Consider the following 72,089-nt stretch of genomic DNA (forward strand, 5'->3'; position numbering starts at 1 on the left):
TTAGACCACATTCATTTAAAATTATAGTTGAGAGGTCTTAGTTCTTTCTCATGGTTTCCTACTATTTGGTTGAATTACTAGTTATTTTTATCTTTCCCTGTTATTGTCAGTGGTTTGTTAGTTTACCTTCTTGTTAAATACATTCTTTTCTGCCATATTAAGGACTTTATTGGTTTTATTATTCCTCTGTGTATAATATTCCTTTAAACACATTCTGCAGTGCTGACTTGGTTGTCATTAATTATTTTAATTTTTGTTTTTTCTTGAAAATTCTTATTCTTTCATCAATTTTAAAAGACAACTTTGCTGGAAATAGCAACTTGGTTAACTATTTGCTTTTCAATCTTTAAGTACACATCCCATGCCTTCTTGCATTTTAGGCTTAATTATCACAGATGCGACTTATTCTGATACTTCTGCCTTTGTATGGGAATTGGTATTTTCTTTCTATCATTAATGTTGTTTAATTTATTTGTATTTTTGAAAACTTGAGTATGATATGTCATAGAAAAGTTCTTTTCTGGTGTTGTCTTCTGTAGTTTTAAGTGTATCTATAGAGAGTGTCTACATTTCCTTTGTTGGCTTGGCAAATGTTCTGTGATGATTTCATGATAATATGATATTATTCTTTATTTCAGCTCCTTATTGTTATGGTAAAAGCTTCATCCCAGTCACTGGCATCCATATACCCAACGAGTCTGGAATGTTATGATGGAATTTCCAACCAATCCCCTTTACCCTATCTTCCTCCAAACCCTGCTACATCTCAGAAAGCCTGCCAAATAATAACCCCTCCCTCAGAGATGCTCAGGACCACTCCCATAAGGTATTTAAACTGTCCCCCAGAAAACAGATGTATGGTTTTCAGGTCTCTCTCTCTCCCATCTCCTCTCTGGGGGACTGGAATGATATCAGAGAGTGTTGTATCCATTAAACATGGGCTTTTCCTAATTCGGTTTGATTTGGATTGCTGCATCAGCAGAGAGGCTTATGGGGGTACAGAAACTTTTCACTTCTTTGCCTTGTAGACTCTTAGGTTTGATGTCTGAATGTGTCCCATAGTTACTGAAAGTTTTGGACATACTCATTTCTTTTCTTTGTACATGTCTATCTTGATTTTTACCTTCATTCCCTGACCATCTTCCTTTTGTTTCTTTTCTTTTGTTCTCAGCTGTGGGTGATGCGCTCCACTGTTTGGTTTTGTTGTTGTGCCTTGCTTGTTTTCTTTGATTACCTGACTCTTCATTGTTTACCATTTTAGTTGTTGCTGTCTTTAACATCTCAATTTCCTTGCTAAATGTTTCCCTCATGCATTTTAATATATCTTCTAAACTTTCCATTGGTTCATCCACATTGATAAGTTTCTTATAGAGTCTAAATTGGTATCATTCATTTATCTATTTGTTGAGTTGTCTATTTGATCACTTATCCTTTTTAAATAGGATTTTTAGTTATTTTCTGGCATTTCATTATCTCTAGATTCTAGTATAAGGAAACTGTGAAATTAGGGAGGAATCATGGCAATGTATATCTTCCTACTGTGTGTGTGTGTGTGTGTGTGTGTTATGTTTCTTTATCATGTTATGCACATCTTTGACATATATGTGTCTTCCAGCATTTATATTTATGTCTTCTCTACTTTTTCTAGACTGCATGTCTTATTTTTTGTAAGTCTTTCTGGTTGTTAGAGTAATCCTTTTGTCTGGAGTTTGAGACTGGGGGTTTAGGGTAGAGGGTGGGGTACGCCAGCCAGGATAACTCTGTACCTGGTACTTGTGAGTAGGGACTGAGGGAGACTGGCTTCCAGAATCCATTTGGATACATTAGATAGGCACCTCAGTTAGCCATTTTGAGTTTGAGACTTAAGAGTTATGTCCCAAAGAATCTCAGGACAAATGACTGAGGTAACCTGTCAACATACCAAAGCAGACTCTGGCCACCTGGGTCTCTCAGCATCACAAGTTCTCAGATTTTCTCATCCCCACCACCTTCCTTAACCCCCTCCAGCCCCTGAGTTTTGCTTCGTGATTCCCATATAAAACAGCAATTTCAGCCACCCACTCTCTTCTTTCCTCTCATGTCCTAGTTCAGTCTACTGCTTTCTCTCACTGCTCTGAACTCCTCTAGACATCTCTGGCTGTACCCTCCCTTGTATATACAATAAAAACATTCTGCTCAGCCAAACCTTGGAGCCATCATGTCCTCATTTTCATTCCCTGGTGAGTTGTCACTTGGACATTTGTAACTCATTACTGTCTAGAGGGAGGTGCAGACTGCTTCAACCAATATGGAGATCAGGGAGCTCTTCGGTTTAGCTTACAGTAGAAGCACTGTGGATGCTTCCCCAATAAGGGTAAGAGAGAACGACTCTAGGGTACTGACTGAAGATAGTACATAGTACTTTTAGAGAAGGGTATTAAAAAGTATGCAATAAGAAGAGAAAGTGTAAAAGCTAGAATTCTGAGACATTATAAGGATTATAACGCGGGGAGCCATTGTAAGTTGGAGGAGAGATCTGGAACTACTGAGATCATTGCAGATCTACAAGAATGTCACCAACTGGCATTAAGGCTACTTTAAATGCCCTCCCCTGATAATGAGATTGATGACTACCTTATATGCCATCCTAGAAACCTCATCCAGTGACTGACAGAAGCAGAGACAGACACCTACAGCTAAAAGCAGAGCTGAACTCAGGGAACCCAGTTGCAAGGAGGAGTGATGAGCAAAGGAATCAAGACCAGGATGGCAAAACCCACAGAGGTAGCTGACCTAAACAAGGGGGATCTCATGGACCCCAGACTGATGACTGAGAGACCAGCATGGGACTGATCTAGACACCGCACTCCCCCCAAAAAAACCTGATTGTCAGAGAAGAGGCCTCGGCAATTTATGAAACCTTGGAGAGTATATCAGTATTCATTCCTGGCATAGAAATGGACCCTGGAAGGCCATTCCACATGGAGGGATGCTCTTTCAGCCTGGACACATGGGGGAGGACCTAGGCCCTGCCAAGGATTATATGACAGACTCTGAAAATTCCTCCTGAAAGGCCTTACCCTTCCTAGGGAGCAGAAGGGAGAGAAGTGGGATGGGGGATTGGGAGGAATGGCAGGTCGGGGAATGAGTTTGAGGGAAAGGGAACTGAAAGTAACATGTATACATGTATAAAAGATTTATAAACACTAATGGCAAAAGCAAAGTGATCTAGTGAAGAATTGATATTGCTATAAAAATAGTTTACTTGAAATTAACACACATTAAGTGCTATAATCCATCTGTAACTTCTGAACACTTATGTTTAAACTTGGTTCCCGAGGACTTACATTAATGGTATATTGCAGTGGAAACTTTGGAGGTAATTAAATTAGGATTATATGCCATCACGAGGGCACTTATCCCTTCACTGGGTGAGGAAGAAGGATCCAAGTGAGCAAGCCTGCTCCACCTCAGCCTGTGCTGTCCTGTCTACCCGGGGACATAGAGATCCCAGGCAGCAAGAAGTTTCTCCCCAGGTGCAGCTCCTTCACCTGGGTCTTCCTAGCCTCCAAAACCCATAAGGAATACAATTCCTTAGTTTATGCGTCACTAGTCAGCTGTTTTCAGTTACAGCAACAGAACAAATGATAAAACAATACTAAATATCAGGAATAAACAAAGCTAATGTTCCCAGGCAATCGGTTGAACAGTATCACCCATAGTTTGCCTGTAGACATCAGGGCTCTCTGCCAGTCCTCAAAAATCTCAAGTCTCCGGACTTTACCCAAATAAACCAGAAGGTGGCACAGTTGCCACTAGGGAGAAGCCAAATACAAAAAAAAAAAAAAAAAAAGGCATTCCAGGAAAAAGTCTTCTCACAGCTGAGAATCGAAAGTGAGATGGAGACAGCTTTTTTTTTTTCACTTCCTTATTCCCTGCCAGCATCAGACACACCCTGGTGTTTCTCAGTCGGTTTGAGCTGGTATCAAGGTACAGGAGTGGCTAGTTAAGCTTTCATCAAGACTAAATGAAGTTGTTTTTCTCTGACATCTCAGGACGGAGAAAATACAGATACCAGACATTTTTTTCACAAAAATGGATAGTTTTTCCTTTTTTTTTCAAACATGGAAGCAATTTGAAAGCTGGGTGAGTACAAAATCTCTCCTATTATTGTTGTTATTGCTAGTGTCTACAGAAACCGTTTATTGAACATGCAGAAATGTACTTTGTGGTTAGAAAGTCTGAATATACTTCAACACAAAAGCAATACTATCCTGAGCCTAGGTCTTCTGGACTCTGTGGTGTTGTGAAAGGATCTGCTTTATACTAGCCATAACATCCTATTCAAGATGCAGTTGACAGGTAGGGACACCTCTGTTAATATCCCCTGAAGGAAAGCAGCATCTTCAGGAAGTAAAAAGTAAACATTTTAATGTTTGCATCATTCAAAGGCACAGCCCACCCATCACTCTGAGGAACAGTCAGGTTAGAAGCAGAGTCCTTGACAGCCTCTGGGATATTAATGTCAAGTCAGGTCTGTCTGGGAGAGGCAGAAAGGGACTGACTGCCTGCTAGAGCTTCCTCTAGTAAGTTTGGAATCATGGCTGTTTATTTTCCCACTGAGAATCAGAGGCTCAGATCTGATTCCCCCAAGAAACTGATGATGCCATTCAAGGGGAATGTGTTGCTGAGTGAAGACCTCCTTCAGAAAAGCTGACAAACACACAGTCAGCCCTACAATTCATAAGTGTGTTTGCATGTTCAGTCATATAAATTCTGTTCCTTAATTTTATTGTGTGGGCTCAGAAGCAACCCTGGGGGACAGACACATAATTTTTTAACATCTGAAGTAGCCTTCCTCCTGCTCTTTTTTCCTAAGGGATTTTATGTATGTGTGATCCTGCAGTACCTTTGAGGGTTTCTGCAATCCTTTTAGAAACACAGGACAGTCTAAAAAAATAATTAAAACGGTGAAGTACAGAAAAGTTTTAGCCCTTCCAGTACATTCTGCAAGGGGCCTCTTCAGCAGATTTAAAGGATTGACTGAAGGAAGAACTATCAAGACTCTATGTAGGCTTTAGAACGGTCATTCTCACCCCTTTGCAGGGCTCAAATGACCTTTTCACAGAGGTTGTCTAAGACCATCAGAAAACACAGATATTTACATTACTGTTCATAACAGTAGAACAATTAGAGTTGTGAAGTGGCAATGACAATAATTTTATGGTTGTGGGTCACCATAGCATGAGGAACTGTGTTAAAGGATCATAGCATTAGGATTGTTGAGAACCACTGCTCTGGAGTGTAGAAAATGAAGTGTGTTCAGTTGCATACACTAGGAGTGAGAACACTGACAATTCGCCCCTTACAATTGTATTTGCTTACTTTCTGAACCAAATATTCCAGCCCAGCTCTCCATACCTCCAACCCTGATAGGAGGACTCAGCCTTATATTCTAATATGTTTATGGCATGCAGGGCAGGTGCACATAAGTCACCTAACTCACGACTCCCCCATGTATTTTTACACTATTACACCCAGAGGGGTGGGGACCACATGTGTGTGGAAGGTTTTCACTGATAAAGTTAGGGAGACTCCAGTTGTCCTGATAAGATGTGGCACAAGAACCCTGGACTTGTACCGAGGAGCCTGGCATACCAGGCAGCTGAATGACCGTCATGTGCTCACTCTGTGTCTCGGTAGTGAGTAGGCAGCAGAGGTGGGCTGGACGGGGGAGCAAAAGCAGGTAATAGCTAAGGCTCAGAGCTGGACAGTTACACGGGAGTGTATGAGGCTGTGCTTATGTATGGGAGTAACTAGTGGTCAGTGAGAGCTGGTGTTAGACAGTTGCAAAACCAGTAATGGCACTGTCATTTCCTGCCCCTTTCTCCGCGTCCACGAGTCAGATCCCTTGGACAGGAGGCAGCAGTGACAAACTGGAGATGGCAGCTCTTTGTCATTGACACAGCCCTTGTACCACGCCTGGGTCATTTCTATTGCGTCCAGAAGATTGTCATCCACGATGATGTAGACAAAAGATGTGGAAATTGATGCTCTTAAGATCTTTTTGCTTTATAATTTGTTAATCGAGCAGTATTAGAAAACTATGATGGTACAAGTGCTGGCAAGTTGGACCAGGCCAAGGTGGGCTTCTGTGCACAGAGAGGGTCGTATATCCGATGCCTGGTGTCCTTTAGAATCTTCCCTTTCTGGTCGAGCCAGTACTAAAAGTACTGAAATGTTATGAAGGAATAGACAATAGTGTACCTATCTGTTGTACTATTCGTTTACTGGATTCATTTGTTCTTAGGAAGTTTACTTTGAAACAGGATACATAATGAATTTGCATTTCTGTCAGGGAAGAAAAGGCAGAAAGAATGTTGCCTTAAAACAAGGCCAATGCAATGATACATTATTACAAAGCCCTCTGACATGGAAGGTGATGGCATTGAGCAGGCCTCTGGCAGAGAAAGCATGGTCATTTGGAGTATCAGTTTAGGGATTCTGCTACTGAGCTGTTTTTATGGATGATGTGCACCAGCATTGAGATGTTACTGGGGGTGTATCAGCAAGTTTGCTGCTGCAGTCGCTTGCATGATGCAGGAGAATCCAACTTTTGGACATTTTGACAGGTTGTCATACACAAAGTTCATATTTGAAAAATCATGCCCTCCACCACATGCATAATGTTTTAAGTAAGTTTATAACTATGGGTTGGACAATATTTATAACTGTCCTTGTGTGTGTGCAACCAGAGAGCTGTGGATTAGATAAGCCTACAAGACATAAATAAAACATCTTCCTGTCAGTTTTTAGAAACTTAAAGTGCAACAGTGTCCTAATATGGAGCTGGAGAGATGACTCGGTGGGTAAGGACAGCATTTACTGTGTGTGCAAGTATGAGAAACTGAATCAGAATCCTAAGCTTGAACTTCAAAAGCCTGTGAGTAGTGACCTGCCTGTAACCCAAGCAAGCTGTGGAGTGGAGACAGGGAGACTGTTGGTTGTTGCCAGTTACTAGCTGCAGTCTGAGTAAGAAAACCTCACTCTGAGGGATAAAGTAGATCGTAACAGAGCAGGACTCCCAATGTCTTAAGCCATATAAATATATGCATACTCATGCACACATGCATGCACACACACACACACACACACACGTACGCACACATGCACACACACGCACACACTAACGGGCTTACAGGCATGCTTGCACACAAATTAGTACAAATAAGTAAAAAAATTTAAATGCCATAATAAAAAACTCATTATTTGGTAAGCTGACTAAAAATGTTAGTGAAACTATGATATGCTGGTGGTGTAGACTCTATTTGTAAACTGGCAAGTTAAATTCATAGTGTAAGAGTCCTATTCACGCCGGGCGGTGGTAGCGCATGCCTTTAATCCCAGCACTCGGGAGGCAGAGGCAGGTGGATCTCTGGGAGCTCGAGGCCGGGCTAGACTGACAGCCTCCAAAACAATACAGAGAAACCCTATCTCATAAAAACCAAAAAAAAAAAAAAAAAAACAGAGTCCTCTTCACTGAAATCAGTCTGATTATTTAGAAGGTTTATTCCACTTCAAAGTCTGCAAATGGGACACTGCATTTAAAAAGCCACCAATGCCTCTAAAATGCAGTGTGATTTATATGACATGAGCTTTTCTCCATGACACAGTTCTGATGTTTCTCTATACCTTCATTTATGCAACTTCCCACATTCAGAGTACTTGTTCCCATTTAAGGAAGCACACCCTTAAGCAAAACTTACTGCCATAGATTAACTCTGTCTGTCCTGGAACTTCATGGAAAGACATCCATACAATGTGTTCTCAGTGTCGGTGCCTTAGTTGCCTCCCTCTGGTATGTGTAAGAGTTATCTCTGTTGTTGCTGAATCAGCACTTCAGTCTCCCCCGCCCCACTAAAATCATTGACGTATAATGTAAGTATATACTTAAGTTGATAAAAGCATTCAAATAATTTTTCAGACTAACTGAAAGAATTTGCATCCCCACCAGCACCTTCCAAAAGCTCCATTCACTCTCAGCTTTCACCAACGTTTGGACTTATGGGTGTTTAATATCAGCGGTTCTGGTTGGCATGTGTTATTACATCCATTCAATTTAATTTCGAATGTCTGCAATGGGTTAAGATTTTGGAACTGCTGCAGATTCTGATCAGTTGCACCCACCCAAGTGGTCGTCAAAAGCTCCACTGGTTTTTCATCCTCCTACTAGTCCTATCTTCTCCTCAGCTCCAAACCAGAGTCAGAAAATTGTCCCGAGTCTACCTAAAGTCCTCTCTATCCACAGAATTTTGGCATGCTGCTCTCATGTCAGGTGTCTTCAATTCGATAACTTCAAAACTCTAAGCTTTCCAAACTCTTTAGTCTTGTTTCTTGTCTCTACAGTGGGAGCATCAGTTACCTCTGTGATCTTGGACCTTACACTGGGCAGTGGGACTCCTTTCCCTGATTCTCCGGTCAGTGTTGGTAAGTTATATATTTCATCTCACTTTTCAAACTTTATCCACATAAAGTTGGTTGTAATATCCTCTGATTCACTTAACTTTTGTTGTAGTATCTGGTGAGTTCTTTAATTTTCCACCTGCCTGTCAATTTTATCACCTTTATTATTGAGTACCACTTGGGGCTTTGCTGGGTGCCTAATTGTAATTGTGTTTTCTGCTTTTCTCTTTAGATTTCTTCTTCTGAGTCTATTTTCTCCCTCTTTCTTCCCTGTTTAAGTTTGCTGTGTTGCACTTTAAACTCTCCAAGTTATCAGTCATTCTTTTACTTTTTTAAATTTTAAATTAGAAACAAGCTTGCTTCACATATCAATCTCAGCTCCCTCTCCATCCCCTCCTCCTCTGCCACACCACCAGACTCCCCAGCCCCCCATCCAATCCCCACTCCATTCCCCAGGGAGAGTGAGGCCCTCCATGGGGGATCTCCAGAGTCTGTCATTCATTCAGGGCAGGGCCTAGGCTCTCCTGCAAGGCTGAGAGAGCATCCCTCATTGTAGGATGAGCAGCCAAAGTGAATTTGTATGCCAGGGATGAATACAAGGCCCCATAGATTGCCTAGGCCTCATAATTGACACACACATTCAGGGGGTCTGAATCAATCCCATACTGGCCTCTCAGCCATTACTCTGTGGACTAAGAGCTCTGCCTTGTTCAGGTCAGCTGTTTCTGTGGGTTTCACCAGCCCAGTCTTGATCCCTTTGCTCAACACTCCTCCCTTTCTGTCACTGGATTCCAGGAGTTCAGTTCAGTGTTTAGCTGTAGGTGTTTGCCTCTGCTTCCATCAGTCACTGGATGAAGGTTCTAGGATGGCATATAAGGTAGTTGTCAAACTCATTATCAGGGAGGGGCATTTAAGGTAGTTTCTTGACTATTGCTTAGTTTGCCAGTTGGTGTCATTCTTGTAGATCTCTGGAAATCTCACTTGTGCCAGATCTCTCCTCAAACCTATAATGACTCCCTCTATTGTGGTCTCTCTCATCCTGCTCTGCTCTATTCTTCTCCCTTCCTGCTCCCCCATGTCCTCCTCTCCCATCCTCTTATCCCCCTCTCTTTTTCCCAACTCCCTTCCCCCTCCTCCCCTTGCTCCCAATCTGCTCAAGAGATCTTGCTTCATTCCCCTTCTCTGGGGAAACATGAATATCTCACTTAAGGTCCTTCTTGTTTGCAAGACTCTCTGGTAGTGGGATTATAGGCTGGCACTACTCTGATCCATATCTAAAATCTATATATGAGTGAGTACATACCATGTTTGTCTTTTTATGACTGGGCTACCTCACTCAGGATGGTTTCTTCTAGTGCCATCCATTTGCCTGCAAATCTCAGGATTCCATTGTTTTTTCTCCTGAGTAGTACTCTGCTGTATAGATGTACCACATTTTCTCTATCCACTCTTCAGTTGAGGGGCATCTAAGTTGCTTCCAGGTTCTGGCTAATACAAACAATGCTGCTGTGAACAGAGTGGAACAGACGCCCTTGTTGTTTGAATGGGCATCTTTTGGATATATGCCTAAGAGTGGAATTGCTGGATCTTGTGGTAGACTGATTCCCATTTTCCTGGGGGAATCTCCATACTGGTCTCCAAACTGGTTATAGGAGTTGGCACTCCCAACAGCAGTTGAAGAGTGTTCCCCTCTCTCTACATCCTCTCCAGCATAAACTGTCATTGGTGTTTTTTATTTTAGCCATTCTGACAGGAGTAAGATGGTCTCTCAGAGTTGTTTTGATCTGCATTTCCCTAATGGCTAAGGATGTTGAGCACTTTAAGTGTCTTTCAGCCATTTTAGACTCCTCTATTGAGAATTCTTTATTTAATTCTGTACCCCACTTTTTAATTAGATCGTTTGGTGTTTTGGAGACTTGCTTCTTGAGTTCTTTGTAAATTTTGGAGATCAGCCCACGGTCAGATGTGGGGTTAGTGAATATCTTTTCCCATTCTGTGGGCTGCCTTTTTGTCTTGTTGACTGTGTCCTTTGCCTTACAGAAGCTTCTCAGTGTCAGGAGGTCCCATTTATTAATTGTGGATCTCAGGACTTGTGCTCCTGGTGTTATGTTCAGGAATAAGTCTCCTGTGCCAGTTTGTTCAAGGGTCCTCCCCCTTTCTCTTCTAAGAGGTTCAGTGTGGCTGAATTTATGTTGAGGTCTTTGATCCATTTATACTTAAGTTCTGTGCATGGCAATAGACATAGATCAATCTGCATTCTTCTACATGGCAGCATTCAGTTATGCCAGCACCATTTGTTGAAGATGCTTTTTTTTTCCACTGTATAATTTTATCTTCTTTGTCAAAGATTAGGTGTTCATACATGTTTGGTTTAATATTGTAGGTTAGGGTTAGGGTTATGGGTAGGGTTATGATTATGGTTATGGTTTTGGTTAGTGTTAGTGTTAAGGTTAGGGTTAGGGTTAGGGTTAGAGTTAATCAGGGTGCTCAATTCTATTCCATTGGTCTACCTGTCTATTTTTGTGCCAATACCAAGCTGTTTTCAGGACTATAGCTCTATAATAGAGCTTGAAGTCAGGGATGGTGATGCCTCCAGACGTTGCTTTGTTGAACAGGATTGTTTTGGCTATCCTGGGTCTTTTGTTTTTCCATATAAACTTGATAATTGTTCTTTCAAGGTCTGTGAAGAATTGTTCTGGGGTTTTGATGGGGATTGCATTGAGTCTGTAGATTGCTTTTGGCAAGATTGCCGTTTTTACTACATGGAAACTATCTAACAGCATGGGAGATCTTTCCACCTTCTGGTGTCTTCTTTAATTTCTTTCTTTAAAGACTCAAAGTTCTTGCTACACAAGTCTTTCACTTGTTTGATTAGCGCTACCCCAAGGTATTTTATGTTGTTTGTGGCAATTGTAAAGGGTGATATTTCTCTGATTTCTTTCTCAGCCCTTTTATTGTCTGTATACAGTAGGGCTAGTGATTTTCTTGTTTTGATCTTGTATCCTGCCACTTTGCTGAAGGTATTTATCAGCTTTAGGAGTTCCCTGGTAGAGTTTTTTTAGGTCGCTCATGTAAACTATCATATCATCTGCAAATAGTGAAAATTTGACTTCTTCTTTTCCAATTTGTATCCCCTTGATCTCCTTTTGTTGTCTTATTGCTCTAGCTAAAACTTCAAGTACAATATTGAGCAGATATGGGGAGAGAGTGGACACCCTTGTCTTGTTCCTGATTTTAGAGGAATTGCGTTGAGTTTCTCTTCATTTAGTTTGATGTTTGCTGTTGTTTTGCTGTATATAGCTTTTATTATGTTTAGGTATTTTCCTGTTATCCTTGATCTCTCCAAGACCTTTATCATGAAGGGGTGTTGAATTTTGTCAAAGGCTTTTTCAGCATCTAGTGAGATGATCATGTGATTTTTGTTTTTCAGCTTGTTTATATGGTGGATTACATTGATGGATTTTTGTATGTTGAACCATGTCTGCATCCCTGGGATGAAACCTACTTGATCATGGTGAATGATTGTTTTGATGTGTTCTTGGATTGGATTTGCCAATATTTTATTGAGTATTTTTGCATCAATGTTCATGAGAGATATTGGTCTGAAGTTCTCTTTCTTAGTTGTGTCTTTGTGTGGCTTGGATATCAAGGTTATTATAGCTTCATAAAAAGAGTTTGGGAAAGACTCTTCTGCTTCTATTGCGTGGAATACTTTGAGGACAATTGGTATAAGCAGTTCTTTGAATTTCTGGTAGAATTCTGCACTGAAGCCATCTGGCCCTGGGCTTTTTTTGGTTGAGAGACTTTTGATGACTGCTTCTATCGCCTTAGGCTTTATAGGTCTATTTAAATTGCTTATCTGTTCTTGATTTAATTTTGGCAAGTGGTATCTATCCAGAAAATTGTCCATTTCCTTTAAATTTTTGCATTTTGTGGAGTATAGGTCTTCAAAGTATGACCTGATGATTCTCTGGATTTCCTCACTGTCCGTTGTTATGTCTCCTTTTTCATTTCTGATTTTATTAATTTGCACGTTCACACTCCTCTGTTTGATAACTTTGGATAAAGGTTTGTCTATCTTGCTGATTTTCTCAAAGAACCAACTCTTTGTTACATTGATTCTTTGTATTGTTCCTGAGTTTTTACTTTATTGATTTCAGCCCTCAATTTTATTATTTCCTGGCATCTGCTCCTCTGGGGTGAATTTGTTTCTTTTTGTTCTCGAGTGTTTAGTTGTCCTGATAATTCTCTAGTGTGACTATTCTCCAGTTTCTTCATGTGGTCCACTTAGTACTATGAACTTCCCTCTTAGCACTGCTTTCTAAGTGTCCCACAAGTTTGAGTATGTTGTGTCTTCATTCTCATTGAATTCTAGGAAATCTTTCATTTCTTTCTTTATTTCTTCTTTGACCCAGGAATGGTGCAATAGCACATTATTCAATTTCCATGAGTTTGTAGGGTTTCTGCAATTTGTGTTGTTGTTGAACTCTAACTTTAAGCATGGTGGTCTGATAAGATACATGGAGTTATTCCAATTTTTTGCACCTGTTGATGTTTGTTATGTTGCCTAGTATGTGGTCGATTTTTGAGAAGGTTCCATGTGGCGCTGAAAAGAAGGCATATTCTGTTGTGTTTGAATGGAATGTTCTGGAGACGTCTGTTAAACCCTATTGGGTCATATTTTCTATTAGTTCCTTTAATTCTTTGTTAAGTTTCTGTCTGGTAGACCTGTGTAGTGGTGAGAGTGGGGTGTTGAAGTCTCCTACTACAAGTGTGTGAGGTTTTATATGTGATTTGTGTTTTAGTAATGTTTCTTTTAGGAACATCGATGCCTTTGTATTTGGGGCATAGATGTTCAGAATTGAGACTTCATGTGGGTGGATTTCTCCTGTGATGACTATGAAATGACCTCCTTCATCTCTATCTTGTCTTCAAACCCTGAGTCTGTCTTCCATTTCTAGTATTCTGTTGGTGAAGCCTGCCTTTGAGATTCCTGTATTTTTCATATCCAGTTTTATCTCAGTTTGGGTCTTCTTTAATGATTCCATTGACACTTTCTTTTCATTCTGCTGTTTGTGTTTTTATGAATTCTTTAAGGGATTTACTCACCTCCCCTTTAAGGTCCTTGAGCGTGTTCATAATAGCTATTTTGAAGTCCTTTCAACTATTGCATTTCTCGAGTTTTCCTGTAATAGGGTTGTCCCAGCTATAATTGATTGTGTTTTTATGCTGGTATCTAGGCATCTGAGTTTGGGTCATTGTAATCCTAGGTGCTGATAGTTGGTCTTGTCTTTGTTGAGTGGGTGTCCTGTTCTTGATTTCCCATTGGTCTCTCAGGTTCTTAGGAGTGTGGTGTCTGTAGTTTGTCTGGTAGGTTATGTTTCTGAAATCCAGGTGTGGCTACTCAGGGTAGAACTTGTTTCTAGGTATTGGGAGCTGGCACTAAGGAATGTGAATGAGCTAAGAGAGAGGGCTTTGAAAGTACATAGAGAGACGAAAACTACGTGTGCCACCAAGATCTGTGTAATCCATGGAAATGAGGGCAGGGGAAGAAGAGACCACAGCAGGTTGTTGGCTACAAAGCTGACAGTAAAACTAGAGAATTGTAATTGGAGAAGAGGAGGGAGAGTGATGATCACCTACCTGGTTTCCTGGCCATGATGTCCAGGGGATTTACAGGGAGTGCCTGTGGGTGGTGGCTGGGAGAAAGCAGTGGAGGGAGGCTGTCAGAGAACATCTGTATAATCACTGGGAATGGGGGTAGAAAGGAGGGGAAGACTGCAGGAGATGGTCTGCTATAAAAGCCTCTTTATCTCTCCTGGTTAGTTATGATTTAAAGTCTTCTTTATCAGATGTGAAATATCACTGTGTTGGTTTATTGGCTTATTACGAATTCTATTTGCTTGGGAGATTAATTTTTAATCTTTGACTCATTTTTAGATGTGCTTCCTACTTTCATAATCAGAGTTTCTAATGCTGTGAAGAGACACCATGACCAGAGCAACTCTTATAAAGGAAACATTTAATTGGGTGACTTACAGTTCAGAGATTTAGTTCATTATTGTTATGGCCGGACATGGTAGTGTGCAGGCAGACATGGTGCTAGAGAAGGAGCTGAGAGTTCTGCATCTTGATCTGACAGCAACAGGAAGTTGGGCATGGCTTCAACATGTATCAGACCTCAAAGCCCTCCTCCATAGTGACACTTCCTCTAGCAAATCCACAGCTTCTAATAGTGCCACTACTATGAGCTTATGGGGGCAATTACCTTCAAACTACCCGACTTACTAATGTTAATTTCTGGAAAGCAACAAACAGGGGGCTCTTTTGTTTTTTTAACCCAGTCAATCTGAGAGCTAATAACTATCACTCAGTAGTAGTAACAGTGTCAATTGTGATGGTGTGACAGCAGTCCCAGAGTCAGCTGCTAGGCATGACACTGGGGTCTTTACAGAAGCCCCAGGGTACTGGCTGGGTTGTGGAATATGTGATTTATAGGCAGCTTAAGGGGGGAGAAGTTGATTTTTGTTTTTCTCTCTTTTTTACAAGGAGGGTAACAATATTTAAGTAGTGAAATATGGAATGGGGAAGAGGTAATAATGGAGATAGTAAGAATGAGAAGGGAGGAAATTGGGCTAGGGTATAAAACACAGGAGAGAAAACATAGCATATTTGGTATGAAGAAAATAAGGACAAATATAAGAGCCTTTTCCAGTAACACACAAGCCAAGACGTGTCAACTGAATGCTGCAAATACAAAAATGTACATATCAGAAAGAATCTCAAAGGTTAAAGCAAGAAATGCATACAAAATAGAAAATTTAAATTTTAAATTAAAAGGATATTAATACAAATAAACAATAAAAAGAAAAAGGAAGTGTTATGTTCTCAGCCAGGCCTCCTTCCTGCTTTGGTGGAGTGTCTGTTGCCTGTGCTTACCGTAGTTCTGTCCAGTACGCCAAGGAGTCACTGGCACAGGGCTCATTGGACTAACCCTTGGGAGAACTGGAGTTCTCCCTAAAGTCAAGATTGCCAGTCTGTTGTTACCAGGGCTGCAGGGATTGCCTTGTGCTTGGAGTTTCTGCTTTCTACTGTCCCATCCAGTACCCAGCTATCCCCAACAATGGGTAGGGAGACTGGAACATTGTCTGTTTCCTACTTGCAACACATCATCTCTCTGTTTTTTCATGCTGTTTTGGTGTTCTATTACCTCTTTCTTGATTTCCCGTGTTCTCTCTTTCCCCAGCATATAATCTCTCTTTCACTACCCTGACTCTTCTTGTTGACAGAGTCATAGAGGAAACTTGTAGCCTGTCATGGCTCCCTGGAGTGGCTGTCACTTTAGTCATCAGATGCCTGTGTATTAACATCTCTTTGTGGGTTCAATTTACATTTTACTGATGGCTAATTATGTCCAACATCTTTCAATGTGTATATTTGCCATTTATGTTTTCAGTAGTATAGTAATATCTCTTCCTCTCCTTTGTTAGTTTTCTAGTTGTGTATTTTCACTTATGAGTTTTAAGAGTTTAATATGTACAAATACTTCGTGTGACTTGAGTATGAATATTTCTCACTATTTACAGCTTGTTTTCTGATCATTTTAATGTTGTTTTATAGGCAAAAGTTTTTAATTTTGACTAAATTCAACTTAGTAGGGTTTTCATTGCTAATCATGCTTTTGGTGACAGGCCAAGAGTTTTTGACTATTTCTAGATCATGAAGATTTTCTTGTATATATTTTCATAATATTGGCTGTGTTATATATGTAAATCTATGGCTCATTCCAAATTCACTTTGGATATAAGATGGATATTTCATTAATCTAGCGTCATTTGTTGAGACAACTGTCCTAGAATGCTTCACAGAATCAACTCTTGCATCTGTCTCAAGTATCATTGGGTATATTTGCATGAGTCTATTTCTGGGATCTTAATATATTGATATATTTATTCCTTTACTAATAGTACAGACCTTAAATAACTGTAGTTGTGTTGTCAAAATGTCTTGAAACACTCCCCCACCATATTCTTTAACCTATCCTACTGTACCCTTTGATTTTTTTCATAAAATGTTATAATAATACTGTCTATCCATGAAACTACTGAAATTTTATTAAAAATTATATTCAACATTTTTTGAAAAATTATTTGTATCAGATGACCCTGGATAATTGTGGAGATTTATAAAACAAAACAATAGATATGAACATGAGAAAAAGTTAGTGGGGAGAAGGGAGAATGGACAGAGCGGTAAGGAGGTAGAAGGAACATATGTGAAACTGTAAAATAAAACAACTAAAGCTAAAATGACAAAAACTGAATGTAAAATAAAAATTAAGTATATATATGTATATATATATATATATATATATATAGTGTGTGTGTGTGTGTATGTATGTAAACATGTCACACAAAGTCTGTGGCAGTCAGAAAACAACTTTTTTGGAATCGGTTGTTTCCTTCCACCATGGATTTCCAGACAAGAGGCAAAGAGTGATGAACCCTTGTGTGTTATGAAATCATCTTTTTGCACACTGTGAGCATGTGTCTTTGCCAAGGCGCCTTATGATTAAAGGGCTAAATGGGAAACAGCTAGACAGGTAGAGGTTAGGTGGGACCTGTGGACAAAAATAGAGCTCAGGATGAAAATAGGGTAGAGTAGTGAGCCAGATGCAGAAAAAGCAGATGAACATGCCATGTTGAACAGAGGTACTGCCACATGATAGAACATAGATAAGAAATAGGGATTGATTTAAGATGAAAGAGCTAGTTAGTAACAAGCCTAAGCTATTGAACAATTATTTGTAATTAATAATAAGTCTCTGTGTGGTTATTGGAGAACCAGCAGTCCTGATTTAAAAAAAAAAACAAAACACCTACACTTGTGCTCAGCCAGCTTTCTCCTTCTTATTCAGTCTTGAACCGCATCCTTTAGAACAGCATCACTCATGTTTAAGTTGAGCCTCCCTACCTCAACTAGTCCAGCTAGACAGTTCCTCACAGACAGGCTATCTTAGTCACTGTTCTGTTGCTGTGAAGAGACACCATGATCACAACAACTCTTATAAAGGAGAGCATTTAACTGGGGCTTGCTTGCAGTCTCCGATGTCTAGTCCTTAATCAGCATGACAGGAAGCATGGTGGCATACCAGCAGACATGGTACTGGGGAAGGAGCAGGTCCTAAGGCAGCAGGAAGAGAGAACAGATTCTCCAGAGTGAGCTCTGTAGCTTATAGAATGAATATATACATATGTGTGTATGTGTGTGAGTGTGTGTATGTATGTGTGTATATATGTATGCATGTATGTATGTATGTATGTATGTATGTATGTATTTTTAGGTGAAGAATATTTTTATTGTGGTTAAATTTCTCCTAATATTTTGAAATTTTTATAATTTAAATTTTAACAGTCTCTAGTTATTTATAATGTTTTTCTTTAGCTTTATTATATACTTAGATGAAAATTTACTTAGCAAGATCAATGGTATAAGATATGTGGGTAACATGTCTTTGTTTTCTTTCTTTTTTAACTTTTTTATTACTTTAATTTTAAATAGCTTACTTCACATGTCAATCCCAGTTCCCTCTCCCTTCCCTCCTCTCACACCCCCCCAGCATCCCCCTCAGCCTCCCACCCTATCGCCACTTCCTTCCACATAGGGGATATCCAGAGTCTGTCATTTTGCTCAGGGCAGGGTCCAAGCACTCCCCTAAGAGTCCAGGCTGAAAGAGCAGCCCTCTTTGTGTTATAGACACACGAAGTCCGTTTGTATGCAAGGAATAAACACTGATCTACTGCCCAGAGCCCCATAGGTTACCCAGGCCTCCTCACTGACTCACACTCAGGGGGTCTGGATCAGTCCCATGTTGGCCTCCCAGCTGTCAGTCTGGGGCCCAAGAGCTCCCCCCCCTTGTTCAGATCAGCTGTCTCTACTGGTTTTGCCAGCCCATTCTTTGCCAATTTGCTCATCGCTCCTCTATCTCTATCACTGGGTTCCATGGGTTCAGTTCAGTGTTTAACTGTGGGTGTTTGCCTCTGCTTCCATCAGTCACTGGATGAAGGTTCTAGGATGGCATATAAGGTAGATGTCAAGCTCATTATCAGGAATGAGCATTTAAGATGGTCTCTCCACCATTGCTTAGCTGACGAGTTGGTGTCATCCCTTTAGATCACTAGAGGTCTCACTGATGCCAGATCTCTCTTCTAACCTATAACTTCCTCTATTATGGTATTTCTCATCCTGTTCTCCCCTATTCTATCCCCCCACTCAACCTTCCTGTTTCCCCATGACCTACTCTCTCTTCCTCTTCTCCCCCTCTCTTCTTCCCAGCTCCCACTCCTCCCCACCCCTTGCCGTGTTCCCAATCTGTTCAGAAGATCTTGCCTCATTCCTCTTCTCTGGGGTACCATGCATATCTCTCTTAGGTTCTTCCCTGTTTCCCAGACTCTCTGTCAGTGGAAGTGCAGACTGGAACTATCCTGATCCATGTCTAAAATCCATATAAGAGTGAGTACATACCATGTTTGTCTTTTTGTGACTGGGTTGCCTCACTCAGGATGGTTTCTTCTAGTGCCATCCATTTGCCTGCAAATTTCAAGATTCCATTGTTTTTTTTTCTGCTGAGTAGTACTCCACTGTGTAAATGTACCACATTTTCTCTATCCACTCTTCAGTTGAGAGGCATCTAAGTTGCATCCAGGTTCTGGCTAATACAAATAATCAGTGGAACAGATGTCCTTGTTGTATGAATTTGAATCATTTGGATATATGCCTAAGAGTGGAATTGCTGGGTCTTGTGGTAGATTGATTCCCATTTTCCTGAGGAATCTCCATACTGATTTCCAAAGTGGCTGTACTAGTTGGCACTCCCACCAGCAGTGGAGGAGTGTTCCCCTCTATCCACATCCTATCCAGCATAAACTGTCATTGGTGTTTTTGATTTTAGCCACTCTGACAGGAGTAAGATGGTCTCTCAGAGTTGTTTTGATCTGCATTTCCCTGATGGCTAGGGACATTGAGCACTTTCTTAAGTGTCTCTCAGCCATTTTAGACTCCCCTATTGAGAATTCTCTATTTAGTTCTGTACCCCACTTTTTAATTGGATCCTTTGGTGTTTGGAGACTTGCTTCTTGAGTTCTTTGTAAATTTTGGAGATTAGCCCTCTGTCAGATGTGGGATTAGTGAATACCTTTTCCCATTCTGTGGACTGCCTTGTTATCTTTTTGACTGTGTCCTTTGCTTTACAGAAGCTTCTTAGTTTCAGGAGGTCCCATTTGTTAATTGTCAATCTCAGTGTCTCTGCTACTGGTGTTGTGTTCAGGAAGGGGTCTCCTGCACCAATTCATTGAAGAGTATCTCCCACTTTCTCTTCTAAGAGTTTCAGTGTGGTTGGATTTATGTTGAGGTCTTTGATCCATTTGGACTTAAGTTTTGTGCAAGGCAATAGCCATGGATCTATCTGCAGTCTTCTGCATGCCAGTATCCAGTTATGCCAGCACCATTTGTTGAAGATGCTTTCTTTATTCCATTGTATATTTTTAGCTTCTTTGTCAAAAATCAGCTGTTCATAGGTGTGGGGGTTAAAATCAGGGTTTTCAATTCGGTTCCATTGGTCTACCTGCCTATTTTTGTGCCAATACCAAGCTGTTTTCAGGACTATAGCTCTGTTAATAGAGCTTGAAGTCAGGTATGGTGATGTCTCCTGAAGTTCCTTTATTGTATAGGGTTGTTTAGGCTATCCTGGGCCTTTTGTTTTTCCATATAAAGTTGATTATTGTTCTTTCAAAGTCTGTGAAGAATTGTGCTGGAATTTTGATAGGTATTGCATTGAATCTGTAGACTGCTTTTGGCACGATGGCCATTTTTATTATATTTATCCTACCAATCCAAGAGCATGGGAGATCTTTCCATTTTCTGGTATCCTCTTTGATTTCTTTCTTTAGAGACTCAAAGTTCTTGATATACAGGTCTTTCACTTCTTTGGCTAACATTATCCCCAGATATTTGATGCTGTTTATGGCTATTGTAAAGGGTGATGTTTCTCTGATTTCTTTCTCAGGCACTTCATTATCTGTATATAATAGGGCCACTGATTTTTTTTTAGTTAACCTTGTATCCTGCCACTTTGCTGAAGGTGTTTATCAGCTGTAAGAGTTCCCTGGTAGAGTTTTTGGGTCACTTATGTAAAGTATCATAACATCTGCAAATAGTGAAATCTTGACTTCTTTTCCTATTTGTATCCCCTTGATCTCCTTTTGTTGTCTTATTGCTCTAGCTAGAACTTCAAGTACAATATTGAAGAGATATGGAGAGAGTGGACATCCTCGTAAATGCTATTTAGCACCTATTGATAGATGGTAATGATGTTAATGTTAAATTTTTCTATATGTCTTCTATTGCTGTTCAACTACTATATCAACTGTTAAGGCAAAGAAAGGTATTGAAGCCTCCTAGTTATTAATATATAGAGATTTGCATAGAATTGTAAAATCCTAACAGTGTTTACATCACATGTTTTGAAATAATTTTTTTTCTGGTGCAAATACCTTTAGCATTTCGGTGACATCTTGTTGAATGACCTTTTATCCATATATAACATCTCTGTCTCTGATTGTTTTCTTTATTTGTTATCCTGCTACCTTTTTCTATAGTTTGTTAGTATAAATACTTTTGCATTTAATTGAATAATATTTTAGTGATATAGATCTATTTTTACTTTCAATTTATCATATTTCAATTGGATGTCATATAAACAGGATACAGTATAGCCATATTTTAATTCATTCTACCAATTTTGCATTTTTAATTTCTGTATATAAATATTTACATTGAAAATGATTATTGATATACAAGTACTTAATCCTGCTTCAATGCTGTCTCTATTATTTATTTTTTCTTCATCCATCTTATCTTTCTGTCTTCTTTTAAGTTACTTGACAATTTTTCTATAATTACATTTATGTGCATATTTTGGTGTATTACTTTTTATAGCTTTTAAAATTATTTCTTCAGATATTTTATCATACATGCACAACTTATGGCCATCTAATAACATCCTTTTGCTAATTAGATTAAAATGTTGAAATCTGTCCATGGCAATACCACCCTGAATGCACGCAATCCTATCTTATCTGAAACGTTGAAACCAACCTCTCTTTTGTGTTCATTTTAGGCCTATCAAATGGGACCAGATAATACAAAAAGTTCTCGGTCAATGGCACACACTTGCTCTAATCAGAAAGATGTAGACAAGTAATATGTCTAACTGCAGCTTACTATCAACTATCTTGATAATCTACCCTGGGATTTATATTTTCTGAGTAGATAACACAAAACATTAGAACAGTATGCCAATGAGAAAGACAATTAATATCTCAAAATATTAAGTATTTTATGTCTATCATGAATCTTTAATTACTATTTGATTATTCTATTCCTTTCTAACTATGCATAACACTCCTATATTCTATCTCAATTGTCTGTATCACATCATCACATCACATTGAACAAACACTTAGTTTCATATTTTTCTTTTTCTTTTATATGCCAGAATTGAATATTCTTAATACTACAGAAAACATACATTATACTTGACAACCATAAAAAGATGATCTGTGAATGGAAATAACCCCATGTACTTCTGGTCCAGCCTATTTGGTGTTCTGAAGATTCTTGTATTTTCATAGGCATATCCTTCTTTAGGTTAGGGAAGTTTTCTTCTATGATTTTGTTGAATATGTTTTCTGTACCTTTGAGCTATATTTCTTCGCCTTCTTCTATTCCTATTATCCTCAGGTTTGGCTTCTTCACGGTGTCCCATATTTCCTGGATATTTTGTGTTAGGGATTTGTGGGTTTTGAGATTTTCTTTGGTTGACGACTGTATATCCTCTAATGAGTCTTCAACACCTGAGATTCTCTCTTCTATCTCTTGTATTCTATTGGTGATACTTGCATCTGTAGTTCCTTATCATTTACCCAGCTTTTCTATTTCCAGCATCCCCTCGTTCTGTGTTTTCTTTATTGTTTCTATTTCAGCTTTCAATCCTTCAACTGTTTGAGTTGTTTCCTTCATTTGTTTGGTTGTTTTTTTCTTAGTATTCTTTAGATTCTTTGAGAAATTTGTTTATTTCTTGAATTTTTTGGTTTGCCTTTTCCCCCATTTCATGTATTTTTGTTTGTTTTTTCTTCTATTTCTTTAAGGGATTTCCTTGTTTCCTCTTTGAGGGTCTCTATCATCTTCATAAAATAATTTTTAAAGTCTGTCTCTTCTGCTTCATCTATGTAGTGCTTTTCAGGTCTTGCTGGCATTGCGTCTCTAGATTCTGGTGGAGTCATGTTGGTTTCTCTATTGCTGAGTGAGCTTTTATTCTGTCTTCTTCCCATCTATTCTTCCAGTGCATGCAGGTGGGGTCTTTCTGTCTCCACTGATCTCCTTCTTTCCTGAAGCTGAAGCTGGTGATGCTGGAGGGTGGGATCTGAAAGGACTGATGCCTTTCCTGTGTGGGCGGGTCCTCTGGCTGCCAGGAGCAGCCCTGGAAGATTGAGGAAGTGGGTGATGGGCGGGAGCGGGTTGGTCCCAGGGAGACCCAAGCTCACCTGAAGCTGGGGGCACCAGAGGTTGGGGTCTGGAAGGACTGATGCCTTTCCTGTGTGGGCGGGTCCTCCCCCATATACTTCGTATAGAAAGCAAAGAGAAGTGGTAATCACGTGCTACAGCTCATGTAAAGAAAAGTGCTGTGCATTTGTATTTGGTGGGATCTCTCTTGGTTGATATAAATAATTGGTATCAGAAACTTTTCAAATGTTGTGACACATGCATATTTTACCTATTTGAAAACAGAATGTTTGCTGGAAAGTGGTGGCACACACCTTTAATCCCAGCACCGGGGAGGCAGAGGCAGGCAGATCTCTGTGAGTTAGAGACCAGCCTGTTCTACAAGAGCTGGCCCCAGGACAGCCAAAAAAAGAAACCCAGAATTTTTCATGTTTTCACTTATAAACTACAACCTCACGTTTCTTCTTCTCTACACAGCTATCAGAATGGCAGAGAAACTCAACCTTCCAGAAAACACAGATGACTGGACAAAAGAGGATGTGAACCTGTGGCTAGAGAGTCATAAGATTGACCAAAAGCACAGGGAAATCTTGATGGCACAAGATGTGAGTGGGGCAGTCTTGAAGTGGTTAAATAAAAACAATCTTGTTGGAATGGGCATAACCCATGGACCAGCTATCCAAATAGAAGGGCTATTCAGAGAACTGCAGAAATCATCTTCAAAACAGCCTACTCAGACACCTAAAAGGAAAAAAAGCAACAAAAACACTCCTAAAACTCAGACAGAAAGTACAGAAACTTCAAAGCAAAGCCAAAGGGGTGAAGAGAACGCAGATAAGGCTGAAGCCTCCGCGGTGAGGCCAGAGGCTAAAGGTGCCAAATCAGGAAGTGATGAGCTGACAGAAGGCAAAGCAGAGACACAGGGTAAACAGTCACCTCCAGGACCAACATGCACTGCATACCCTTTCAACGAATTCAGTAATCCGTATCGTTACAAATTACATTTCATCCTGCAGCCTGAAACAGGGCCGCTCAATCTCATCGACCCGGTACATGAATTCAAAGACTTCACAAACACAGAAAAAGCCACAGAAGAGGACATTAAGATGAAATTTAGCAATGAGATTTTCCGATTTGCTTCAGCTTGTATGAACTCACGTACTAATGGGACCATTTATTTTGGAGTCAAAGACAAACCCCAAGGAAAAATTGTTGGCGTGGAACTCACCACTGTCACTAAAGACACCCTAATCAACCACTTCAATCTGATGATAGACCAGTATTTTGAGGTCCATCAGGTCCAACAAGCAAAGAAGTGTATTCGAGAGCCAAGATTTGTAGAAGTACTACTGCCAAACAGTACTCCATCTAACAGATTCGTTATTGAAGTAGATGTCCTTCCACAGCACTCTGAATGCAGAGAAGACTATTTCCAGATCAAAATGCAACATCTTAAGAACCAAACATGGCAACAAAGTTCAAAGTACTCAGTCTTTGTTCGAGATGGGCCCCGAAGTAAGGACATCATAGGGAATAAAGCTGATTTCAAGGCCTTTAAGTTAGATTTAAAAACAGTGGCAGACTCTAGGAAAGAAGCAGAAACAAAATACAAAGAGAAGCCAGATGGAAACAAGAGTGAGGGACAAAAGCTAATCGATCTGTTGACAGGAAACCGGGATCTGTTAGATAACTCATACTATGAGTGGTACATACTCGTAACAAATAAATGCCATCCAAATCAAAACAGTCACTTAGATTTCCTGAAGGAAATTAAGTGGTTTGCTGTGTTGGAGTTTGATCCTGAGTCTGAGAGCAATGGTGTAGTCAAGGCTTTCAAACAAAGTCGAGTAGCAAACCTCCACTTTCCAAGCCAATTTGTGGAAGAAAAAACGACATTAAATGAGAAGATTTCCAGCTTGAATCTTTACCAGCAACCCAGCTGGATTTTCTGCAATGGCAGGTCAGACCTGGAGAGTGACAAATATGAACCCTTAGATCCTATTTCTTGGCAAAGAGAAAGAGCTTCCGAAGTCAGGAGGCTGATTTCATTCCTTACACGTGATGACATAATGCCCAAAGGGAAATTTTTGGTGGTATTTTTACTACTGTCCCCCGTGGATGACCCAAGAGACCCTCTCATTGAGACTTTCTGTGCTTTCTACCAAGACCTCAAAGGAATGGAAAATATACTGTGCATTTCTGTACACTCGCACATCTATCAGGTGTGGAAAGACCTACTTGAAGCAAGATTATCAAGACAGCAAGATGAGTTGTCAAGCCAGAGCATTTCTGCTTTAAATCTTGCAGAGATAAATGGCACTGTTCTTAAGTTAAAATCCTTAACTCAGTCTTCAAAGCGATTCTTGCCATCTGTCGGCTCATCTACTGTCCTTCTGAAAAAGGAAGAAGAAATCATGACTGCCTTGGAAATTCTCTGTGAGAATGAATGTGAAGGTACACTCTTGGAAAAGGACAAAAAGAAATTGTTTGAATTCAAGGCATCCAAAGAGGAAGACTTCTACAGAGGTGGCAAAGTGTCCTGGTGGAACTTCTACTTCTCTTCTGAAAACTATTCTTCATCATTTGTGAAAAGGGATAAGTATGTAAAACTTGAAAAAAAAATTCAAGAATGGGCAGATTCTTCTCAACCAGTGTGTGCAAAAATTATTCACCTGTATCATCATCCAGGCTGTGGAGGAACTACTTTGGCCATGCATATTCTCTGGGAGCTAAGAAAGAAGTTCAGATGTGCTGTGCTGAAAAATAAGACAGAGGATTTCTCAGAAATTGGAGAACAGGTGACAAATTTAATCACCTATGGAGCAACCAGCCGTCAGGAGTACTTACCTGTGCTGCTCCTTGTTGATGATTTTGAAGAGCAAGACAACGTCTACCTTCTTCAGGCCTCCATTCAAACTGCTGTTGCCAACAAACATATTCGATATGAGAAGCCTCTGGTGATCATTCTAAATTGCACAAGGTCACAAAATCCTGAGAAAAGTGCAAAGGCCCCAGACAGTGTCGCTCTAGTCCACCAACTGTCTGACAAAGAACAGAGAGCATTTGAGCTTAAGTTGACAGAAATCAAAGAACAGCATGAAAACTTTGAAGATTTTTATTCCTTTATGATCATGAAAACAAATTTTAACAGAGAGTACATAGAAAATGTGGTCAGGAACATTCTGAAAGGGCAAAATATCGCCACCAAGGAAGCAAAGCTGTTTGCTTTCCTAGCTCTTCTTAACGCGTATGTACCTGATACTACCATTTCCCTTTCACAGTGCGAGTACTTCCTAGGCATCTCAAACAAGAAGGCTTTCTGGGGCACAGAAAAGTTTGAAGACAAGATGGGTACCTACTCTACAATTCTAATCAAATCAGAGGTGATAGAATGCGGGAGCTACTGCGGAGTGCGTATCATTCACCATGAGATTGCCACTGTCTCTCTGGAAGAATTGAAGAGAAGCTACAATTTAAACAAAAGTGAAATTGTGATGAATATGCTCACAGAAAATTTATTCTATGACATGGGTATAGGAAAAAGCAAGTTTTTCCAAGACATGCAGACACTGCTGCTCACAAGACAGCGCAATGAGCATGAGGGCGAGACAGGAAACTGGTTCTCCCCATTCATCGAAGCATTACATAAAGATGAAGGAAATGATGCAGTAAAAGATGTATTACTTGAAGCTACCCGGAGGTTCAACCCCAATGCATTCATTTGCCAAGCCTTAGCAAGACATTTCTACCTTAAGGAGAAGGACTTTAAAAATGCTCTATTTTGGGCAAAACAAGCAAGAAACATAGAGCCCAATAATTCCTACATCTCAGATACACTAGGTCAAGTCTACAAAAGTAAAATAAGATGGTGGATAGAGGATAATATGAGAAATAGGAGTATCTCAGTTGATGATCTGACTGATCTTTTAGAATCAGCAGTGCATGCATCAGATGCTTTCAGAGATTCTCAACAGCAAACTGAAGACAGAGAATATGAAGGGAAAGAATGGCTGAATCAAAAGTCAAAAAGGAGGTATGACACTTACAACATAGCTGGTTATCAAGGGGAGATAGAAGTTGGACTCTTCACTATCCAGATCCTCCAACTCATTCCTTTTTTTGACAAAAAAAATGAACTATCCAAACGAGATATGATCAACTTTATATCAGGAAATCGTGATATCCCAGGGGATTTAAATGAATTTAAGATAGCACTCAAGAACTTTATTCCTTATCTAACTAACCTTCAATCTTCTTTGAAGAGATCCTTTGATTTTTTTGATGATTACTTTGTCCTTCTAAAACCTAGAAACAATATAAAGCAATATGAAGAGTCTAAAAGTCGGAGAAAGTTGGTAGGGTACTTTAGGAGATATGTAGACATATTCAGTCTCTTGGAAGAATCACAAAATCAAAATTTTAGATCAAAACTCACTGTACCTCTTCAAGTAGAAAGGATCCGGAGAACCCTGGAAGCTTTAAAAGCAGACAAGTTTTCTGGACTCTTAGAATACCTTATCAAAAGTCCACAAGAGGCTGTGGGATCCATGGAACATATAGTGAACCAATACACATACCTTCTTGAGCAGTGTGTTATCAAAACCCAGCAAAAGGAAAAGCAAAATTTTATCTTGGCCAACATCATCCTCTCTTGTATTAACCCAACCTCAAAATCAGTGAAGCCAATTAAGAAACTGAAAGAGCAGCTTCGAGAGATCCTGCAACCAATTGGTCTGACTTACCAATTTTCAGAACCTTATTTTCTCGCTTCTCTTTTATTCTGGCCAGAAAACCAACAACTAGATCAAGACTCTAAACAAATGGAAAAGTATGCTCGGGCACTGGAAAATTCCTTCAGGGGGCAATATAAACGTATGTATCGCACAAAGCAACCAATTGCATATTTCTTTCTTGGGAAAGGCAACAATAGAAACAGACTTATCCACAAAGGAAAAATTGATGAAAGTTTTGAAAAAGTATCTGATATCAATTCCTGGTGGCATAGTGGAAAAGTATGGGAAGAGAAGAAAGTCCAGGATCTTTTGGTTCGTTTACAGGGACGAGCTGAAAACAACAATTTATACATAGAGTATGGAATCAATGAAAAAATCACAATACAAATTACACCCACTCACTTAGGCCAACTTAGAAGTGGAAGAAGCATAGAAAAGGTATCTTTTTATCTAGGGTTTTCCATTGGAGGCCTTCTTGCCTATGACATTAAAATTGTTTAAGATCTTGGGTTTCTCTATCGACAAGTGTAGCTCTAGTATCATCTTTTTTTTCTTTAATTTATTTATAAATACAGCTCAGTAATTCTGTGTAGTGGAAATGGAGCTAGTAGAAGAAAATCAAGGCTGAGCCTCAGGATATTTCTGTGTAATGGGTACACAGAATCCTTTTTACTCTTCCCTCTGTATAACTATATTGTCAGGAAATTATTCTAAAACTTCTACAAAATAAAATTAAAACAAAATATGTGGTTTGTTTTTGTCTTCATAGTCTTATTAGAATCTTGCTCAGAGGAGTTTTTCTCTGCCTCATGTATAAAACTCATCTCCATAATTTATCAGTTCACTCTACTTTTAATTGACAAATGCATATTTAGGGTATCCAATGTGATGTTTTGAAATGTGTATGCATTATAAAATGACTAAACTAAATTAAGCTAAAGAATATATTTATTGATTCACATGAAATGTGTATGCATTATAAAATGACTAAACTAAATTAAGCTAAAGAATATATTTATTGATTCACAAACTTAGGTCTTGTTATAAGAATATCAGAAATTTATTCTGCTAGCAACTCTCTCCTCTCCTCCGTTTCTCCCTCGTATGTCTCTCTTTATATACAAGTATATAGAAACACAAGCATAAGATAAGTATATTCCTACTTTATTTACATAAAGAGAAAAATGAGGATTCTACTGAATCTTCTATTGCTTCTGTTTCCTAGGAGAACTCTAATATTCTCCTGGAAACCAGCATTGCATCAGATGAGTCACATGTCTCCCAGAAACCAGTCTTTTATAGGGTACTCGTGACCAATTCTGAGTCTAAGATAAGAATGAGTCAGATATACTAAACTAAGACAATTTGGTTTCTGAATACTTTCTGAATATGAAAGTGAGACAATTTATTTCAACAAATGTCTTTCTAGAAAGCTTTTAAGTGAACTGACAATTAAATAAAAGTATTCTTATTATTGATTTGAACTCAGAGTATAGAAAAACCAAGGTACCTAGCACTGGAAAAGTAAGGAGCTGACCACTGACCCATGGAAATAAGATCCAAAGATTATATAAAGCAAAAAGGTGGCTGGTAGACAAATATAGCAATACAGTACTTTCCACATAAACAGGAGGACCTGTGTTTAATCCCCAGCACAAACAAAAAAGCTGGGTGTGGTGGCACATACATATAATCCCAGTGCTTATGAAGCCTAGCCTAACTGACAAATTCCAGATCCCAGTGTGTATCTGGAATTTCTTTGTCCCACCAGATCCCCAAAATGACACAGTGTCTTCTTAATAATTATGAAAGCTTGGCCTTAGCTTAGGTTTCTTCTAAACTAGCTCTTTTAACTTAAATTATCTCATTTATATTAGCCTACATTCTGCCAGCTGGCTTGCTACTTCTCCTCCATACTGTACAACTGTCTTTCTCCATGTCTCACTGCTAAATTCCTTGCCTCTCCTCTCCCAAGAGTTCCTATCTCTTCCCAGAAGTCCTTCCTATCCTCTCCTGCCTAACAATTGTCCATTGAACTCTTTATTAAACAAGTTAGAGGATGCCTTGTCACAGACACATCTTCTAAGTGTACAAAAAGATTATCTCATAACACCAATGAGAGACTACAACAACTGTGGACACCTCCTAAGGAATGACACTCCAAACTGACCTATAGCCTCTACACATGTGTGCACACATCTGCACATGAACATACACAGAGGGAGAAAGATAGAAGAAATGTACCCATACAGAAATTAACTATTTTCTACATTCATTCACTGTGTTTCATATAATATACAGCAATCTAAAGTTGGGTTTTATCATTTCAATAGTGTATGAGCAACTCTACATGCTGGTTTAGTGATAGAAATAATAAACAAGTAAAGCAATAATGTTCTTTTAACTCATTTCAGCCTGCATTAAATACTACCTCATTTACTCAAGTTTCAGGAGTTAATAATAAACCCTGACTGCAAGCAAACAAACTTTTAACTAATGCATTATTTGAAACTTCACGGAGCTTATCTCATTCTCCAAGGCATTGGTGCTTACCAAACTGTCAAATTAATTTGTCATTTCCTATTTGTATAACTCAATTACTATGCTACCATCAATTTAGTGGTTCTATATAGCATTCTGTAGTATGTCTGAATATATTCAAATGCTGTCATAAGTAAGGGCTCAAGAATTTACAGTCCTATGGTAAAATTACTGATGAATAGCTTTACCCATTTCAGATTCTTCTTCCTGATTTCAGGATTAGAATTTAATATTTTGGATAAGCCAATGGTCTCATATCACGTAGCCAAGGTTATCTTCAAAGGCTGTAGCAAAGACTCTACATTCTGCTGAGGCAGCTACTACTACTCAGCTAAGTTTACAAGCTTATTTATTGTCTACAGAAAAGCTCTTGCCAATTTCAAGTAATCAATATAATAGGGACTCACATTCCCAGACTACAATACAAAGAGGCTGAAGTGGAGGCAGCAAAAGTGATAGATTTATCTTACAAATAATTGGAAGTCTGTCATCAAAATGTTGCATGAAGAAACATAACCATAGTTAAAAGAAGAAGCAGAAATCCATCAAGTAAATGAGAAATAATGAAATATAAATAATATAAATAATAATATAAATATAAATAATGAAATAATAAATGGTATAAGGAACTACATGTAAATTTCAGGATTCAAAGGAAGAATTGAAATAGGAAAGTCAATGGATTGACCCAATGACAAAATTAAGAAGTCAGGAAAATGAGTTGGTGAATTTGAAGAAAGCACACTAGAAAATATTTAATCTGACCAAAGGGCAACAAGCTGAAAGATGCAGATTCAGGAACTTGTGAACAGCAAATGTTATAAGAACGTGTAATATTATATACATGTATGTAAGGTAGACAGATAGATAAGCTTACTGGTAAATAGATTATAGACAGATAGACAGATAGATGTTTGTTTGGAGGGAACTCAGAATGAGGAAGTAAAGCAGAACTGAGAGAGTACTTGAAGAAATAATGATTAAAATTACTCAAAATTTGGCAAAAGGTTAAGGATATCTCAATCAGATAATTTCAGGGGAAAGCACACCAAAATGAATTATTTAAGAGAGCTGGAAAAATTAAATTTTAAGATGACAACAAAGAAAAATCAAATCTTAAATGTTAGTTATTATAAAATGTCAATATAACAGGACATCTATCGTGATTCACATACACAAAAGAAAAGATACAAATTATAGGAAACTTTGAAAAGTTTCTACTGGAGAAAAACCTAAGTGAAACCCTGTCAGGGCATCAGAGCAGGCAACAACTTAGGAGCATCTGTAACCTCAACTCTGGTGAGCATGGGGTAGAGACAGGCTAATAATGCCTGAAGCCTGATGACTGGCTAGTCTAACCAAATCCTTGAGCTTCAAGTTCAGCTCCAAAAATAAGGTGGAGAGTGACTGTAAAAGGCATCCAACTTTGACCTCTGGTCTAAACATATATATACACACAAGCACATGCATATACATGTACACATACAAGTACATGTATACACACACACACACACACACACACACAAATAAACGAAACTCCAAAAACTAGCCTCAAATAGTTTTACTTGAGAATTCTATCCTACCAAAAAATTAAAGAACTCTAGCTGTTCCCCCAGATTCAACTCCCAGTCTCATGCCCAGCTCTTCAGTAGAACATCTATGACAGCCTTCACGGCACCCCTGTCCCCCTTCTAACCTCCCATTCCACACTCACTGCTTTGTCCCAGCCCACAACACCAGGCACCCCTTGCTAACCCAAGGGCCATTCCTGCCAGGGCAACAAGTAGGCAGAAGGGAGGCCCACACCTCTCCCCCTGCTCCTCCAGATCCTTTCGCTCCAGTCTTATCCCCAGCTCGGTAGCAGAAAACTTGGTGCAGTCTCCTTTTCCTCCCTGACTTCATCTCTAACAGATCACAGAGACCTTTTCAACCATCTTCCTTCCACTCACTATCCTAGTATCCCAGTCTCCAATATCAGCAGGCATTTCCCATGAACACACCAAATGAACAGGACAGAGAAAGAGGCAAGCCAACTGAAAACCTCCGCCACTCCCTCCTCTTCTCCAAACCCAATCCCCAAGGTTTTTTTTTGTTGTTGTTGTTTTGTCTTTTTTTTTTTTTGCTTGTTTGTTTGGTTGGTTTGGTTTTACAAAGAGAACATTTCATTGTTTATGAGATCCAATTGGCCAGAGGCACAAAAAACACTAACAAATGAGACAGGTGAGAGAGGGAAGAAAAAGTATCAGAAGAGAATAAAATTTGGGGACAATAAAAAGGATGAGCACATTGGTGTAGGGTAGGCAAGCAAAACAGCAGGCAGTTATCAAGGAAGTCAACATGAACATTCTGCCTTTGCTGACTTGGGCTATTGAAGAAATGATTTCTTTTGATGAATTCTCCAGAAGAACAAACAGTTTAGCTGTGGCACTATGCGCCAGGCTGCCTCTGTAATCTCTGCCAGCCTCCTACCCAACAACACCCTGCCAAGCCAGATAACATGTCACTCCCTAGAAGCTCTTGTTGGGTGGATGGATCCCAGCAGCTTCTCAAGTATCTTAAGATCCAGGAGATACATGCCATCATTGACACGAGAATATCGGGGTGTGTTTGAGAGCAAGGGAGGCTTTCTCAGTTCCTGTGCTTTGCCTGGGAACTGCAAACTCAAAGGCCCTGGAAACTCAAGAAACCCCAAGCTAGTGACTATTAGATTCTTACCTCTTGAATTCAAAGAATGAAATTAATTCATGGACCACTGAAGGTAAGTGTGTGTGTGTGTGTGTGTTTGAGAGAGAGAGAGAGAGAGAGAGAGAGAGAGAGAGAGAGAGAGAGAGAGAGCTGTTTTTATTACAGAAAGCAAGCAAGGAAGGAAAGGAGAGAGGGAGGGAGGGAGGGAGGGAGGGAGGGGGGGAGGGAGGGAGGGAGGGGGGGAGGGAGGGAAGGGAGGGAGGGAGGGAACGAAGAAAGCAGGCTCCTGCATACAGGAGGGGTCCCTGGAGTGGGATGCCATTGAGGGCCACTGCCTTGAAGTTAATAAAGCTTTTCTGGGTGAAGGATGGGCAAGGAGGAAATAAGTTGATTCAAAGTGCCTGTGTTTCAGCCATAGCTTCCTCATGGGTGGAAGAGATGAAACAAACATACCTCTACTTTCTGATACTCCCTCCAATCATGACAGAACCAGAGACATTTTGGCAGAAACATATCTGGCCTCTTTCAAGGACCAGGATACTGACATACCCAAGAACATTTTTGACTTGTAGCCATGAAAGGAAACTATCCACTTTTCAGCAATGGCTTTACCCTAAAACTGCCTGGCCAATTGCTACTGATTTCCTAGCAGTTTCATTGCATTTCCCTCACTGAAGGGACAGCCCTAACTGCAATTAGGAAGTTGGGGTGGAAACCAATCTCGTTTCTGTAAGTTGGCAATCCTCAAGTCTTATCCTTATCTCTGGAACAGAACACCTATTAAATCTTTCCTTCTCCCTATGCCCATATCTCCTGTGGACCCCACAGACTTTCCCCTCCTAAATTCCCTCCTCCCACTTATCACAGCCCCCAACTGTAGCAGGAACTCTCTGCTAACCCACAGACCACTTCTACCATGGAAGCAAATAGGCTGTTGGTAGATCCGACCCCCCTCTCCTTCTATACCTCTAGATATAACCCCCAGTATCATCCCCAGGGCTATAGTAGACCCTCTCTTCACTGTTTTCCCCAATTCCAAGGACATGAAGTAAGTAGATCCTGGATGAACACTCTGCTCTTTTCTCTCCTGTAAACTGCTTCATACCCTTATGAAACCTCTTCAGATCTGCCAATCCCCATTCCGAAAACTCAGTTTCCAATACAAGAAACACATTTTATCTGTAAACTGCTGTGGCTACAACTATCAGGTCCAAAGAAAATTTTCTATCAGGAAACACACAGCCATTATACTCTCTGAAAATGCAGAGAGAAACAGAAACCAAGGAACAAAACACTCACCCAACAAAGACAAGTCCAGAAATCAGCACCTAAACTTATAACCATCCCAATCCCCAGCCTAGACACCAGCACAAAAACACAATCAACAACAGTTAAGGCACGGTGCCTCCACTAGAGCCCAGCTAACCCACCACAGCAGGCCCTGAATAGTTCAACATAGCTGAAGCACAAGAAAAAGACATCCAAACCACCTGTATGAAGATAATAAGAGTGCTTAAAGAGAAAATTAAGACACTCAGGAAAACAAAGTGAAAGGAAATTTCTGAAACTATACAAAGACTGAAAATGGGAGTAGAATCAATAAACAAAACTCAAACTGAGGAGATTGTGGTAATTAAAAATTTAGGGATTTATACAGGAACTACAGAGGCAAGCTTCACCAACAGAATGCAAAAATAAATGGGAGAATCACAGGTGTTGAGGATACACTAGAAGAAATAGATACATCAGTCAAAGAAAAGGTTAAGTCTAAAAAAAACTCACACAAAACATCCAGGAAATCTAAGAAACTATAAAAAGATCAAACCTAAAAATAATAAGAATGGAAGGAGGAGGAGGAGAAGAAGAAGGAGGAGGAGGAGGAGGAGGAGGAGGAGGAGAAGAAGATTCCCAGGATTCCCAGCTCCTTTTTTGTCCTGGAACTCACTCTGTAGACAAGGCTGGCCTGGAACTCACAGGGATCCATTTGCCTCTGCCTCCCGAGTGCTGGGATTTAAGGCATTTGCCACCAAGGCCCATCAGAAAATATTTTAGCAGAATATTATAGAAGGAAGTTTCCTGACCTATGAGATGCCTATGAAGTTACAAGAAGCATACAGGACACCAAATAGATTAGACCAGAAAATAAAATCTCCATGTCATATACTAATCTAAACACTAGATGTACAAAACTAAAAAAGAATATTAAAATCTTCAAGGGAAATAAAACCAAGTAACATATGAAGGCAGAACACTTGAATTTTCAGTGAAGACTCTGAAAGCTAGGACCTGAACCATAAATGGAGAAAATAAGATATTTCATGCTAAAGTAAAAATTAATATATGTCTACATGTCCTATAGAAGGCGCTAGAAGGAACACTCCTACCTAAGGAGGTTAACTAAAACCATAAACACACACACACACACACACACACACACACACACACACACACACACACACACGGAAAACAAGAAAGTTACTCTCAGGTCTGGAGAGATAGCTCAGCAGTTAGGAGCACTGGCTGCTCTTCCAGAAGTCCTGAGTTCAATTCCCAGCAGCTACATGGTAGCTCACAACCATCTTAAATGAGATCTGGTGCCCTCTTCTGGCCTGTAGGCATACATGCAAGAAGAACCCTGTATACATAGTAAATAAATAAATCTTAAAAAAAAAAAAAACTCAACCTTGCACATTCAAGCCATGCAGCAAAACTAGGAAGGGAAACTGAAAATCTACAAATGGGTATTGAAGTAATAAATGTTTCTGTTTGCAAATGACGTGTTCTTCTACTTAGGAAATCCCAAGGAATCGCAAGGAATCTCAAACATCTTTTTTGCAAAAGTGAGTTCAGCAACCTCATAGGACACAATATTAAACCTAGATACCAGCTATTTCTCTGCAGACAAGCAGTGAAAATGTGGATCTTGAAATCAAATGTTAATGCAGCCAATATTCATTCAGAAAAGTGGAAGAGGTAAATGCAAATCTAACAAAACATGCACAGAGGTCATTGATGCTGTAACAATAAACGGCACTCTTACTGAAAATAAAACTAAGTATTTATTGTAGAAATTACTTACAAGATACCAAGCAAGTAACCCAGATGAGCCCAGTAGTATTCCTGCTGCCGAACCGGAAGCCGAAATCCGGGAAAAGAGACCAAGACTTCCTTTGTGCTGTCTTTTATGCCTTCCCCTGTAACACCCCCTAGCCATGCCCAAAAGTAGGCCTGGCTAGTGATGTAGTTCACCGCCTACGTACGTATACATCTTTACGTCCGTCCATATACGTCTTTAGTCATGCCTAAAGTGGGTGGGGTTAGCGGTGTGGTAAACCGCTCTTCTATTACCTCATCTGTATGCGCCTCTAGTAAGTCACATGGTTAATGGCGGCATACAGGCTTCCTCCTACAGGTCATAATTACGCAAAATGTTGATGAAAGAAATCAAAGATCTGACTGAATGGATTATTCATGGATTAATATTAATATCCATGGATTAGAAGACCCAATGTAGTAGGTATCCTTCTACTGCAAATTGGCACAAAAGTTTAACATATTTTGCATTAAAATTAAAGCAAATTGTTCTGTATATAATACCAAGATTAATACAAAATTTATATGGAAAGTCAAAGGCCATAGAGCTATTCTCAAAAGAAAGTAAGTACACATTAGTGTACCTGATTTTGAGATTTATACACCTGCAGAGTTTGCATCCTGTGTGATGTTGGTAGAAATACAAAACAAAGTGGAAAATTCATTAATGTTTCAACAGGCCCACACAGTAAACTCAAGTGACTTGTGATCAATTATCTATAAAGCTTTTCAGTGGGGGAAGGACAGTCTTTTTAGAAAATGATATTAGAGAGATCAGACATCCCTAGGCCAATATGAAATCCACCTAACCTTCAAACTTCAAAAATTAATTCCAGATTGATTCTAGTTTTATTATAGGACTCTAAGCTTTTGTGATTTATCAAAAAAAAAACCTTTAGGTAAAAGCATAGAAGAAAATTTAGTAACCAAAGCCAGACAAATAGTTCTTAGACTTTGTGTAAAAAGCAAAATGCATTTAAAAATAATAAATTGAGCTTTATCAAAAACATTAAAACATGAAGATTCCCCATGGAAGGCCTCACCCTCCCTGGGGAGCAGAAAGAGGACAGGATAGGGGATTGGTGGGGGCAGGGGGAGAGGGGGAGGGAGAGGGAACTAGGATTGACATGTAAAACAAGCTTGTTTACAATTTAAATAAATTAAAAAAACTCCAGTGGTTGTCATTGACTTGTCTTGTCTGTGAAGTCATCTTTCTCTTTATCTCTGTGAAGTACTTCCAATACTTTGTATGCAATGTTTAACACAGGGAGGGGCTTGCACATTTTAAGCATGCACTCTGTCAAGTTATATTTCAATTCTGTAAACCAAAGTATTCTGTCTGTAAAGGAGGAAAATAGATATGTAATGCAGGTTAGAAGAAAACATTGGCAAGCCATGAATTTAATAGAGGACAACTATCTAGAAAATATATCAGTAATCCTTAAGATTTAAGTATAAAGAAATCTAGTTGGAAACCTGACAAGACCATGAAGAGACATTTCACTAAATAGGGATTATAGACAGAAAATCAACAAATGAAGATGTTCAACATCATTAGTTATTAAAGAAACACTTACTAAAGCCACAATAAGACATCACTACATTCATCAAAAGGGCAAAAATACCAAACAGTGGTACACCAAATAGCAGTAGGATATAACAAAAGTGACTCGTTAATGAATTTTTGGTAGGTTTAGCTATTCTGGGAAAGAATTCAGAAGTTTCATTAAAAGCAAAATATGCAAGCATTGTATAAAGAGTAAATGTATCATGAGAACTGAATAAAACAAAATAAACAAATAAAAATTAGCAAGAGGAGTGTTCAGTGGCTGGAGATCTACTGCTGTTGTATCAAGTCTCTGCTGTCATAATGTTCCAAGGGTCCCTGGTGTTCAGCTGAGGTGGTTCAAGTGGCCCGCTGAACTGAGGTAGCTGAGCTAGCCAGAAGATAAAAGCAAGGGTCAATGTGGCTTTCTTTGACAAGCGAGTGCCTGATACCAGTGTGCAAGAGACAGACTGGATCAGAACTTGGCAGCTTCCACCACATGGTTCTGGCTTTAGAGTCAAGGATAGAAGAAAGAGGTTATCAAATCTTACTCTGTGCCTAAGGTAAGCCACTGAGGCTGGGCGTGTGTTAGGGGTGTCCCTCCATGGAGTCCAAGAGAGTCCATCGTGTGAAACTGTGAAGCTGAAGCACAGATTGCCTTGGAGACCCCAATATGTGAGAGATGCCAGGATGTAGAAACAGCACAAGAGAAAGAAGTGTGCTGCAGTCAACAAAGGTGAAAGGAGTTGGAGATCTGAAAAGAGTTTTGACATCAGGCATGGAAATGCAGAGTTTGAAGTTTGCCCAGTTGGTTTTTGGTCTTGCTTTGATCCAGTATTTCCTCACTATGCTCCCCTTCCTCCCTATTGGAGTGGTAATGTATATCCTGTGCCATTGTATGTTGGAAGTATGTGATCAGCTTTTTTAATTTTGATTTTATAGGGATTACAGTTAAGAAACTGCATAAATCTCAAGAGACTTTGAGCTTTGTAGACTTTTATACATTGTTGAGACTGTGATAGACTATGAGAACTTTTAAGTTGGATTGAATGTATTTCTGCATTATGTTATAGCTAAAAGCCTATGGTGATCAGGCAAAGAAATGTGGTGGTTTTGAGTAGGAATAGTCCCCTATGACTCATGTGTTTGAATCATTGGGAGGGACACTATTAGGAGGTGTGGCCTTGTTTGAGTAGGTGTGTCCTTGTTGGAGATGTGTCACTGGCTGTGTTGGCTGGTTTTAGCATCAACTTGATGCAAACTAGAGTCATCAGAAAGCAAGGAGCCTCAGATGAGGAAATGCATCCATGAGATCTAGCTGTAAAGCATTTTTCTCAGTTAGTGATCAGTGGGCAAGGGTCTAGCCTACAGTGGGCGGTCCTGGGTTCTATAAGGATACAGGCTGGGCAAGCCAGGGGAAGCAAGCCAGAGGGCAGCACCCCTCCAAGGCTTCTGCATCAACTTCTGCTTCCAGGATCCTGCCCTGCTGAGTTCCTGTCCTGACTTCCTTCTATGGTGAACAGTGCTGTGGAGGTGTAAGCTAAATAAACCCTTTCTTCCCTAGCTTGCCTTTTTGTCATGGCGTTTTGTCACAGTAATACAACCAAGATAAGTTGGTACCATCCCTGTGACAGACTGGATCATGTTTTGGGGAGGATTATGGAAGGACTTTGGGACTTTGGTCTATAGGAGCCATTGAATATTAAAAGCTCTGTGGGATGTTCTTTAGGAGCTTGGAAAAATAATGGAATCATGAGATTCGCAGGCAAATGGATGACACTAGAAGAAACCATCCTGAGTGAGGTAACCCAGTCACAAAAAGAGAAACATGGCATGTACTCTCTCATATATGGATTTTAGACATAGATCTGGGGAGTGCCAGCCTACAATCCTATGGCCAGAGAGTCTGGGAAACAGAAACTTTATTTAGTGGCTGATTGAAGAAGAGGCAGACTCCCTTGGTTAAGTACTGAGCTGAACTCAAGAAAGCCAGTAACAGAGAGGGAGGACTGATGATCAAAGGGATTAAGACTGGGCTGGTTTAACCCCCAGAAACAGCTGACCAGACAAAGGTTAACTCTTGAATCCCAGGCATTAGCCTGGGAAGCCAGCATGGGACTGATCAAGACCCCCTGAATCTGGGTGTCAGTGAAGAGGCCTAGGGAATCTATTGAGCCTTGGGCAGCAGATCAGTACCCATCCCAAGTATACACACGGACTTTGGACTCCAATAGAACAATGTGAGGTGCACTCTCACCCTGAACTCTTGGGAAAGGGTCTAGGCCCTGCCCTATATGAAATGACAGACTATGGACACCCCCATGGAGGGCCTCACCCTCCCTGGAGAAATGAGGGGATAACGGGGGGGGAGGGCACGGGAGGAAGGGAGGGAATGGGAGAGGGACCTGGAACTGACTTGTGAAGCAACCTTGATTCTTATCTAAATTTAAACTGGAAAATAAAATTTAAAAAAAATAAAAAATAAAATAAAATAAATCTAGACCAACATGTAGAAAGGAGCTTGAGAAAAGTATTAGGTAGTGAGGAAGGACTGGTTACAGATGATGAATAGGAGTCATGCAAAAGTATATAAAGTTAACTGTTTTTCTACCTCTAAATGCTCGTTGATTTTTCATTTTTGGTAGTGGGCAAGTGCACAAAAATATGTTTGATAATTAAAGTATAAAATTCAATGTGAAGCTCCACAGCTTCAAAATGGCTTTTATAACTGTATAGAAGTTCCCTGAGATTAAAATACTTTAAGTCTCATTAATTTTGGTACATGGTGTTTTTTTTTATTTTCAAGTCTCATTAATAAAAAAAAATGGAAGAGAAGAATGTAAGAGCAGTGCAAAAGATGGAGGCCTGGCTTGTGAATTTTCAGAGGAAAGTTTAAAGACTCTACTGAGGTAATTTTTTATTTTGAATTAAGATTCTGTGGTTATAGTTAGTTGGGGCTGAAGAATCAGAGGTGGTAAACAAGATACCAGTACTAGTTAAGGCAAAACTTGATGCTGGTCAGCTATAGCAATGATCAAGAGGAGACCAGCATCACTGAAGTGAACTCTGCTGGGAAGTGTTTCCTGAAAGCACAAAGAAGCTATGTTGCAGAGGTGGTTGAGGTTGTACTTCATGCTGGCAGCTGGCCTTGGTAATATGTAAGAGTCACCCAATTGGTACTGGTTTTGAAAGCTGAAAGGTCATGGAGAGCAGTTAAAGCTTGGCACTGTGAGAGACCAGGAGAGGTTATTAGTGAAGACCCAGGACTGAGGAGCTCTTACAAAGAAGTTGAGGCTTGGCACCATGAAGAGAGCCTATTAGAGGCTAGTGGTGAAAGTACAGCCTCTCACAGGCCCCAATACCAAACCTAGTTCAGTCATTCCCTGTCAGCATTGGAGAAACCCATCCACAAAGCAATTAAAATATTTATTGCTAAATTTTAAAAAACCTATTGCTAATAAACAACATTGCTCTGGATGCGATCAAGGATAGAAGAGCTTCAGCAGAAAAAACAAAAAGATCATGAGATACCAGAAAATACATATTTTAGCAAACAGCTATAAATGATCAGAGACCAAAGCTAAAAATAAAAGTAAATGGCATTGAAATTGAAGTTTTAGTAGACATAGGAGCAGATGTAACAATAATTTCACCAAAATCTTGGCATCCATATTAGCTTCTTCAGGAGGTAAATGTTCAGCTTCTAAGAAGTGGAACTTTATCTCAGTGTAATTGGAGGTTTCTCTCCTGCTCCACAGTTTCCAAATAACCACTCAGAGGCTTATTATTACTTATAAAAGCTTGACTGATGTCTCAGGCTTATTATTAGCTAGCTCTTACATTTAAATTGCCCATATTTTTATCTTTGCTTTGCTACGTGATTTTGTGGCTTGTTACCTCTTTTTTTGCATTATCTTGCTTCTTTGGCATCTGGCTAGTGACTCCCAAACTCCACCCTTATTCTCCTGTATCCCTGCTTGGACTTCCCACCTGGCCCTATCCTGCCTTGCCATAGGCCAAAGCAGCTTTATTTATCGACCAATGAGAGCAACACATATTCACAGCAAATGGAAAGACCATCTAATAGCATCTCAGGTAAAAAAAAAAATTGCAAGACAGGTCAAGTGTATAGAGCCTGAAGGAAAGATGGGGAGATTAGAACGAGCCGTTTGTGGCTAACATACCAATGAATTTACAGGGACATGATTTATTGCAGCAGTGAGAGATGCAGATTAGTATGCCCCCAATCTCCAAAACAAACTAGAACACAAAAATTACTTTGAGAAAAATATTAATGGGTATTATCAAGAACAGTCACTGACTGTTCAGGTTGTACATAAGCAGGTAACAACAGCTGCTGAGCTTTCAAAGGCACCGACAGCCCTCTCTTTAATATGGTTTACTGACAAATCTGTGTGGGTGAAACAATGGTCTTTGATGTCAGAAAAATTACAGGCACTAGAATAGCCAGAACAGGAGTAGCTATATTTTAACATATTGAAAACTCAACCAGTCTTTGAAAGTCTCCTGTATTTGTTCTTTACTTTTAAAAAAAAGTCTGGAAAAATGGAGAATGTTAACAGATCTAAGAGCTACAAAGTTATTTCAGCCATTACGATCTTACAGCATGGAATTCCCTTGCCTTCTTTCTTGCCTAAATTGGTTGAAAAGACTGCTTTTTTTACTATCCCTGTACAAGATCAGGATAGAGAAAATTTTGCCTAATTTACAATTATACAAATGATATTTTTCTGTTTGATTCAGATGCAGATATTTTAGAAAAAATGTCTGATGAAGTAAAGAGAATTTTGCATTGTTGGGGATTGCAATTGCTCCTGAAAAAAAAAATAAAAACAGGAGATGCTATTAATTATTTAATATGTTGGATAGGTTTACAGAAAATTCAACTTCAGAAAGTGCACATCAAGAAAGATCAATTAAAAACTCCTAATGATTTTCAAAATTTCTTGGAGATATTAACTGGCTATGGCCCTCAGTTGGATTGACTATTCAAGATTAAAGTAATTTATTTCAAACCTTACAAAGTGATGACGACCTAAATAGTCCAAGAAAATTACCAGCTGCAGCTGGGAAAGAATTGGCTCTGGTATAAAATAAATTATAGGATGCACATACAGATTGTTTGTATCCAGAGCTTGACTGTATCCTACTCATTCTTCTAGCTTCTACTCATTCTCCTACAAGAATTCTTATGCAGAGAGAAGATAGCATCTTAGAATTGGTATTTTTTACCACACAATAAAAAAATTAAGGACATACATAGAAAAGTTTTCTGAATTCGTGCTGAAAGAAAAATTGAGATTTCATTAGTTGCCAGGAATACCCAGCAGAAATTGTGATTTCTTTTACTAATGCTGAAATTGCCTTACTATGAGCAGAAAATGGATATTGACAAAGAGCCTGCAGTAATTTTGATGAGAGATTAGCCACAAATATTGCAAAGCCAAGAGAATTCAGTTTATAAAAAGAACTAATTATATCTCTCCCTCATATAATAACAGGACCACCAATATCTGGAGGTCCTACATTCTATCCTGATGCAAATAAATCAGGAAAGGCACATTATAAGTTAAAAAAAATTAAAGTGCCTCAAAGCACTTATGATTCAGTTCAAAAATCAGAATTATGTGCTATTCTCATGGTATTATCATATTTTCCCAAAACTCTTAATGTATTACTGACTCTCAATATGAAGCAAGAGTTGTTTTATATGTTGGAACAACTGAATTTATTCCAGATGATTCACAATTAACTTTATTATTTATTCCATTACAAGTAACCAGAAATAGAAATCATCTGATTTGGAAAGAGGGGACAGCCTTGTCTTGTTCCTGATTTCAATGGGATCACTTTGAGTTTCTCTCCATTTAGTTTGATGTTGGCTGTTGGCTTGCTCTATATTGCCTTTATTATGTGTAGGTATCTTCAATGTCTGTCATTTCATTCAAGGCAGGGCCTAGGCCCTCCCCCAAGAGTCCAGGCTGAAAGAGCATCCCTCATTGTGTAATGGGCACCCAAAGTCCATTTGGATACCAGGGATGAATACGGATCTATTACCGAAGGCCCCATAGATTGCCTAGGCCTCCTCACTGACACCCACATTAAGGGGATCTGATTCAGTCCCATGCTGGCCTCCCAGCCATCAGTCTGGGGTCCAAGACATACCACTTGTTCAGGTCAGCAGTTTCTATGGGTTAAACCAGCCCAGTCTTGACCCCTTTGCTCATCACTCCTCCCTCTCTGTCACTGGGTTCCAGGAGGTCAGTTCAGTGTTTAGCTGTGGGTGTCTGCCTCTGCTTCGGTCTGTCACTAGATGGAGGTTCTAGGATGGGATATAAGGAAGTCCTCAAACTCAATATCAGGAAGGGGCATTTAAGGTAGTCTCTTCACTATTGCTTCATTTGCCAGCTGATACCATCCTTGTAGATCTCTGGAAATCTCACTAGTGTCAGATCTCTCCTCAAACCTATAATGACTCCTTCTATTATGGTATCTCTTGTCTTGCTCTCCTCTGTTCTTCCCCTGACTCAATCTTCCTGCTCCCCCATGTCCTCATCTCCCCTCCTTTTTTTCCCCTCTCTTTTTCCCGGTCCCATGTCCCCTCTCCCCATGCTTCCAATCTGCTCAGGAGATCTTGCCTTGTCCCCCTTCTAAGGGGTACCATGGATATCTCTCTTAATGTTCTACCTGTTTCTCAGAATCTCTGGCAATGGGATTGTAGGCTGATACTCTCCTGATTCATGTCTAAAATCCATATATGAGTGAGTACATACCATGTTTGTCTTTTTGTGACTGGGTTACCTCACCCAGGATGGTTTCTTCAGGTGCCATCCATTTGCTTAAAAATTTCAAGATTCCATCTAGTTTTTTCCACTGAATAGTACTCCATTGTGTAAATGTACCACATTTTCTCTATCCACTCTTCAGTTGAGGGACATCTAGGTTGCTCTCAGGTTCTGGCTATTACAAATAAAGATGCTATTAATATAGTGCAACAGATGTCCTTGTTGTATGAATGTGCATTTTTGGGTATATGCCTAAGAGTGGAATTGCTGGGTCTTGTGGTAGACTGATTCTCATTTTCGTGAGGAATCTCCATACTGATTTCCAAAGTGGCTGTATGAGTTGGCATTCCCACCAGCAGTAGAGAAGTATTCTCCTTTCTCCACATCCTCTTCAGCATAAACTGTCATTGGTGTTTTTTATTTTAGCCATTCTTTTTTAAATATTTTTTATTATTTTAATTTTAAATAGCTTGTTTTACATGTCAATCCCAGTTCCCTCTCCCTCCCCTCCTCTCACACCCCCCACCGTCCCCACCATCCTCCCACCCTATTGCCAATTCCTTCCACATAGGGGATATCTAGAGTCTGTCATTTCACTCAGGGTAGGGTCCAGGCACTCCCCTAAGAGTCCAGGCTGAGAGAGCATCCCTCTTTATGTTATGGACACACGATGTCTGTTAGTATTTGAGGGATAAACACTGATCCACTGCTCAGGGCCCCATAGGTTGCCCAGGCCTCCTCACTGACTATCACATTCAGGGGGTCTGGATCAGTCCCATGCTGGCCTCCCAGCTGTCGGTCTAGGGTCCAAGAGCTCTCCCCTGTTCAGATCAGCTGTCTCTGCTGGTTTTTGCCAGCCCATACTTTGCCAATTTGCTCATCGCTCCTCTCTCTCTGTCGATGGGTTCCTTGGGTTCAGTTCAGTGTTTAACTGTGCGTGTTTGCCTCTGCTTCCATCAGTCACTGGATGAATGCTCCAGGATGGTTATAGACATCAAGTTCATTATCAGGAATGAGCATTCGAGGTGGCCTCTACATTATTGCTTAGTTTGCCAATTGGTGCCATCCCTTTAGATCACTAGAGGTCACAATGGTGCCTGATCTGTCTTCTAACCTATGATTCCCTCTTCCCCTTATCCCCACCAGTCAACCTTCCTGTTCCCCCATGAACTACTCTCTCTTCCTCTTCTCCCCCTCTCTATTTCCCAGCTCCCCGTCCCCCCAACCCCTTGCAGTGTTCCCCATCTGTTCAGAGGACCTTGCCTCATTTCTCTTCTCTTGGGTACCATGCATATCTTTTAGGTTCTTTCCTGTTTCCCAGACTCTCTGTCAGTGGAAGTGCAGACTGGCACTCTCCTGATCCATGTCTAAAATCCATATATGAGTGAGTACATACCATGTTTGTCTTTTTGTGACTGGGCCATTCTGACAGGTGTAAGAAAGTATCTTAGAGTTGTTTTGATTTGCATTTCCCTGATAGCTAGGGATGTTGAGCACTTTCTTAAGTGTCTCCCAGCCATTTTGGACTCCTCTACTGATAATTCTTTATTTAGTTCTGTCCCCCACTTTTTAATTAGATCCTTTGGTGTTTTGGAGACTTGCTTCTTGAGTTCTTTGCAAATTTTGGAGATCAGCCCTTTGACAGATGTGGAGTTAGTGAATATCTTTTTCCATTCTACGGGCTGCCTTTTTGTCTTGTTGACTGTGTCCTTTGCCTTACAAAAGCTTCTCAGTTTCAGGAGGTCCTATTTATTAATTGTCAATCAAGGTGTTTGTGCTACTAGTGTTATGTTCAGGAAGCTTTTTTCTGTACTAATTCATTCAAGGGTACCTCCAACTTTCTCTTCTAACAGGATCAGTGTGGCTGGATTTATGTTGATGTCTTTGATCGATTTAGACTTAAGTTTTGTGCATGGTGATAAAAATGGATCTATCTGCAGTCTTCTACATGGCAGCATCCAGTTATGCCAGTATCCTTTGTTGAAGATGCTTTCTTGTTTCTATTGTATAATTTTAGCTTCTTTGTCAAACGTCAGGTGTTCATATGTGTATGGGTTAATATCGGGTGATCAATTCGATTCCATTGATCTACCTGTCTATTTTAGTGCCATTACCAAGCTGTTTTCAGGACCATAGCTCTATAATAGAGCTTGAAGTCAGGGATGTTGATGCCTCTGGATGTTGCTTTGTTAAACAGGGTTGTTTTGGCTATCCTGGATCTTTTGTTTTTCCACATGAATTTAAGAATTGTTGTTTCAAGGTCTGTGAAGAATTGTTCTGGGGTTTTAATGGGGTTTTGCATTGAGTCTGTAGATTGCTTTTGGCAAGATTGCCATTTTACTATGTTGATCCTACCTATCCAAGAGCATGGGAGAGATCTTTCCATTTTCTGTTATCTTCTTTAATTTCTTTCTTTAAAGACTCAAGTTCTTGCTATACAGGTCTTTCACTTGTTTGGTTAGCATTACCCCCAAGGTATTTTATGTTGTTTGTGGCAATTGTAAAGGGTGATGTTTCTATCATTTCTTTCTCGGCCCTTTTATCGTCTATATCTAGTAGGGCTACTGATTTTCTTGAGTTGATCTTGTATCCTGCCACATTGCTGTATTTATCATCTGCAGGAGTTCCCTGGTAGAGTTTGTTTTTTTTTTTTAGTCACTTATGTAAACTATCATATCATCTGCAAATAGTGAAAGTTTGACTTCTTCTTTTCCAATTTGTATCCCCTTGATCTCCTTTCGTTGTCTTATTGCTCTAGCTAGAACTTCAAGTACAATATTGAAGAGGTATGGAAAGATGGGACAGCCTTGTCTTGTTCCTGATTTTAGAGGAATCACATTGAGTTTCTGTCCATTTAGTTTGATGTTGGCTGTTAGTTTGCTGTATATAGCTCTTATTATGCTTAGGTATGTTCCTGTTATCCCTGATTTCTCCAAGACCTTTATCATGAAGGGGTGTTGGATTTTGTCAAAGGCCTTTTCAGCAGCTAGTGAGATGATCATGTGATTTTTGTTTCTCAACTTGTTTATATGGTAGATTATGTTGATGGATTTCATATGATGAATCATCGCTGCATCACTGGGATGAAGCCTACTTGATCATGGTGGGTGATTTTTCTGATGTGTTTTTGGATCCAATTTGCCAGTATTTTACTGAGTATTTTTGCATAAAGGTTCATGAATGATATTGGTCTGAAGTTCTCTTTCTTAGTTGTGTCTTTGTGTGGCTTGTGTATCAAGGTTTGACAAAGACCCTTTTGCTTCTATTGTTTGAATACTTTGAAGAGAATTGGTGTAAGCTTTTCTTTGAATTTCTGGTAGAATTCTGCACTGAAACCATTTGGCCCTGGAATTTTTTTGGTTGAGAGACTTTTGATGACTGCTTCTATTTCCTTAGGGGGTTATAGGTCTACTTATATTGCTTTTCTGTTCTCAATTTAATTTTGGCAAGTGATATCTATCTAGAAAACTGTCCATTTCCTTTAAATTTTAGAATTTTGTGGAGTGCAGGTTTTCAAAGTATGACTTGATGATTCTCTGGATTTCCTCACTGTCTGTTGGTATGTCCCCCTTTTCACTTCTGATGCTGCTAATTTGCATGTTCACACTCTGCCATTTGCTAAGTTTGGATAAATGTTTGTCTATCTTGTTGATTCTCTCACAAACTCTTTGTTACATCAATTCCTTGTATTGTTTTCCTTGTTTTTACTTTATTGATTTCAGCCCTCAATTTGATTATTTCCTGGTATCTACTCCTCTGGGGTGAGTTTGCTTCTTTTTGTTCTAGAGCTTTCAGTTGTGCTATTAATTCTCTAGTGTGACTATTCTCCAGTTTCTTTATGTGGGCACTTAGTTCTATGAACTTCCCTCTTAGCACTGCTTTCAAAGTATCCCATAACTTTTGGGTATGTTTTGTCTTAATTTCTCATTGAATTCTAAGAAGTCTTTAATTTATTTTTTTATTTATTCTTTGACCCAGGAATGGTTCAATAGCACATTATTCAATTTCCAAAAGTTTGTAGGCTTTCTGCAGTTTGTGTTTCCAATCAAATGGACCCAAGAAACAAGAGGTGGTAGCAATCCTAATATCTAACAAATTAGACTTTAAACTAAAATCAATCAAAAGAGATGAAGGAAGTCACTTCATACTCATCACAGGAGAAATCAACCAAGATGAAGTCTCAATTCTGAACATCTATGCCCCAATACAAAGCCATCCATGTTCATAAAAGAAACAGTACTAAAACTCAAAGCACATATAAAACTTCACACACTTGTAGTGGGAGACTTCAACATCCCACTCTCACCACAAGACAGAAACTTAACAAGCATACGAAGGACCTAATAGAAGTTATAACCCAATTGGATTTAACAGACATCTATAAAATATTCCATCCAAACACAAAAGAGCACACCTTCTTCTCAGCTCCACATAGAACCTCCTCAAAATTCGACCACATACTTGGCAACATAGCAAACCTCAACAGGTACAAAAAAATGGAATAACTCCATGTATCATATCAGACCATCATGCCTTAAAGTTAGAATTCAACAATAACAAAATCAGAAATGAAAGGGGGGATATAACTGAGGAAATCCTGAGAATCATCAGGTCATATTTTGAAAAGCTGTACTCTACAAAATTTGAAAATTTAAAGGAAATGGACAATTTTCTGGATAGATACCACTTACCAAAATTAAATCAAGAACAGATAAACAATTTAAATAATCCTATAACACCTAAGGAAATAGAAGCAGTCATCAAAAGTCTCCCAACCAAAAAAGAAGCCCAGGGCCAGATGTCTTCAGTGTAGAATTTTACCAGAAATTCAAAGAACAAGTTATACCAATTCTCCTCAAAGTATTCCATGCAATACAAGCAGAAGGGTCTTTGCCAAACTCTTTTTAGAGGCTTCAATAACATTGATACCCAAGCCACACAAAGACACAACTAAGAAGGAGAATTTTACACCAATATCCCTCATGAGCATTGATGCAAAAATGCTCAATAAAATACTGGCAAATCAGATCCAAAAACACATCAGAAAACTCATCCACCATGATCAAGTAGGCTTCATTCCAGGGATGCAGGGATGGTTCAACATATGAAAATCCATCAGTGTAATCCACCATATAAACAAACTGAGAAACAAAAATCACATGATCATCTCACTAGCTGCTGAAAAGGCCTTTGACAAAATCCAACACCCCTTCATGATAAAGGTCTTGGAGAAATCAGGGATAACAGGAACATACCTAAGCATAATAAAAGCTATATACAGCAAACCAACAGCCAACATCAAACTGAATGAAGAGAAACTCAAGGCAATTCCTCTAAGATCAGGAACAAGACAAGGCTGTCCACTCTCTCCATATCTGCTCAATATTGTACTGAAGTTCTAGCTACAGCAATAAGACAACAAAAGGAGATCAAGGGGATACAAGTTGGAAAGGAAGAGGTAAAACTTTCACTATTTGCAGATGATATGATAGTTTACTAAGTGACACAAAAAATTCTACCAGGGAACTCTTATAGCTGATAAACACCTTCAGCAATGTGGCAGGATACAAGATCAACTCAAAAAAATCAGTAGCCCTACTATATACAGATGATAAAAGGGCCAAGAAAGAAATCAGCCAAACATCATCCTTTACAATTGCCACAAACAACACAAAATACCTGGGGGTAATGCTAACCAAGCAAGTGAAAGACCTGTATCAAAAGAACTTTGAGTCTTTAAAGAAATAAATTAAAGACACCAGGAAATGGAAAGATCTCCTATGCTCTTGGATAGGTAGGATGAATGTAGTAAAAATGGCAATCCTGCCAAATCAATCTACAGACTCATCCCCATCAAAATCACAGCACAATTCTTCACAGACCATGAAAGAACAATCCTCTACTTTATATGGAAAAACAAAAAACCCAGGATAGCCAAGACAACCATGCTCAACAAAGCAACATCTGGAGGCATCTCCATCTCATATGTGTATGGGTTAATCCCTGACATCAAGCTCTATTACAGAGCTATGGTCCTGAAAACAGCTTGGTAATGGCACTAAAATAGACAGGTAGATCAATGGAATGGAATTGATCACCCCAATATTAACACCAAAGGATCCAATTAAAAAGTGGGGGACTGAACTAGAGATGGGAGAGGGAGCTGGGATTGACATGTGAAGCATTCATGTTTCTAATTTAAATAAAAACATATATTGAGGAAGAAAAAAAAAAGAATCAGAGCAGAGGTTTCCCTTCACAGGTGTATAAAACTGCTCCCATAAAACATTTAATATTGAACTGATAACCTATCTCTTCCATTCTTCCATCCAAAAGTGCTGAGATCCTCTCTAAGCCCTGCCTTACTACTTCCTGTGTCTCTATCCTCAGTCCTCCAAAACCTGTATGGTTAATTTTGGTCAGCTAGTAGCTAGCTCCACTCTCTGATTCACAGCAAACTTTGTTGTCCCAATGTGATCAAAATATCTCACAACACACCTGGTGGCTAGATGTGATTTCCTTGGAATGAGATTAGCCAAACCCAAGAAGAATGTAAAGTTTGAACAAAACCTTCTAGAGCCTCAGGCCACTGAAACAAGATAACAAAAATGTGTATCTAGACTTTTCTTTCTTCCTTCCCCTCAAATCTTTGCCCTGTAGAAAGCCAAATGTTGATAGGAGGTATTTCAGGATTCTCTGGGGAGACCAGTATAGATAAAGTGGAAATAGAGTGGATTAGTAGAGCTTTCTGCCACCCATTTCACCCAAATTTCATTTGAAAGTTTATGTTTATTCCATCGGGTAAAAACCTCTTAGCAACTGGTTGAGTTCACTCCAGTTGTAACCATGATGAGTGAGAGCTCTCTGAGATGTAGGAAGGCACCTCTAACAGTGGGATGACAAGGGGTAGAGTTAATCTTGTGTTATTCTATTCCAGTGTACCTCAACACATACCCTCTAGTTATGCACAGCTACTCAAATATCCTAATGATTTGTTTCATGTAGAATAAAATTCAGGAGGTATTTTATGATCCATATAACCCACTATCCACCTTGCTAAAGACATTCAACTATGTCACACAGACATTAGTTTTCAACAGTCACTGTGGGGGTTTCATAGAAAATGCCTCCCAAGGGGAGTGGCACTCTTAGGAGGTGTGGCTTTGTTGAAGCAGGTATGGCCTTGTTGGAAGAAGTTTGTCACTGTGGGAGTGGACTTTGAGGTCTCACATACAGTCAAGCCATTCCCAGTGACTCAGACCACTTCCTGTTTCCTGTACATGATGTGGCACTCTCAGCGTCTTCTCCAGCACCAGCTGACATATCTCAGCATGATGAACAAACCTCTGAAACTGTAAGCCCCCAATTAAAGGTTTTCCTTTATTAGAGTTGCCGTGATCATGGTGTCTCTTCATAGCAATATAAATCCTAAGACAGCTACTACACACCATTACCCTGACTGGCTCAAAATCCACTAGCATGTTCCTCTCTTTTCTGCATCACTTGTTACAAATATAGATATCTCTTGCTATCTATCCACAAATCCAAATATCCAGATGAATCCATCTTTTTCTAGTTATTTTTTATCTTAGTTTAGGAACTCTTCCCAGGGTAAGTAGTAATCATCTCTTAGCAGTTACCATCTGGTATTATTTAGTGGATTTCAGTCTGTGAGTCATGAAATCACAGAAAATTCATTGTCAAGATGATGACTCAACTTCCCTCCCATGTAGAAGCTCTGCTCTAATTTCCTCTACAAGTGATCATTCAGCAAACCACCTGAATGTCTGGGCAGCAAAACAAAAGATTTTTCTTTCCATAAAACCACTTCCATGAGTGACTTCTTCTCTACAATAAGACAAAAATGTTCATGATATCAAACATTCCGGATCATTCCTCAAATTAACATTAACTCTTGTCCCTGTTGATAAGATAGCCCTTCATATACTACCCAACAGTACTCATATCCATTTCATCTGTCTCACACAAATCATCCATTATCACCAAATGTGAAACTTTTCCTCTGAGGATATTTGATGGCTTCCAGGCCTCTTTCCTGGATGTGCTCAAATTTTTACTTTGTTCCTAATATTTTTGTACAGAATAAAATTCAGGAGGCATTTTGTGAACAGTGTAACCCACCAGCCACCTTGCTAAAGACATTCAACTACTTCATTCAGACATTAATTTTCTTTTTTTTTAAGTTTGAAATTTTTATCTAAATTAGAAACAAGCTTACTTCACATGTCAATCCCCTTCTCCCCCACCTGCACTAAACCCCCCAAATCTTCACCCAATCCCCACTCAGAGGGTTAGGCCCTTCATGGGGGATCTTCAAAGTCTGTCATATGACCCGGAGCAAGGCCTAGGCCCTCCCCGATGTATCCAGCCTGAGAGAGCATCCCACCATGTGGAATGTGCTCCCAACGTTCATTCAGATGCCAGGGATAAATACTGATCTAGTACACAAGGCCCCATAGATTGCTAAGGCCTCATCACTGACACCATGTTCAGGGAGTCTGGATCATTCCCATGCTGGCCTCTCAGTTGTCAGTCTGGGGTTCATGAGCTCCCCCTTGTTCAGCTGTTTCTGTGGGTTTCACACACCCAGTCATGACCCCTTTGCTCATCACTCCTCCCTCTCTGCAAATGGGTTCCAGGAGTTCAGTTCAGTGTTTAGCTGTAGGTGTTTGCCTCTTCTTCCATCAACCTCTGGATGAAGGCTCTGGGATGACATACAAGGTAGTCGTCAATCACGCTATCTGGGAAGGGCATTTAAGATAGCCTCTCCACTATTGCTTAGATTGCCAGGTGGTGTCATCCTTGTAGATCTCTGGAAATCTCACTAGTACCAGATCTCTCCTCAAACCTATAATGACTCCCTCTATTAGGATATCTCTCATCCTGCTCTCCTCTATTCTTCCTCCAACACAATCTTCCTGCTCCATCATGTCCTCCTCTCCCCATCTCTTCTTCTCACTTTTCCCCACTCCCTCTCCCCTATCCCCATGCTCCCAGTCCACTCAGGATATCCTGTACCACTCCCCTTCTCTGGGGTTCCATGCATATCTCTCTTAGGGTTCTCCCTATTTCCCAGAGTGTAGGCCGGCAACCCCCTGGTCCATGTCTAAAATCCATATATGAGTGAGTACATACCATGTTTGTCTTTTTTGACTGGGTTACCTCACTCAAGATGGTTTCTTCTAGTTCCATTCATTTGCCTGCAAATTTCAAGATTCCATTGTTTGTTTCTGCTGAGTAGTACTCCATTGTGTAAATGTATCACATTTTCTCTATCCATTCTTTAGTTGAGGGGCATCTAGGTTGCTTCCAGGTCCTGGCTATGAACATAGTGAAAAGATGTCCTTGTATGAATGTGCATCTTTTGGGTATATGCCTAAGAGTGGAATTTCTGGATCTTGTGGTAGGCTGATTCCCATTTTCCTGAGGAATCTCCATACTGATTTCCAAAGTGGCTGAAACAGTTAGCACTCCCACCAGCAATGGAGGAGTGTTCCCTTTCTCCACATCCTCTCCAGCATAAACTGTCATTGGTGTTTTTGATTTTAGCCATTCAGACAGGAGTAAGATGGTATATCAGAGTTGTTTTGATTTGCATTTCCCTAATGACTAAGGATGTTGAGCACTTTCTGAAGTGTCTCTCAGCCATTTTAGACTCCGCTAGTTCTGAAGGCCACTTTTTAATTAGATCCTTTGGTGTTTTGGAGACTTGCTTCTTGAGTTCTTTGTAAATTTTGGAGATCAGCCCTCTGTTAGATGTGGGGTTAGTGAATATCTTTTTCCATTCTACGGGCTGCCATTTTGTCTTGTTGACTGTGTCCTTTGCCTTACAGAAGCTTCTCAGTTTCAGGAGGTCCCATTTATTAAGTGTCTATCTCAGTGTCTGTGCTACTGGTGTTATATTCAGGAAGCGGTCCCCTGTACCAATTCATTCAAGGGTACCTCCCACTTTCTCTTCTAACAGGTTCAGTGTGGCTGGATTTATGTTGAGGTCTGTGATTCATTTAGTTTTGTGCATGGTGATAGACATGAGTCTATCTTCAGTCTTCTATGCGCCAATATCCAGTTATGCCAGCACCATTTGTTGAAGATGTTTTCTGTTTTTCATTGTATAATTTTAGCTTCTTTGTCAAAAATCAAGTGTTCATAGGTGTATGGGTTAATATCAGGGTGTTCAATTCAATTCCATTGGTCTACCTATTTATTTTTGTGCCAATACCAAGCTGTTTTCAGGACTAAGGCTCTATAGTAGAGCTTGAAGTCAGGGATTGTGTTGCCTTCAGAAGTTGCTTTATTGTATAGGGTTGTTTTGGCTTTCCTGGGTCTTTTGTTTTTCCATATAAAGATGATTATTATTCTTTTAAGGTCTGTGAACCTCTTTTCCATAGCAACATAACCTTAGACTTAAATTTTGATGTCAAGATACCTTTAAAATTTATATATTGGGGAAGTAGCTGTTCCTGCAGCAGCATCAGGTAAACAGGCCGGCTTCCCGGCCTGTGTTCCAGTGCCTGCGGTTCGCCTGGGAAATGCACAGAGCTTCCAATCCCGACGGGAGCCAAGCACCCCAGACTCCAGGTCTTCTCTCCCACCAACGAGACCGGGAAACCAGAGGAGCCAGGGAGACCAGGGGAGTAGCTGTTCCGGATCAGGTACAACAGGACCCAGCATAGGGTCCAAGGGACCAGGTAGGAGGCTAAGCATCCCAGATTCCTGTTCTTCTTCTCCACCCATGGGACCAGAACGAGGACAAGGAATAGAAGAACCACCAGATTATTGGACTTGCTAGCACCCACCAAAAGGGAACTCTGGTCCCCAGACCAGTAAGGGGCTCTTTCTGTACCCACTAGAAGAAGAGATGGGAAAGAAACAATACAAAAACACACTCAGCAACAGAAAAACAAATATGACACCGCCAGATTCTAGAGACTCCACACCAGCAAGACTCCAACATTCCAATGCAAACGAAGCAGAAGAGAATGACCATAAAACCACTTTCATGAAAATGATAGAGGCCCTAAAAGAGGAAAATCCCTCAAAGAAATGGAAGAAAAAACAAACCAAAAAATGCAAGAAATGGAAGAAAAAACAAACCAAAAAATGCAAGAATTGGAAGAAAAAACAAACCAAAAAAGGCAGGAAATGGAAGAAGAAACGAAGCAAAAAATGCAAGAAGTGGAAGGAAAAACAAAGCAAAAAATGCAAGAATTGGAAGAAGAAACATACCAAAAAAGGCAGGAAATGGAAGAAGAAACAAAGCAAAAAATGCAAGAAATGGAACAAAAAGCAAACCAAAATATGCAAGAAATGGAAGAAAGGACAAACCAAAAAATTCATAAAAGGCAACAAATGGACGAAAAGATAAACCAAAAATTGCAAGAAGCAATGTGAACACTGCAAGGGTTGAAAACTGAAATAGAGACAATAAAAAATACAATCTGAAGAAAGGCAGAAAATAGAAAAGCTGGGCAAACAGTCAGGTATTACCAATACAAGCATTACCAATAGAATAGAAGAGATGGAAGAGAGAATCTCAAGTGTTGAAGATATACTAGGAGAAATGGATTCATCAACCAAAGAAAACCTTAAGTCCAACAAATCCTTAACACAAAACATCCAGGAAATATGGGACACCATGAAAAGACCAAACCTAAGAATAATAGGTATAGAAGAAGGGGAAGAAATCCACCTCAAAGGGGCAGAAGACATATTCAACAAAATCATACAAGAAAACTTTCCCAACCTTAAGAAAGACATGCCAATGAAGGTACAAGAAGCCTACAGAACACCAAATAGAGTGGACCACAAAAAAAAAATCCCCTCTCCACATAATAATCAAGACCCCAATCATACAGAATAAAGAAAGAATATTAAGAGCAGCTAAGGAAAAAGGTCAAGTAACATATAAAGGCAGACCTATCAGAATTACACCTGACTTCTCCATGGAAACTCTGAAAGCCAGAAGGTCCTGGATAGATATTCTACCTACACTAAGAGACCATGGATGCCAGCCCAGACTACTATACCCGGCAAAGCTCCCAATCACTATAGACGGAGAAAACAAGATATTCCATGACAAAACTAGATTCAATATGTATCGACTAACCCAGCCCTACAGAAAATTTTGGAAGGAAAACTCCAACCCAAGGAAGCTAACTACAACCAGAAAAACATAGGCATTAGAGAATCCCTCTCTACCAACAGCCAAAAGAACAAAGGGGTGAAATTCCACACATAATTCCACCAACAACAACCACTGCAAATCGAAGAAGGATGAGCAATCAATGGTCATTAATATCCCTCAATATTAATGGCCTTAACTCACCCATAAAAAGACACAGACTAGCAGAATGGATTCGAAGACAGAACCCTTCCTTCTGCTGCATACAAGAAACACACCTCACCCTCAAAGACAGACATTACCTGAGAGTTAAAGGTTGGGAAAAAATTTTTCAATCAAATGGACCCAAGAAACAAGCAGGGGTAGCAATCCTAATATCTAACAAACTAGACTTTAAAATAAAATCAATCAAAAGAGATGAAGGAGGTCATTATATACTCATCACAGGTGAAACCCACCAAGATGAAGTGTCTATCCTGAACATCTATGCCCCAAATACAAAGGCATCCACATTCATTAAAGAAACATTATTAGAACTTAAATCTCATCTAAAGCCCCACACAGTTATAGTGGGAGATTTCAACACACCACTCTCACCACTAGACAGGAATAACAGACAGAAACTCAACAAAGAAGCAAAGGGTCTAATAGAAGTAATGACCCAACTGGGATTAACAGACATCTATAGAACATTTCATCCACATTAAAAAGAATATACTTCTTCTCAGCACCACATGGAACCTTCTCAAAAATCGACCACATACTTGGCAACATATCAAACCGCAGCAGCTACAAAAAAAAAATGGAATAACTCCATACATCTTATCAGACCACCATGCTTTAAAATTAGAATTCAACAACAACACAAATTGCAGAAAACCTACAAACTCATGGAAATTGAATAATGCTCAACTGCACCATCCCTGGGTCAAAGAGGAAATAAAAAGAGAAATTAAAGACTTCCTCGAATTCAATGAGAATGAAGACACAACATACCCAAACCTATGGGACACTTTGAAAGCAGTGCTATGGGGGAAGTTCATAGCACTAAGTGCCCACATGAAGAAACTGGAGAACAGTTATACTAGAGAATTAACAGCACAACTGAAAGCTCTAGAACAAAAAGAAGCAAACTCCCCCCAGGAGGAGTAGACGCCAGGAAATAATCAAATTGAGGGCTGAAATCAATAAAGTAGAAACTAGGAAAACAATACAAAGAATCAATGCAACGAAGAGTTGGTTCTTTGAGAAAATCAAAAAGATAGACAAACCTTTGTCCAAACTTACCAAACAGTAGAGAGTGAACATGCAAATTAACAAAATCAGAAATGAAAAGGGGGACATAACAACAGATTCTGAGGAAATCCAGAGAATCATTAGGTCATACTTTGAAAATCTGTACTCCACAAAATTCGAAAATTTAAAGGAAATGGACGACTTCCTGGATAGCTATCACTTGCCAAAACTAAATCAAGAACAGATAAGCTTCCAGGCGGTGGTGGCGCACGCCTTTAATCCCAGCACTCGGGAGGCAGAGGCAGGCAGATCTCTGTGAGTTCGAGGCCGGGCTGGACCGATAGCCTCCAAAACAATACAGAGAAACCCTGTCTCGAAAACCAAAAAAGAAAAAAAAAGAACAGATAAGCAATTTAAATAGACCTATAACCCCTATGGAAATAGAAGCAGTCATCAAAAGTCTCCCAACCAAAAAAAGTCCAGGTCCAGATGGCCTCAGTGCAGAATTCTACCAGAAATTCAAAGAACAGCTTATACCAACTCTTCTCAAAGTATTCCACACAATAGAAGCAGAAGGGTCTTTGCCAAACTCTTTCTATGAGGCTTAAATAACCTTGATCCCCAAGCCACACAAAAATACAACTAAGAAAGAGAACTTCAGACCAATATCCCTCATGAACAGTGACGCAAAAATACTCAATAAAATACTGACAAATCCGATCCAAGAACACATTAAAACAATCATTCACCACGATCAAGTAGGTTTCATCCCAGGGATGCAGGGATGGTTCAACATACGAAAATCCATCAACGTAATCCACCATATAAACAAGCTGAAAAACAAAAATCATATGATCATCTCACTAGATGCTGAAAAAAGCCTTTGACAAAATCTAACACCCCTTCATGATAAAGGTCTTGAAGAGATCTGGGATTACAGGGACATACTTAAACATAATAAAAGCTATATACATTAAACCAACAGCCAACATCAAACTAAATGGACAGAAACTCAACGCAATTCCTCTAAAATCAGGAACAAAACAAGGCTGTCCACTGTCTCCATACCTTTTCAACATGATACTTGAAGTTCTAGCTATGGCCATATGACAACAAAGGGGGATCAAGGGGATACAAATTGGGAAGGAAGAGGTCAAACTTTCACTGTTTGCAGATGATATGATAGTTTACATCAATTACCCAAAGAACTCTGCCAGGGAACTCTTACAGCTGATTAACACCTTCAGCAAAGTGGCAGGCTACAAGATCAACTCAAGAAAATCAGTAGCCCTACTATATACAGATGATAAAAGGGCTAAAAAAAGAAATCAGAGAAACATCACCCTTTACAATTGCCACAAACAACATAAAATACCTTGGGGTAATGCTAACCAAGCAAGTGAAAGACCTGTATCGCAAGAACTTTGAATCTTTAAAGAAAGAAATTAAAGAAGCCCTCAGAAAATGGAAAGATCTCCCATGCTCTTGGATAGGTAGGATCAATGTAGTAAAAATGGCAATCCTGCCAAAAGCAATCTACAGATTCAATGCAATCCCCATTAAAATCCCAGCACAATTCTTCACAGACCTTGAAAGAACAATAATCAATTTTGTATTGAAAAACAAAAGACCCGGGATAGCCAAAAACAACCCTGTTCAACAAGGCAACGTCCAGAGGCATCACTATCCCTGACCTCAAGCTCTATTATAGAGCTATAGTCCTGAAAACAGCTTGGTATTGGCACAAAAATAGACAGGTAGACCAATGGAATCGAATTGAAAACCCAGATATTAACCCACACACGTACGAACATCTGATCTTTAACAAAGAAGCTAAAAATATACAATGGAATAAAGAAAGCATCTTCAACAAATGGTGCTGGCATAACTGGAGGCTGGCATGTAGAAGTATGCGGATCCATCCATGTTTATCGCGATGCACAAAACTTAAGTCCAAATGAATCAAAGACCTCAACATAAATCCAGCCACACTGAACCTCTTAGAAGAGAAAGTGGGTGGTACCCTTGAACAAATTGGTACAGGAGACAGCTTCCTGAACATAACACCACTAGCACAGACAGTGAGATCAACAATTAATAAATGGGACCTCCTGAAACTGAGAAGCTTCTGTAAGGCAAAGGACACAGTCAGCAAGACAAAAAGGCAGCCCACAGAATGGGAAAAAATATTCACTAATCCCACATCTGACAGAGGGTTGATCTCCAAAATTTACAAAGAATTCAAGAAGTAAATCTCCAAAACATCAAAGGACCCAATTAAAAAGTGGGCTGCAGAGCTAAATAGAGAGTTTTCAATAGAGGAGTCTAAAATGGCTGAGAGGCACTTGAGAAAGTGCTCAACATCCTTAGCCATCCAGGAAATGCAAATCAAAACAACTCTGAGATACCATCTCACTACTGTCAGAATGGCTAAAATCAAAAACACCAATGACAATTTATGCTGGAGAGGATGTGGTGAAAGGGGGACACTCCTCCATTGCTGGTGGGAGTGCCAACTGGTTCAGCCACTTTGGAAATCAGTATGGAGATTCCTCAGAAAAATGGGAATAAACCTACCACAAGACCCAGCAATTCCACTCTTAGGTATATATCCAAAAGATGCCCATTCATACAACAAAGATGTCTGTTCCACTATGTTTATAGCAGCATTATTTGTAATAGCCAGAACTTGGAAGCAACCTAGATGTCCCTCAACCGAAGAGTGGATAGAGAAAATGTGGTACATTTACACAATGGAGTACTATTCAGCAGAAAAAAAATGGAATCCTGAGATTTGCAGGCAAATGGATGACACTAGAAGAAACCATCCTGAGTGAGGTAACCCAGTCACAAAAAGAGAAACATGGCATGTACTCTCTCATATATGGATTTTAGACATAGATCTGGGGAGTGCCAGCCTACAATCCCATGGCCAGAGAGTCTGGGAAACAGAAACTTCATTTAGTGGCTGATCGAAGAAGAGGCAGACTCCCTCGGTTAAGTACTGAGCTGAACTCAAGAAAGCCAGTAACAGAGAGAGATTAAGACTGGGCTGGTTTAACCCCCAGAAACAGCTGACCTGACAAAGGTTAACTCTTGAATCCCAGGCATCAGCCTGGGAATCCAGCATGGGACTGATCAAGACCACCTGAATGTGAGTGTCAGTGAGGAGGCCTAGGTAATCTATTGAGCCTTGGGCAGCAGATCAGTACCCATCCCGAGTATACATACGGACTTTGGAATCCCATCCCACAATGTGAGGTGCACTCTCACCCTGAACTCTTGGGGAAGGGTCTAGGCCCTGCCCTATATGAAATGACAGACTATGGACACCCCCATGGAGGGCCTCACCCTCCCTGGGTGAATGAGGGGATAACGGGGGGGCGGGTTGGGGGTAGGGCACGGGAGGAGGGGAGGGAAAGGGAGAGGGACCCTGGAAGTGACTTGTGAAGCAACCTTGTTTCTTATCTAAATTTAAACTGAAAAATAAATGTAAATAAATAAATATAAAAAAATTATATATTGGTTTAGCTTAGTAGCTGCCACAATCAAATGTCTCTCAACAGTTAGCTCATTAACAGTCAAAAAATTAAAGAAAATACAATATACATAATCCAGACTTTCTGTGTATTTTCCGTCTTTATTTGGCTTATTTCCTTTATATTACTTTTATTGTCTCTTCAAGAACTTCATTATTTTAAAACCGTTTATTTCTTTCAATAACTGCCATATTTTTTCCTCTCTCTCAAGCCTACATATATTTTTTAAAATACATTGTGGTCACTTTGGCTGTTGTTTGTACTCTGCTTGTCTTTTCAACCTGGTGGAGGTACCCAGGAGAGTCACGCTTACCCACACACACAATGCTGCCATCAGGTAGGCTGGAGCCAGGCCACAATCTTTTTTGTCTGTATGGGTAAAAGCTAAATCTACCACGCAAAGCGCTGTGACAATTGGAGATGTCTCTGTGTACCACGGCAGAAATTCTCCATGCTCTGCTCAAGCCCAAATGCTGCTACATGAAAGATACAACTAGGAAGCTGTTTTGTGTGTCTATAACTACCCCTCCTTTTCTTTAGCTTCCTCGGGTCCTATGGAAATTCTAGAGCCTCATGTTAGTTCACCAAATGTAGCTGGAAGCTTTTCTGCATCCCACCGGGTCCCTCAGTCACTTGCAAAACAAGCACTCAGAGGCTTAATATTACCTACAAACTGTTTGGCTCAGGCTTATTAGTAGCTAACTCTTACACTTAAATTAACCCATTCCTATTTATCTGTGTATCTCCATGTGGCCCGTGGCTTACCCATGAGGCTCTGATATGTTGTTCCTTAGGCAGCTGGATGGCATCCCTCCCAACCCTGCCCTTTCTCCCCTGTATCTCTGCTTGGATCTCTGCCTAGTTAAAGTCTTCCCTGCCATAGGTTAGAGCAGCTTTATTCATCTACCAATAAAAGCAACACATTGGAAGTGTACAGAAGGGCACCCCAGATCAATCTGGAGAGGAGACACTTGCTTTTGTCATGAAACACTTCTTCATATCTTTTCTTCTTATATGAGCTCACTGCCCCTGCTTCATTTCCATTTGTGTAAGAGATTCAGTACTCTTACCCAAAGCTGAGCAGGTATGAGTCCCATGCTCTTGGTTTTCCCAGTCTCCAGAACCATGAGATATATAACAAGTCTCTGTTCTTCATAAATTCTTCGTGCAAAGGTTGCAGCTTATCCCACATATCCTTTAAAGGAGTCCCAGAAGGTCTATGCCTAGATTTCGAATGCAGGATTTTGAGAGCTATGGCCCATTTCATGACTAATTTGGGTACGGCCCAAGGTCCTAGGTTGCTGAACATTCATGGTCATCTAAGAATGAGCTGGGACAATAGCTCAAAGTCCGTTGTCTTACAGCAATAAAAATTGTAAATGTGGAATTATGCAGAGCTGAAGTAAGCTTTATTAAGAATTATAGAAGAGTTAGAGTTTGAGGAAATGTAATAATTCCAAGAGTACCAAGGAGTCCCGAAAAGAAAGCAAAAGAGGCATCAAATTCCTTTTTCTTTTTCTTCTCTTTCTCCCTCTTTCCCTTTCTCCCCGCCTACACAGTCATTATAGGAACTGGACAAAGGCTGAAATAATCTCTATTGAGATTGGTTCTCTGGGATACCATGGGCTAAACCAATGACCTCCCATACACTATGCTTGCCCCATTGGCCTAAGCATTGAGATAAAAGCATACACTAGTCATGAATCGCCCACCCAGATAGGGGTGATTGAACCACCACCCAGCTGTCTCTGACTCAGGCTGTGCTAACTATTGATCTTAATTAGCAGCTAGATCTTAGTCACTGAGTAGTGTTCCTGCCAAGGCAGGAATCTCAAGTGCCATTAATTAGACCGAGTCCCCCTTTTCTCACATTTACATAGCCAGTTCCTAGCTTTACCATGGCAAAGAGTTAAGCCTGTCCCAGCTGTTACCTGAAGGCTTTCTTGGGTTAACCTGTTTAGTTCATTGCTTTGGGGTGGTATCCTAGGTGGAAACATTTTATTAGTGGCCATATTTATTTACAATCAAGTCTGTTACATGCAGCTGAGTTCCAAGAAAAGGTAAGCAAAAGAGCAACAGTGTTGAGTGTGCATTCCCCAGGAGAGGTTCCTGGAAGCTAGCCAGGCAGCCTGCTAACATGGACCTTGCTCTTCAGTGCCTGGTTGGCTGTCTCTTATCAGGCCTGCTTGGCTGCCTCATTGCCCATTACAAGTCCTCCTATTCATCCCTCTTGGTGTAGTAGACTTTGCCATTTAAACCTTTAACCTCCTTTTAAAGCCAGCCAATGTTCTCACGGCAAAATATGTCAACGGCTTGAAGTTTTCACCACGGGCCCATTTTCCTTGCTGCCTTCAGAGAGCTAGCCCCATGTATGTGTGCTTTTATATGTTTTTCCAAGTAGCTCAAGGCGGGTTATAGTCAATGCTGTGGTGTAGTGCTCAAATTCCCAGTAGGGACTGAAAACAACTCAGGACAACTCTGAAAAATCTTTGTGGTTTCAGAAACTCCTGCTTAGTCAGCTGAGGCTTTGTTGAGCCTGAATTTCAGCCCCAATTCATCCCCTTCTGCCCAACGCTGCATTCCCTCATCCAGTGTTGATCCCCATCAGTGCGCCAAGTAAACCTTCTATCAGAGTCCCAGGCTTCCTGGAGGACCCAACCTGGAAACTGAACCAATGGGTCAGAGTCAGAGGCCGTCTGACCTCGCCAGCATTGAGGTGTGGCATCTGTCTGATTGGAGTATCTCACAGAGAGAAAAGGTTCATTCTGGGTCATGATCTAGACTTAGAGATAATCCTTCGTGTGTGAAGGCAGGCATTGGGGCAAACCAACAGCCAACATCAAACTAAATGGACAGAAACTCAACGCGATTCTGCTAAAATCAGGAACAAGACAAGGCTGTCCATTCTCTTCATAGCTTTTCAATATTGTACTTGAAGTTCTAGCTAGAGCGTTGGGTCTCAAAGAGACCCAGGACAAATGGTTAACTGAGGCGTCTATTTAACGTGTCAGAACAGACGCTGGCCACCAGTACCGGTTACACTGGCTTCTCAGCACTCTGGACTCTCCTGGCCCTACCTTCAAGTTTGCCAACCCCTGAGCTTCACTTTCCTTCCCCCAGTTTCTCTTCCCTATACAACCCAGCCTACATAATGGGTTATGTACAACCCAGCTGGGCCTCTCGGCCTCCTGGTTCCTCTCTCTTCCTCTCTCACTCTCTCCCTCCCTCCTCTCATGGTCCGCTTCACTCTGGACCTTCCCAAATGCCTCTCACTGTGCTCTCTCTCTCTCTCTCTCTCTCTCTCTCTCTCTCTCTCTCTCTCTCTCTCTCTCTCTCTCTCTCTCTCTCACCTACAATAAACTCTCTTCTCCTCACACCTGGAAAGGTCAGGAAGAACGGAGAGGAAAATGGCTTCCCCCCATTGTGTTCATGCTCAGCCCAGGCACGCTGCCCATATTAGGGCAGGTCTTCGCCCCTCATTTCATCTTCTCTGGAAAATCGTCACAGACACGCCCAGTGGTAAGCCTTACTAATGCCCTCAATCCAGCAAGCTGACAAGCAAACTTAACTATCCTATGTGGAGTCTGGTTTTATTTATTTATTTATGAAGGTGACGCAGCAGATTAGGACAGGCTTCAGGCCAGCACTTCCCCTGTTAAGCTGTTTTTCTCACCCTTCACAGCCATGTGGCTTTCAAGTGCTCTGTGTCTGTGCCAATACTAAGCACTATTCCATTTAATTTTTTACCCAGATAATTAATTGCATTTTGTTTCGGTTTTACTGATCATATCTCTACCAACCACAGTGGGAAATAAAACTTGGAAAGGGCAGGCTGCTCAAGTTTCTTGATGTTGAAAGTTTCTACTGTTGACTATAGTTAGATGGGCATATTGTATTTACAACTATTTTTAAAGTACACACATGTAAGTACAATTTGAGCATTGCATGATATAATTTGGAATGGTTTAAGAAATGCTTAGGCAGAAACCTCTCTTGATACCTCCCTCTAAATGCTGTCTCCATGTCTCTTCTCTCCTGTATAATCCATGCTTCAAAACAAGGTCATGCTTTCCTTCTGTTCTCTTGTGTACTTATCTCCATCACCACCCATTGAGAACAGTGCTGCAAGTTTCTTCTCAGCAGTGTGGAAGGGAGGTATCCACCCCCCAGTCCCCCCACCCACCACCCACCACCCACCTCCCCTCACCCCATACCCCCACCCCCGCTTCCTAAAACACTCGTTCCACCAAGGCCTCCAAAACATTTCACTCTTGATTTATTTTCCAATCTCACTGACAATTTATCCTTCATTTGTTTTTATGATTCTACTTTATCTTTGTGTGAGGATTTTAGAAAAACACAAAATCTACATATAATGATACAGTGATATTTACAAAACACCAACGACAGTTTATGCTAGAGAGGATGTGGAGAAAGGGGAATATTCCTCCACTGCTGGTGGGAGTGTCAACTCATACAGCCCCTTTGGAGATCAGTAATCAGTTTACCACAAGACCTAGAAATTCTACTCTTAGGCATATACCCAAAAGATGCACATTCATACAACAAGGACATCTGTTCAACTATGTTCCTAGCAGCATTATTTGTAATAGTCAGAACCTGGAAGAAATCTAGATGCCCCTCAATTGAAGAGTGGATTGAGAAAATGTGGTACATTTACACAATGGAGTATTACTCAGTGGAAAAAAAAGCAATGGAATCTTGAAATTTGCAGGCAAATGGATGGAACTAGAAGAAACCATCCTGAGTGAGATAACCCAGTCAAAAAAGACAAATGTGGTATGTACTCACTCATATATGAATTTTTGACATAGAGCAAAGATTACCAGTCTACAATCCACACTGCCAGAGAAGCTAGAAAACAAGGAAGACCCTAAGAGAGACATACATGGTCTTCTGGAGAAGGGGAAAGGGACAAGATCTCCTGAGCAAATTGGGAGCATGGGTGAGGGGATAAAGAGCTAGGAGAAAAAGAAGGGGAGAGGAGGAGGGGATAGGAGGACATGAGGGAGCAGGAAGGTTGAGTTGGGGGAAGAATAGAGGAGAGTAAGATAAGAGATATCATAATAGAGGGAGCCATTATAGGTTTAAAGAGAAGTCTGGCACTAGGGAAATGTTCAGATATCTACAAGGATGACCCCAACTAAGAATCTGAGCAATAGTGGAGAGGCTACCTTACATGCCCTTCTCCTTTAATAAGAATGGTGACTACTTTATATGCCATCCTGGAGCCTTCATCCAGTAGCTGATGGAAGCAGAAGCAGACACCCACAACTAAACACTGAACTGAACTCCTGGAAACCAGTTGCAAAAAGGGAGGAGTGATGAGCAAAGGGGTCAAGAGCAGGCTGGTGAAACCCACAGAAACAGCTGACCTGAACAAGAGGGAGTTCATGGACCCCAGACTGATAGCTGGGGAACCAGCATAGGACCAACCCAGACCCCCTGAACATGGATGTTAGTGAGGAGGCCTAGGTAGTCTATGGGGCCCCTGGTGGTAGATCAGTATTTATCCCTAGCATATGAATGAACTTTGGGATACTCTCTCAACCTAGACACACAGGGGAGGGTCTAGGCCCTGCTCCAAATGATAGGACAGACTTTGAGGATCCCCCATGGAAGGCTTCACCCTCCCTGGGGGAGCAGAAAGGGGATGAGATAGTGGGTTAGTGGGGTGCAGAGAAGGAGGGGAGGGAGAGGGAACTGGGATTGACATGTAAAACAAGCTTGTTTCTAATTTAAATAAAAATAGAAAAAAACAAATCCTATGTGTCCCAAATCATGGTAACTGTATATAGACATATGCTGTGAATTTCATCTTAAGAAATTTTTCTGCTCATACTTGCTGCCTTGGTGATTCCATCCTGATTCTTGACTTTCAATGCAATCTATGTGGTTATGATCACACCTTTATTTGGTACCCTACTTCCTCCCCTGAATTTCCTTCTTAGTGTCACTGAGAAAATGTCCAGTGGGCATCACAGACCTCCCATGCATCCAAACTGAACATCTGAGCATTTCCAAATGTGTTCCTCACAAAGTTTCCCCAAGGGCCCCTGAAGATGGGTGTCAGCTAAGAGGTCCAGACAGTCTATGGTGCCTCTGGCAGTGGAGTCAGTATGTATCCACAGAACATGAACAGACTTCAGGAGTCCATTTCCCTTGGAGAGATACTCTCTTAGCCTAGATACATGGGGGAGGACCTAGGCAGTGACCTAAATGACTTGACAGATTTTGATGATCCCCCATGGAAGGCCTCGCCCTCCCTGTTGAGTGGATGGGGGGCAATGATGGGGAAGAACAGGTAGAGGGCATGGGAAGATGGGAGCAGAAACTCTGATTGATATGTAAAGTAAGACTGTTTCTAATTTAAATAACATTTATAAAACAAGATACAAAAAATCTAAAAACAAAGTTTCCCCAAATATTGCAAATTCCACTCTTTCAGTCTCTCAAACCATAAATTCATCTCTAACATCCACAATGTTCTTATGTCCTGCATCTTATCCTGAATTTTATGTGTAAGACTTTTCCATGGAAGACTAAATGGGGTGGAGGGATGGAGACCTGCCCTGACAAATACTTTGCTTGCTTTTTCTGGTAGTCCCTTCTCAGTGGTCCGTTGCTGCGAGCATGGTCCACACCTCCAGTATCCCTCACCGGAAAGGTGCTTCCGTTGTTGAATCATTTTTGCCTGTCTTCTATCTATTTATTCCAGAGTGTTTGGGAGAGCTCAGGTCAGCCTGCAATCTTTGTGCTCAAACGTCACTGGCTTTGTACTCCAAGCCCGCAGTCCTTACAGTGACACTCAAGGCCGCGTGGATTCGCGTTCATTTCCGCGGCCTTACCTTTCTAACAATGTAGCCCGTTCTGCTCCAAATATCGTGCCTACTGTGGCTGAGGTGGGTAGACTGCAGATGGGCTTGGTAAGAAAGGAGGAGCAGAAACGGTCATTCTGGTCTGAAGAGGTGCGGTATGCATTAGATACAGAAGTGAGGATGCTGGGTTTGCAGGACAGAGATGTCAGGTGGGGAAAGACTAGACTGCAGGTCTGACCTTGGGAACCACCCAGGTGCAGCACTGACTCTATCACATACGTGAAATATATACCCATAGCTAAAGACAACAGGGGAGAGCTTTAAGGAAAAGAATTTCACAACAAAAATAACAAAGAATCATTGTGTGACACACAAAAAATCTTTTAATATGTTGGTAAAGAAAAGACAAAAAGGAAACACAGTAGAGAAAGATAAAAGAGATAAACAGTTTATAAGAAGGGAACCTGAGTAGCCAGTCGGCCAAACCCAGTAGCAAAGAAGAAAATAAGAATTTGAATATCACAGAGACATAAGTTACACCTACTACATTGGAAGACACTACGCTTGCAAGTGAAGATTTTCAAAGCTGCAGAAGGGGGAGGGAAGCCGGGATAGACATGTGCCACCATTCAGCACCATCCTTACAGCTGAAACTGTAGGTGTGGAGCCCACGTTTGTAGTTCATGATCTCCAAGGATGCACCAATGCCTCTAAGGCACATGACGACATGAAGAGAAAACACAGCCTCAGACTTTCAGCTTTCCTGTCTATTCAGTCCCGAAAGTTACGCACAGGGAAACGCCCACCGCTCACTCAACGCTCGCTCGTACAGTTTGTCCTCTGCCTCCTCCCATTTGACAAACAGTCTCCCCACTTCACAACGGGTGGAGCTCTGAATTCCCAGAGCAAATACTTAGGGATCTTTTCCCTTCACAGTAACTGGCAACACCCAGGATGCAGGTCAGCCTGCATTCCAGAATGGGACAAACGAAAGGGGGTTGTCCTTGGCTAACTCAAGAGAGCACTCAGGGCCAGCTCCAAGATCAGACTCACACAAGTAACCATATATGGGCTAGGTAGGTTTTTATTTACATACCCAGGAATACACACACGCGCGCACACACACACCACATGTACACATACATACATATTATATTGACTGATACAAAGACATGCCTCTGCCTACTCTTAACTTTACTATAGTGCTTTACTTTATATGTGAAAGCTTCCGGGTTGTCAAATATAGGGCAAATTTGACATATTGATTTCTCATTTAATAATCAGTGATCTATAATCTAAAAGCTCTTTGTCTCATACATTATTATGCCAATTATAATGATCTTAAATAGTAGCAATTTTATAAGATTTATAAGCTACTGTCACCTTATAGAATATAACTTGTGTTTATTTCCCCTGGATTATTGTCATATATATACTCCTTTTAAAATAAATAGGTGACATTTGATTATGATGTCCATTAAAATTACTGAAGTTACTCTGAGTTTCAAGGGCTTCCAAAAGCTAACCCAATGCTCAATACACATGTGCAGCATGGTTAACAGACTCTCACACAATTTTAAGTTTTTCTCTTGTCATTTTTAATTATGTGTTTGTGGAGGTGGGGTGAGTGCTGGTGAGAGCAGGTGTCTGTCGAGGCCAGAGGCATCTGAATCCTGGAGCTAGAGTTACAGGTGGTTGTGAGCTGCCCAGTGTGTGCGCTGGGAACGTCACGCGGGGTCTCTGTGAGGGCAATACGAACCCCTACTGTTCCATCTCTCCAGCTCCCCAAACCTAATTACCAAACGAAATCGTGCATTCACACTCCTGTTTCACACATAGCACATTTTACATTTTGTTGTGTTGAAATAAGTAAAGACTGTCATTGTCCTGCTTTGATTTTGTTTATTTTATGTTGCGGCTTTATTTTATGTTGTCACATGACCGTCTCTTGCCTTCTCTCCTTGGCTGTTCCCAACACGTCTGTCTGTTTTTCCTGCCGTTCAGAACATGCCTTGAAATGAGTGCTGATGTGTTTATTTGGATTTGAAAGAGAAAGACACCTTTTCCAGACATCTTCATTTGGCTAAGGAGCTTGGTAATGAGGCCAGTGATCTTCGTGAATTAAATTTCAGGCTGCATGTCCAGTGTGCTGAATCAGTTAACACTATCAGTTGACGTTTTTGTGACAATGTCTCTAAAACATGAAATGGCGGCCTTTTATCAAAATTGCGATTGGTGAAGCTGCACTGACTCCCCCTGAGCTCTCTGGTCTGTGGGCTCAGCCAGGTGTCTCTAAGCAGGTGGGAATTCACCATTCCCTCTCCAGTACAATAAGCCTGCAGTACAGTTCCCGGAAACCAGGGCACTCTGTCCATGTAACAAAATGCTTTTGCAGACAACATTGCTTCTAAATATTTGCTGGTAATAAAGTGGAAAATGATCCTGATTATAACACCAGTTGACAGAATTTTTTAAAGATGTATTTATTATGTATACAGTGTTCTGCCTGCATGTATGCCTGCAGGCCAGAAGAGGGCACCAGATCTCATTGTAGATGGTTGTGAGCCACCATGTGGTTGCTGGAAATTGAACCCAGGTCCTCTGGAAGAGCAGCCAGTGCTCTTAACCTCTGTGCCACCTCTCCAGCCCAGTTGACAGAATTTTTGTGACATTCAATTGTTCTTGTCACAGGTCGATCTTTACTGCAAACTGCAGCATGCACGATTGATCCAGGGACAATACGTGATTTCTTCAGAACGCTTAAACTCCGATGACGGTCACATTAGGTTTTAACAATGTAAGCGTTGGCAAAAGCATAGCAAGATACGTCCATCCCACCCATCACTCGTGCAAACACAGGTCCTGGGGGCCTTCAGCTACGGGCAGAGCAGAGGTGGAAGGCTTGCGCACCTCCTGTAGCAGTAACGGCTGCTGCACAGGCATCCGACCACAGCTCGCACATACTTCATCCATGCACGTTGTTTTAATATTTAGTAAACGTTTGCAAAAATAATCGCCAGACTTTGATCAGTCTCATAGTAGCACTGATAGTCCCAAGAACTCAATCCAGAATAAGATATTTGCGTATTCAGGCCTTCGGGTCACAGAAAAGGGGTTTTTAAGTCTTTATTTATACTTGGTTAGAAAAATATGACACTGAGGAAATATTTCCAAATGTTAAAAAAAAAAGTAACTCTTTAAGAAGGCCAGCAAGTAGGTACTGCCTCAACTTGATATGCCATGCTGTGTTGACTCCCGTGGGGGTGGGGGGTCAGCCCCTTTCTGAACAGAGATGGAGGAGTGGTGGGTGGGGGCAGAAGGAGACGAAGGAGGGAAACTTGGTCGCGATGCAAAAATAAATGAAAATTTTAATTAGTGATAACGTTTTTCCCTTTAAAAAGGCCAGCGAGATGGCTCAGAGAGTTAACACGCGTGTGTGCCAGTCTAACGACCTGAGTGGGCACCTGGGATCCGCACGGTACTGAGCATGTGACGATCTGTGTCAGGAAAGCGGTGTCACGTGACTTCTGCACCCAGGAATACATGTAGGTTATTAAAAAAAATGTAAGCAACCCAATTAACATTTAAACTTGCCATGTTAGATGTCATGCTATACACATAAATAAAAACGGAAAAGCAAAAGAGTGCATGTTCACCAGGTGCTCACAGAGCGACGACAAAGCGTGTTAACTTCGAAAGGAAGCCTCGGTAAATTCTAAAGTGGTTTATGGCTCGGGTCGCAGTCTGTCACCAAGACAAAATTAAATCACGAAACAAAAAGTGAAAGGATGTTTTCCAAACACTGGCATCTGTCCGACAGCCTCTGATTGGTTCTCGTTAGTAACCTCTGATTGGCTCTTAAGCAGGAAGAATGAACTGACTCTTGGTTTCATCCCCTCCAAGGCTGCGAGCGGCTTAACTGTTT

The 72,089-nt window shown here is 40.4% G+C and overlaps 1 protein-coding gene across 1 annotated transcript; it reads left to right on the forward strand.

The window, feature by feature from the left end:
- The first annotated feature begins 3,881 nt into the window (after positions 1-3,881).
- On the forward strand, positions 3,882-28,480 carry Samd9 (sterile alpha motif domain containing 9). The gene is made up of 3 exons (XM_040728574.1): positions 3,882-4,125; positions 8,386-8,466; positions 23,482-28,480. The coding sequence occupies exon 3, from the start codon at positions 23,490-23,492 to the stop codon at positions 28,236-28,238; it is 4,749 nt and encodes a 1,582-aa protein (XP_040584508.1). The 5' UTR covers positions 3,882-4,125; positions 8,386-8,466; positions 23,482-23,489; the 3' UTR covers positions 28,239-28,480.
- Positions 28,481-72,089: the final 43,609 nt, after the last annotated feature.

This window comes from Mesocricetus auratus, unplaced genomic scaffold (genome assembly GCF_017639785.1).
Source record: "Mesocricetus auratus isolate SY011 unplaced genomic scaffold, BCM_Maur_2.0 Super-Scaffold_100019, whole genome shotgun sequence".
Classification (NCBI taxonomy): domain Eukaryota; kingdom Metazoa; phylum Chordata; class Mammalia; order Rodentia; family Cricetidae; genus Mesocricetus; species Mesocricetus auratus.

Excerpts from the sequence above, each read along its gene's own strand:
- Samd9 (XM_040728574.1), top strand. The coding sequence starts at position 23,490 with ATGGCAGAGAAACTCAACCTTCCAGAAAACACAGATGACTGGACAAAA.